This window comes from Phaseolus vulgaris, chromosome 4, assembly GCF_000499845.2.
Source record: "Phaseolus vulgaris cultivar G19833 chromosome 4, P. vulgaris v2.0, whole genome shotgun sequence".
Lineage (NCBI taxonomy): Eukaryota > Viridiplantae > Streptophyta > Magnoliopsida > Fabales > Fabaceae > Phaseolus > Phaseolus vulgaris.
Genome location: NC_023756.2, coordinates 37827739 through 37899827, shown reverse-complemented (window position 1 = coordinate 37899827; position 72089 = coordinate 37827739). Strand labels below are relative to the sequence as shown.

At 33.5% G+C, this 72089-nt stretch overlaps 2 protein-coding genes and 2 long non-coding RNA genes across 6 annotated transcripts; 1 reads left to right on the top strand and 3 right to left on the bottom strand.

Moving 5' to 3' along the window:
• Positions 1-5302: 5302 nt before the first annotated feature.
• Positions 5303-8013, bottom strand: LOC137837587 (uncharacterized). Of its 3 annotated transcripts, none has more exons than XM_068646612.1 (2): positions 7732-8013; positions 5303-6601 (listed from the first exon to the last, which is right to left on the bottom strand). In XM_068646612.1, the coding sequence occupies exon 2, from the start codon at positions 6166-6168 to the stop codon at positions 5551-5553; it is 618 nt and encodes a 205-aa protein (XP_068502713.1). In that variant the 5' UTR covers positions 6169-6601; positions 7732-8013; the 3' UTR covers positions 5303-5550. The 3 variants fall into 3 exon arrangements, with proteins under 3 accessions (XP_068502713.1, XP_068502715.1, XP_068502714.1); XM_068646614.1 differs by having other exon boundaries at positions 5303-6507; positions 7732-7972; XM_068646613.1 differs by having other exon boundaries at positions 5303-6525; positions 7732-7952.
• Positions 8014-39781: 31768 nt separating this feature from the next.
• Positions 39782-41157, top strand: LOC137837586 (septum site-determining protein minD homolog, chloroplastic). Its single transcript, XM_068646611.1, has one exon. The coding sequence runs from the start codon at positions 39967-39969 to the stop codon at positions 40915-40917; it is 951 nt and encodes a 316-aa protein (XP_068502712.1). The 5' UTR covers positions 39782-39966; the 3' UTR covers positions 40918-41157.
• Positions 41158-60779: 19622 nt separating this feature from the next.
• LOC137836501 (uncharacterized) lies at positions 60780-62112 on the bottom strand. Its single transcript, XR_011085312.1, has 3 exons — positions 61952-62112; positions 61726-61800; positions 60780-60948 (listed from the first exon to the last, which is right to left on the bottom strand). It is a non-coding gene; the product is annotated as an uncharacterized lncRNA (long non-coding RNA).
• Positions 62113-67130: 5018 nt separating this feature from the next.
• Positions 67131-68385, bottom strand: LOC137836500 (uncharacterized). The gene is made up of 3 exons (XR_011085311.1): positions 68225-68385; positions 67999-68073; positions 67131-67220 (listed from the first exon to the last, which is right to left on the bottom strand). It is a non-coding gene; the product is annotated as an uncharacterized lncRNA (long non-coding RNA).
• Between the last annotated feature and the right edge of the window lie 3704 nt (positions 68386-72089).

Genomic DNA, 72089 nt, shown 5'->3' with positions numbered 1-72089 from the left:
CTTTTTGCTAGCGGGCCGACCCGAATGGTTTGTCTTGCATTGTCATCCCTACCTATTATTGTTACTCGAGTAGTTACTAAAAAAAACTACCTCGATGATTACTCCAACGAATGGACTTGTTGTGACAAAGGTGCCGACTTCTTTCGAGTCACGCTCTCCAATTCCTTATAGAGTGATTTATCATGGAAAGAGTGGTCAGGCTCTTTGGCTCAAGCATCTCTCCACCGGGCTCCAACCCTCTATGTCGCGTTGGGATGTAGACAAACCAAGTGTAGTTCGATGGAGGGTTCCCGAACTCATATGTGAAGAGCATAATTCTATTAACACTTAATAACTTTAGTCATAGATTCTTGGAGAGTAATCATGAATAAATCCACTATTTTAATTAATATTCTTCTAAGTGGGTTTATTTGAGCCTTAATTATTATTTCTGTTAATTTTGTGTTTTTAACCCAAGTTGTTTCTTTTGAATTAACACAGGAAAAAAAAATCTGAAATAAAGAATTAGATAATTCAAATCTTCAAATTGATAAATGCCAAATTTCAGTAATATTTTATATGAAAATATAGGCACTTATGAGTACTAATTACTAAAATAAGTATAAAATAACCCCTAATTTATGAATTTATACCTTTTTACATATTTTGTGATTTTAATTTGAATAAGAACAATTTATTCCCATTTTTTTTTTTGTTAATTTCAGGATACTATGGGAGAACGGAGATGATTGGGCAAAAGGAGAATAATATAAGCTAAAGCTGGAAGGCCCCGGCACGCACCGAGCTCACACAAGCTCACCTCATCATCATCAGGGTATCTCGCTCAAGCAAGCTCATTCTCGCTTGAATGAGATTGCTCCAGCAGTGTTGGGTGTTTTGACGTTTTACTCGTTCAAGCGAGCTCTATCTCGCTTGAGCGAGAATCCACTTAACCCAAGTCATTTAGGTTAAATAGAGGGCTAGAGGCACAACCCTAGATGTGCAGGATTGAGAGGAAAACAACATTGAGTGAATTGTAACCCAATTGGGAAAATATAAGGTGTGAGAAACATTAGAGGAGGCAGATGTCAAGGAGAAACATCCTGGATCTTTTTTTCATGCTCTCCCTGCTTGTAACAGTCATCATGTGTGGCTAATTCTACTCTTTGGGATTGTGAGTAATTTGTTCAAACTCTTATGATTATTGATGTGATATATAAAAATAATATTATGTTCTTGATTGATGATTGGTATAGTTCTTTTGTTTGTAATGCTTGGTTTACCATGATCTAGAATCTTAAATTTGACTGGAAAGTACTTTTAAGGTTCTGACCTAAATGATAATACTTAACATATTTAAATGGTAGGAATAGATTTGAAATGTTAATATCAACATCTGATCTTAAGGATAAGTTGTTTTTATAAATATGCGAGGAATCGATATTTAGGAAGCATCTTAATAATTTTAAATGTGAGGAATCAATATAAATGATTTTTATACGGGCATCAATATCAATCAAAGGAAACAATATTGTCATGCTAATCAAAATACAAAAGAGTGAGAAAGATAAACTCCAATCCCTATTTTTCCAATTGAAACAACAAACTCTTTGATTTGTTTTCTTATTAATCATTACCATCATAACAACCCTAAACATACTTTTATTATTCTGTTTTTATATTTAGTGAATCTTTTACCTTATTATTCTATTGTTTCTTGTGGGTTCAATATCCGTCCTTAGGGACAAATTTTTAATTCTAACAACATGGTGCATTTGTCGTAAAAAAGTGTTCATGTTGTTTTAATTTATTTTCTTTTATTTTATTTTCATATTTAATTTGAATTTATTTTATTATGTTTATTTTTAATTTAAAATAACTATTTTGCTACTACTAGTGAATTCTTGTGTTAACCCTCGAATTAACTATCTTATATGATATCGAGGGGTCAAATTCCCAAAAACCAATTATTATTTGAAGTAGAGATTGAAAGGGCAACTAAAAGAAATAGAAAAACAAAGACAAAAGAGAGGCGAGGAGACACTAGAGAGGAATCCTCAACCACTTCTTTTCCCAGTAATATTTTTCAGGAGGAAAACAACATGGTAGAAGAGCAAACACCATCTGCTAAGAGGACACTTGGAGATTATGGCATGCACCAAGGGCCAAGGCATTTTTTTAGCATTGCAATACCTACTACCACCAAGGCCTTGAAGATGAAACCTGCTTTCCTTAGTCTCATCAGTACCCATCAATTTACAATAATGAATCATGAGGATCCATATACACATTTAGCTACATTTTATGAATTGGTGGGCACAATAGGTTTTCAATCAGGTGATATTGAAAATGTTTATATGCATTTGTTTCCTTTTTCATTGGAAGAAAAAGCTAAGGAATGTCATCCAAATCAGAGTCTCACATGGTGTATACGCATGGAACAAAGTGGGAATTGGGTGCTGATTAAACAAGTAGACGCATGTTTTACTAGTGAGATTCAAGTTGAATTAGATTGACACATGCTCAATATGGTTTAGCTCTGTGGGATAATTTAAGGATAATAATATTTAGATAATTTTTTAGGAATTCAATGGTGAAAGAACTTTGCGATCAATCGTTTTTTATTTTCTATTTTAATAATTTATTTTATGTTTGTTGTTAAACAAATTTAAAAAAAAAAAACTTTTTATCTTTATTGTCATTGTTAACTTTTCTTGTTTGCATACAGATTTTGAATATTGATTTATTGATTTCACTATTGGATTTGTTGGGAGATAACTTAGGGTCATCTTACCACAATTATACTGTCATCTTTTTGGCGTTTGACAGACTATCACTACATTAGACAGACTACACTGGAATCACTTTAATTTGACTGTCAAATGACAACTATCAATATAATATTCGGTCTTCTTAATTATGTGGGTCCCATGAATAGCTTAGACGAGGTCGAGGTCATAGTAGCGAGGACCATGGTTGTGGTACATCATTATAAGGAGCAAATTAGCAAAGGTTTGGATGGGTTAGTTCGGTTGAAAGCGCTCGAGTGTTGATACAACCCAAATAGTCAAGAAGATGACCAAGGACACAAGAGACACTTCACACTTTGATAAGTCATCTCAGCATCCAAGACAAAGCCCCATCAAATGTCGAAAGGACCTCAGCAGAAGAAGAATTGGGCATAAACCAAAGCATCAGATGTTCTTTCTTTTGGTCTTCTTACAAGAAAAAATGTTTGTAAATAAATTTGGTTCACTTTAGGGGTCCAAATAGAAGAATAAACTAGAGTAGGTTTACATAGCATAAATAAGAGTGTACTTAGCAAAATTGTTCTAGAAGGTATGCCTAAGGTGCGGTTTTGACCATGGTCAACACCCTAGGCAGCCCCTCTCCCCTTCCTTTTCTACCTCTCATTCATTTTACCCTCCATGTCACTCCTTCCTATATAAAGGGTTCCTTCCTCCATGTATTGACACATTGAAGTTGAATAGTAAAGAAACTCTGCAGGAGTGATTTTGTGAGACTTGTGAGCTCTCATTTTTTGGTCTTATCTTGGGTGGGTAATATCTCAAGTGGCTCTTTGCAGCACTCATCTTGGAGTTCGCTCTTCTCCAAGTGGTGTGTCATATTTCTTTCTTCCATAAGCTCTCTTAAACTCTTCCTCTTTTTATCTTTCTTTGTGCCCTCCATTTTATTCCTCTTTATACTTTCATGTTTGTCTCTTAAATTGTTGGTTATCTTTGTCTTATTCTCTTCAATTCCGCACCATTGCATCATTGTCACCATATAATTTTGTTTTTCTCTTTGCCCTTTAGAAGTGAACTTTCACACTTACTTAACCACTTGGTTAAGTTCGTGGGGTGAATCTGAGTTGATCAGGTTCATCAATCTCTGTCTTGAAGGATTGCCAAGCTTTAGTGAATAAAGCCGAGTAAGATTTCATCTGGAGAAGACTTTTTGACACCCAAATTAATAAGAATTTAAGAGAATATAAGTGAATTTTAAATGAAAGTATTGAATGAGTGGAAAGTACTCCCTAAAATGGTATTTATAGGCTTATGGGCGTATAATCAAGTAATACTAACAATGTTTCAGTTACTAACTGAAAGGTTGATTTTTTTGACATGTTAAGATGATTACTATATGTAAAGATAATTAATTTTTAGTATTGATGAAATACTAGGTGGTTACATGTCACGTCTTAGTGAATATTAATTATTATGCCTTTTAAGAATAAAACAGTAGAAAGTATGTAATCAATTATACTTGTACGTAATCAATTATGTCTCAAGTATATAATTATTGTGTAATTCATTTTAAAATATAATCGATAGAAGTAACAAACCGACTATTCCCAGTGTTTTTTTACTTGCATGCATGACTATTGATTACTCATACACAATGTAAAGTGAAGGACAATTTCACAGTCAACTGGTCTTCGCACCATTTTTTCACTTAAGAATAAAGTATTATTTCTTCACTTTTCTCACCTTTCCACACTCGTATTTTATCACTGATGATGAATTCAAAGAAAAAAAAATCTCTCAAAGCCATTAGAATAAATAGTTATCATCCAAATGCAAACACAACATAAAAAATATATATTTTAAACTACCGAAAAGGATAAAATATTTAAATTTCTTATTAAAACATCAAGGAACCTCACTACAAGACTTATTTAGGCTATACTAGGGAGAAGTCCCTTAAACAAGCCAATAAACATAGTATCTTCTTCAAAACAATCTTTCCACATTGGTTAATTGGATCAAATTCCGTCACTACTAGAACCAACGTAAATACGGAAGTAAAGAATGACTTATTTTACGTTAATTAATTATAAAAAAGTCATTTTTACATCGGTCTTAATTAAAATTTGCTTTATCCCTATGAATACGAAACTTAATTAATGTTTAGCGAAAGATTATAAGTTAAATAATGTTTGGTCCTTCAAAATTCCTGATATAATTAATCATTATTTCTGATGATATGCAATTTGCATCGAGGTCACAATCCCTCAACAAGCCCATAAAAAAATAATCTTAGTAATCCGTTCTTAATTTAATGGTCATCTCAAAGTGTAAAAAAGCAATTCGACACTTATAAAATGTACAAAAGCAACATGTTTTTAAAATATAAAAAGATTAAATCCACTTTGTATAGATATTAGATAGATTAGATAGGGGAGAGGTCATTATCAAATTGGCAAAGCTGAAAGTGATAACATAATCGAAGAGGCACATGGTAGTAGTATAAAAATGGTGAGGGTCCACTGCTGTTTTTGTATTTTTTGAAATCAGTTCAAAAGGTCATTCCACACAGGAAATTAGAAGCCTCACATTAACATAAAGTTAAAAGATAATCAATAATAAAACATTGGTCACACTGCTGCAACATTTCAATCACAACTGATGCAGAAAGTGTTTGACATGGACAAGACTCATAATTATAACATATATATACACGCATATCTTCAATCAAAACAGCAAAAGACTTCATCCAGTCACCACCACAAACAGTTATTCTCAGTTTCTGTCATTCTTAATTTCTATCACCTCAGCATGCCCTTAAAACTTAAAACAGAATCCTATCTTCATCTGCCTCCTCAGCAATCTGCAGTGCTGAAACTGCTTGTGCTGCTATGAGATCAGCAGAGAAACCAGCAGGTCCCCATCCTGCACCTTCATATACTGGTTCGTGAACATTTTTCTCAAAAGGGTCTGATGAGAATGACCATTCTCCATTTTCACCACCACCCCACTTGCAACCATATCTGTATGCATCAGAGACCCAACCCACTCTTTCAAAAGACCATCTGCCACCATCTAGATGAGGAAAGCAAGTACTCTCTCCACCAATAGAGATGCCGAGATTTTGGCTGCAGTTCCAGGTCTTGCACTCACCATTATCTATCACAACCTTACAGGAATCGTCTGAGTCTTCATCGAGTAAAACATGCAGAGCAACAGCCTCAGCAATAGCAGCACCCTCTTCGTCGAGTCTCTGCTGCTCTTCTTTCTTTTTCTGTTTCTTTTTCTCCAGTTCAGAAATAATAGCTGCAGAAGTAGCAAGAGCTTTTTCCAAGCGCCTCTTCTTCTTCTCAGCCTGTTTCAGACGATCCAATTCGTCTTTCACCTGCTTCTTCTTCGCCTTTCTCACATGTTGCCCTTTATTACATGCCATGGTATCCATAGAATTTACTGCACCTAAATAGTAAAACTAAAGTGATGTCTTTGAGAGTTCCTTCAAGTGAATTTCTTTAGAGCTGTATACATTTTTCTTTTTGTGTAATTCTTTTCCACTCTTTCCCTAATATGCTAAATATGTTCTAATTAGTTGAAGTATCAGGACTAATACTATTGATACGTTGCCAACCACTACACCCACTCAGGTCTGTAGGAGTACCTCATTTTGCGAACTATGCAATCCCAAACAGAAACAACAGGAGCCAGCATCAGAGAAAATTCATAAGCACTCATATGACTTGGCCTCATTCTTCCTAACTTCCCACAACCCTTGCACTTGCCCATCCTGAAAAAGCCAATAGATCTACAAGACTATTAATAAATCCGTATGCTGCAATTACACTCGTGTTCGGATACACCCTTCCCAACTGCAGAGTAAGCTACAAAGAGCATGCAAATCATCAAAATCTGTAAGTGCTCACAAAAACATAGAGACACGACTCAATTACAGATAGTGAATCATACACAGCCCCAAACAAATAAATAAAGATACTACAATAGCAAAAGGAAACACAAAAACCAACAACAACATGAATATGTCGTAAGAACAAAAACAACACATAATCAAGTGGAACAACTAAATTTGAATTGTCATATTAAGCATGGATGGTTAGACTAAGATCTTCAGAAACTGCATGTATAAACATTTTAAGACTAACAAAATTACTTTTTTTCATGAAAAAATATAAAACGGCAACAAGACTTAGCCAAGTTTAATAGCAAATACTGCATCGAGCACTGAATTGTATACCCTAATGACTTGGTTGAGAAATGAAAGGTGTTTGGCGGGATCGAAATTTCATTTTAAGAGATAATAGTTACATCTATACGTCACACATTTCATTCTATATCAGTCCTAAATAAAAATTAACGAATGATTCAAAAGCAGCTAAACACCTTATCACAATGTGAACATGCATTTGAGATACTATTAGCCAATTCATTATAAATTCACCATCCACCAACACCACACCCACCTAACAACCTAAATCCAAAATGAAATAACAAACACTTAACTAAAACATACATAACCTAGCTCGTCCTTTAATGAATGACAAAAAAGCATGAACAAGATTCAATTGCTGGCCTAAACAAAAACACCCACCATACATGACGCCAATTATTTATCTTCACTGCGATTGATTTGTTGTTTTTCATATACAAGAGCACAAAACGACATTTTTATTTCTCCCACAATTCAATTTGCAACCAACCAAAAACTAACAAATCCAATGCCCTATAAAGACCAGATCCGCCCAATTAAATAGCAACGCATAAATGAACTCAATTCAAGTAAAATCCGACAAACACCCCATCAACAAAAACCACAAGATCTACCCAAAACACCAAAATCAAACACTCCAATAAAGAATTAAGACACAGATCCAAAGTCCCGCAAAATTCTCCACACCCATAATTCACCAAAATTAAAAAAGAAAACCCCACATGAAAAAATCACAAGAGCAGCAATAAAAACGCATGCTTTGAATCAGGAAACGGCGAATCATACCTGTGGGAATGGCATAGAGAGCAGAAGAAGGGTTTCACCTACGACGGACACAGTTGAAGAGTGAGATAAAGCTGAATAGACAAAAGGGTATCCCTGGTGACGATGGAATTGGTTGGATCTGAAGGAAACGTAGGTGGGTAAGGGAAGAAAGTGAAAAAGTTTTGTGCTTTAAGAAAGAGAAAACGGAGGAAAAAGAGAGAAGGGGAGAGCGAGAGCGAGAGAAAATAAAATAACCGATTACACAAGGAAGGAAAGGGGACAGTGGTGTGAAGGACCAATGAGAAAACGACACGTCAAACAAAGTGCCGAAAGGGGACTCTAGATTATATGACTTTTCTTATTGTGACACGTAAGGCTTGTGTAGGACATGAAACTGTGTCGTGTCATTGACAGTTTGGGAGCACGTGGCACTATAACGAAGGCTATGAGATGTCGTAGTTAAGGGTAGGACCCTTTTAGAAGACAAATCGTAAAACTCTTTTTCTTCTATTAATAAATTGCGATAAATGCTAATTATGAATATTTATTTATTATTTTAAAACTAATTTTACAATTAGAGCATAAAACGATACAGCTCATAGATTATACTTATATTGTTTTGATCAGTTCAATAACAATTAATAAAAATAAATATTATTTTATAACTACTTTTCTAGTGTCACATTTTTTTATAACTTTATACTTAACGCTATAATAATAAAAATTATTATGATAACAGTTTTTGTAATTATATTAACGGTTTGATTTATCATCTAATATTTGTTTTCACGAGTAAATATTAAGTATGTTTACTTTCCTCAATGAAACTAAGTTTAATGAAAATATCTATTTGCTTGTGTTTTAACAAATACTTCAAATTAAAGAAACTGAATAAATTTTAAATTTAGAGATTAAAAAAATTATCTTTTTAAAATTTGATGTACTTAATAATTGTTTTAATTGCGAGAACAAAAGAAAAACTTGAGTCAATTTTGTGCAACAAAAATATGTTTAAGGATGTAGAATGCTCGTACTGAAATTCATGTGATAATTGTTTCTATACCTTATATTAACCTCTTTAGTTATGATTGTTAAAAAAAGCATACATAATCAGAGTTATTTAATTATATTATATGAGTTGCTCATCAATTTTTTAATATAATGTGTGATTATTATTGCAAAAAAAAAAACTAGAGTGAGTGACTTGGATAAATAACTATTCTTTGAGTCATTATGCATTTATGTAACATTGTTGCCATTTTGCGTAAATTCATCTAACTAATCAGAAGAATGATAAATCCATATTTAATGGGTTTTTTTATTTACCAAAATCTAATTATAATTCGTTGAATACTTACTTATCGCCGCAATACCTTTTTCATGTCACCCTGACCGAGCATCGATATTTGTTAAAGGAGATTCGAAGGGAAAGACTCAGAGAATCACCAACATGTCAGCAATTGTACAACCAGTTTCAAGTACTATCTAGGTCATTTTTGCCTATACAGGTATAACTGGCGCCAACCGTGGGGTCGAGATAGTAGTCAATTTCAGCATCAATTCTAGACTAGCAATAATGGTGTCAACAAGGAACACTGTCAACCACGATCGGGTCACAAAGGAGCAGATCACACTAATCTAAAGACTTAGGCACAAGTGGAGGAGATGCGACAGAAAAGCATTGAAGATCAATGGTGAAATGAAGAAGAAGTGTGCCTTCTCAAGGAGCAAAATAAAGAGTTGAAGCAAAGACTCGATTGACCTGAACGAAAAGAGTAGTCTTGAACATAGACTCATCAGAGCTTCAAGCAAACCTAGCGATCTCATCCAGTCAATGATGATGAGGATCCAAAAGAACATCCTTTTCAGATGAAATAATGGAAGCACAATTCCCCTCCAAGTGGAAGAGACTAACTATCAGGCTCTATGACGGATCCACAGATCCGGACGAGCACTTGAACGTTTTCAAGACGCAGATGAACCTCTACACGACAAACAAAGTCGTGTGGTGCAAGATTTTCCCCACCTCTCTATAGGAAGGGACGCTCGATTGGTTCACCCGACTCCCACCTAATTCGGTGGATAGTTTCAAAGCATTGGCGGCTAAAATTACCACTCAGTATGCGACGAGCCAACCGCATCATATGTCGTCCATGGCACTCCTTAAGTAAAGCAAGAAAAGGGGGAATTATTGCGGACATTCATGGAGAGATTCAGTAGAGTTTGTATGGGCATCCGAAATCTCATGCCAGAGATAGCCATGCATCACCTGGTCTCGGCAATTTGGCCCAGTTGGTTTACCGAAAGTTTGATTAAGAGACCAACCAAAAATCTTGATGAATTGAAGAACCAAACAACTAAGTTCATCCAAATAGGATTGACCAATTTTCATATAAGCATTTGATCCGAGAATGGAGGAGATAAAGGGAAGGAGAAGGACAGAGGAAATTGACCTACCTCCGGTCAGTCGGACAGGTCCAGCGAAAATCGAAGACCTTAGTTTCTTACTTATACCCCCATTGAATGCTACAAGGGGTAAAATTTTGGATGAGGCGCAACGAGCCGAACTAATCCCCACTCTAAAGCAGTTACAAAATCCAAGAAATGTTGATATGTCTAAGCACTGTCAGTACCACCGCAGCTTCGGCCATACGACCGATGGGTGTCAAGCGCTGAAGGACAAAATAAAAGAACTTATCCAAACTGGTCATTTGTGCAAGTTTATTCAGACAAACGCAAACTCATACTGACCCCCTAGAGGGAAAGATATCCTGTTAGGGATCAAAATGAACAGTACGCACGACGTGGGTGAGAAGGATCATGTCGTTTTGACGATGACCATCGGCCGACCAAGCAGAGAAGGAGTGAGAGCCCTGTACGTAGGACTTGGCAATGAAGTGAAAGTCTTCATAGGAACGATTAATCGAGACGCGACGTCCATGAGGTCATTAACATGATAGCCAATCCACTCTCACTTGAAAACTTTGGTTAGAGGGATGGACAAATTCGTAGAAGCCCTTCCCTTGAGAACCAAGACCCTAAATACACCACGGGGCAAGTAAATACTATCACTAGAGGATTCGTTTGAGGTGGATGTTCCAGTTCTGCCCACAAAAAGTACCTTTGGGCCATTCAATTAGTCCACTCGGTAACCACCAAGAATCGGTCGAGGATGCCACCAATCATCTTCACAAATGAAGACTTCATTGTCATCGACCGAGCCTAAGACGACCCCATGGTCATCACTGTGGAAATAGATAAGTTCGCCATCACCAAGGTTTTGGTGGATCAGGGAACCTCGGTCAATATTCTTGTTAGAATTAGAAGCCAAAACAATAGGGGGTGAATTGTTTTTGAAAGATTTTCGCAAGGATTGAAGGTAGAGCGAAAAGTTATAAAGAATCAATCAATTAAAAATATGTTCAACCAATAGAAAATTGTTTTAAGTTTGATTCCAGAAAATCAACATGTTGTTTTCACGAAACAACCGGTTGTTTATACCAACATATTTGAAAAACAATGTTAAAACAATTAATGAGTGTAAGGATAGAGAAATTCACACAAGATGTTTATACTTGTTCACTCTTAACCAAGAGTTACATCTAGTACTCAGCTAACCACTGAGAATTCATTATATAATCAAACCTAGATTACAAAACACACACCAAAAGTGATGATCTTGAACCCTTCAAGAACACACACCACTTTTGGAAAACCACACAGTTTCCAAAAACACCTTCTGAAACTACACCACACCAGAACACACAAAAATACAATGTTCAAGTAAGAAGAGGAACAAAATACACCTAGGTAAGTCAAAGCTTTAAAGTTCAGAAGTACAAAACTCAATCTTATTCCACACTTGAGATGATGCAATGGCTTCTTGAAAACTTGAAAATTGCTTTTGATTAATCTCTCTGTCTTAGTCATAGAAGCGTAAAATAATCTTTTTATACTCCAATCAAATGGTCAAAGCAGTTAAACCAAATTTGTTGGAATCATTTAAAATATATTAGAACAACTTTACAGAATTCTGTTAAGATTTTAAAAAAACAACCAGTTGAATTCTCGAAACAATTGGTTGAATCAATTTGACAACAAAGTCAAAACAAAGCCAAGCTTTTCAAACTCATTTCAAAAGCCACTAAGTGTCAAACAATCGGTTGAATCGAGAATTCAACAGGTTGAAATTTAACACTCTTTAGAAAACTCATCTTTTCAAAAATATTAAGATTCAATTAACCTTGGATCATCTTAAAGAGTGAATTAACAATTAAAAAACTACTAGACACACACACCCAACTAGCAATAAGGTCTTCAAGCATTCCTCTTAGATTTGAAGATATCAAAGCACCTTGTTCAACAATATCCCCCTATTTGATGAAGATAAATCCCTGGTTTGCTTGTGTTGTAGTATTTGAATTTGATAGATTCTGCAAAATAGAATTTGTGCATATGCAAATCATACATAGTAGCAGGATAACCCATATTTAAAAAGACGCACACTGATCTGCACATAAATAGGCAGAAAACCATGAAAATAGAGAAAAACAATGTTTGAGACAAAGTGACAACAGAATCATGGTGTGAATCAGAGCTATGGCAACAGCAGTTTAAAGCAGATTTAAACACACCATAGAGTAGCAGAATTACAACACATAAACCTCCAAATTCTCCCCCTATTTGTCTTCACAAATAGAATAAGAGAAAGGATAAAAACAGAATAAAGAAAAATAGTTCAGCAAGCACAAGCAAAAATATAAATTGATGCATGAAATCCCTCAATCTTCTTTGCCATACTAGAGCTCGAATAAATGGTTTTGTACAGCTTCAATTTGTTCATCCAGATTCTAGAACCTAGCTGCACAAAACTCATAATGATTCCTTTGATCATAGGTCATGTATCCATGCGATTAATTATCAACCTTTCAAAATGTGACATAGAAGCAATATGATCATCCATATTTCCAGTGCTTGGACCAACACCATAGGCTTCACCAGGAACATCATTGCCTTGATCTCCCTGTCCAGCTTGGTTTTCATCTGCTCCATCATCTCCAGTATTAGGAGCATCTTGATCACCCTCAACGGCTTCAGCTTGGTTTCCACTAGAAGAACCCTTTTGTTCTCCATCTTTACTTACCAATTTGCCACCAACCTTAATGAATCACATCTTGCTAAGAGATCCATTATTAACTTCATCATATGGCTTCACCACCTATGATAGTTCTTCTTCAAGGTCAATTTCAAAGTATTGTAGAAATTTTGAAATAGGAACAACATAGGGAAAGTGGTAGTCATTTAACCTCATTGACTTTTGCATGTGTTCTTTGAATATGCGAATCCAATTAACCTTGATCTTCTTCATAATGCAGTATATGAGAACAATATCTTTTTCCAGTAATGACCGAATGGTTGCTCCCCATTGGAGTCAACATTCAAGATACTATGAAAGCAATGATTCTTTCATTCATCTTCAAACCTCCCACAGAAAAACCTTTTACTTTAGAATGAGGATTCTTGAGGCAGCTCCTATAATACTACATCTTGTTGAATTCCTCCACTACACTAATGTTTCCTTTGTTGATTCTCAGCCCAACATACTTCAACCCTGTGACAGCAATCCACACATCTGGAGTAATCTCCATATCAACACCTTTTACATGTAAGCACAAGTTCTCACGATCAATGTGAAGATTTGTGTAGAAGACCTTCACAAGATCAGGATATGTGTTTCCTAATATTTTAAGAAACCTTTTCAGTTGTTGTTGCTTCAAGACATTTCTCGCATCATTGATGTTCGCCCTTTCAGCCAGTTGAATGTTATCAACTTAGGATTGTTGATGGTTTTCCTACTTGATTCATGCAAGAACTTCTCAATCTTTTCATCATCACCTGAAAACCAATTCTTTAGGTGTCCACCTCTTTTTACAGCACCCGTTTTCATCCTTTTTGATGAGGGAGGTGTTGAGGCCATGATGCATAGATGAATTTTAAGAGAAGCTAATGGAAAGAAAAAGTTTCAAGTGAAGTAGCAGAGAAACAATGGGTTGTTTCTTTCATAAATTTAGTTGAAACAGCACATGTATATAAGCAGAAAAAGCAATCAAGATACATTGGCATTTAATGGATTGTTTCTCTAAAGAAAATGAATATGTTGCAGTGGGAATATGCAATATGTCAGACCCAAACAGATATAGCATTGACAACACCTTTATTTTTATTTGATCATCCATAAAAAGCACTTAAATTTCCAAGGAAACCATATAATATATTCCTTTATGACCATAATATATTCCATTATGATCTAATTCAAAGGCACATTTAATGCATATTTGACCCACAACAAGTTTTGAAAGAAAACAAATAGTTGTAACCATGAGAAGCATTCATAACAGCTTAAATTAGAGGTGCTAGAGGTAAAACAATCAGTTATTTTGTTAAAACAATTGGTTATTTCATTAAAACAATTGGTTGTTTTACTAAGACAACGAGAAAATATTTTTCAAAGAAAAGGTTTTTTCACAGTGATAAGGATTGCATGAAGTAGATTACACATACCTTTGAACATAGATTTTCCTCAACAAATTTAGCTAAGAAAAACATTTGAGTTTTCATTTGATCAATATGAGGCACACACATAAATTGAGAAATGAAAATACACATACTTCTTAACTCTTGAAGTTTCTCTTTTAACCAACCACTATGCATAAGTCAAGGATGTCACTTGGCATACAAGGAATACTGCAGTGTGTAACTGAGAAATGCAAACATATGAGTCTTACTTTAAATCTTTTCCCTTGAGTCTTCATTATTTACGCCAATGCGATTCTTGGCTTACAAGTATACCTACAAGAAGAATTCAAGAAACAAGATTTGGTCCCCTAGTAAATTTGGGTCCATGGGCATTAACTGGAACATTAGGATCCTTATAATTCTTAGGAACTGATGTGAGTTGATTTTAGGATTGCACATTTTATGGTGGCACTTTGTTTATGAGTTTTTGTTTTAAGCAGAATATGGTGAGAAACCCAAAGAAGATTCTCACTGGACATGAACTTAACCAAGTGGTTAAGTAAGTGTGAAGGTTCACTTCTAGGGGGCCAAAGGAAAACACAAGTATATGGTGATTATGATAAATGGAGCGGAAATTAAAGAGCAAAAGAAGCAAAGAATCAATGAAGATGGCCGAAAGGTAAAGACATAAACAAGAACATAAGGAAGGAATGTAAATGGTGTAAATGAAAGGAAGGAAAGGAGAAAAGGTGAAGAAAGCTTATGGAAAATGGAGAGAATGGTCACGTCACTTGGAGGGTGGGAAACCCCATGATAAGTGAGGAAGAGTCGCCACTTGAAGTGCTCACACACTCAAGATAATACCTAAAATGAGAACTCTCAAGTCTCATAAAAACACTCCTGCAAAGTTTCCATACTATATTCAAATTCAATGTGTAGAGATACAAGAGACAAGATGCCCTATTTATACGGCAGGGTGCCTTGGTGGGCAAGATGGGTGAGAGGTAAGAATAGAAGAAGAGAGGGGTGGCCTAAGGTGTTGACCTTGATGCCGCCCCTAGTCCTAGCTTCTATAAGCTAGGGCTACCTTCCTAACATAATGAACTTGACAAAAGCCCAATTTGATTAGTAAACCCCTCGTTTATGCTATATGAACCCTATTCTACTAAAATTAAAACCAGAGAGACTAGCTGGTGTTAAGCTCCCATTGCTTGGGCTCTACTCTTAGTGATCCTCTGAGGGGTGATGGGCTCTGAGGCACTAGCCAGTGGTTGGTCCTGACCTAGCCTTGGGTCTTATGTCATACTCCGGGTCATTTTTTTGGAAAGTTGGGCTTGGTTAGGGATGCTCTATATTTCAGGTTTTCATCAGGAACCCACTTTAAAACACCTTTGGGAATAAAAAACTTCCTCACTCCGCAAAATATAACAGTATGACCCCTTTTCATGCAGTAAAAGCACGTTTCAACCGGTTGTTTCGACAAAACAATCAGTTGTTTTTCAAAGAAACTAGAAAATGGTTTTGAAATTGATATATCTTGCTGTTTGGATTAAAACCCAATCCAACTTTGCCAAAAAAACACATTTTTGAGATGCAAGAACAGTTTCAATGTTTGATTGGTCTTTGGAAAACTTGTCCACAGTTTTTAAAAGATAGTGGACTTTCTTTTGAAGTGATTCACAATTTTCACAAAAGCTAGAATCACACTTGCAAGAAGAGTTGTTGTAAATCCTTTCCAAATTTTCAAAATCAGTTTTTTAATTGTTCAACTCTTTTTCCAAGGTCTTGACTCTGTTTTCCAACCAATTATTTAAGCCTTTCAAGCGGTTGTTCAAAAGGGCCAACCTATTAGCTTCTTCACGAGTCTCTTTGAAAGCATCAAGAAGTTGGCTATAATTTTCAAAGTTTATAGAAGTGTTGGATTACACTACTTGTTTTTTATTCTTCATTTGCCATCAAATACAGATTGGCTTCTTCATCTTCATCTTCCATCATTATCTTGCCAAGCAATGTAAGCTTTTATTGCTTTGCCCTTCCTTTCAATCTTCTTGCTTGCCCCTCTCTCCTTGCTCTCATTATTTGGACAATCGACCTTGATATGACCCTTTTTACCACATCCAAAACAAGTATAGTTTGTAGAATTGAATTCATTCACTTATTTACTATTATACCTGCTTGATGATTGATTGTGGTCCCGGTTGTTCTTCTTCAAGAATTTTCTAAACTTTCTTGTGAGCAAGTTGAGAGCCTCACCATCACTACCCTCACTTGAGTCTTAACCATCTTTATGACCAACATCTCTTAAATCAATGCTCATCACATGCTTTTCTTCATGTTCTTGGTCATTTAGTTGGTTCATCTCAAGTTTATCCTCCCTTAGCTTACCAAACAAGGAGGTTGTGGTCAATGTTGTCAAATCCTTGGATTCAAAAATTGCAGTGACCTTTGGTTGCCATGATTTATCCAAGCATTTGAGGATATTGATGTTCAGCTCCTCCCTTTCAAAGATCTTGCCAAAGTTGATGAGATTATTCACAATGTGGGTGAATCTCTTTTGCACATCCGAGATGGTTTCCCCCTTAAGCATCCTGAACATTTCATATTCTTGGATTAAGGCATGCTTCCTTGCTCTTTTCACATCAGTGGTGGCTTCATAGGTAACCTCAAGGATGTCCCACATCTCCTTTTCAGAAGCACATTCTGAGACCCCGAAAAACTCATCAGAATTCAAAGCATAATTGATGATGTTCTTATAAATGCAATCATATTGAACTCTTTTACTTTCACTCTCAGTCCATTGGGACCAAGGTTTTTCAATGAAAACATCACCTTTTTCACATCTGGGTACAAAAGGGCCATTTACAATAGCATCCCAGATTCATCTATATATATTGATTCAACAAAGATTTTCATTCTAACCTTCCAAAATTGATAGTTCAGTCCACAAAAACAAAGTTGGTCTACTTATAGAAGCACTCACCTCAAATGGTAGTTTTTCAGCCATTTTAAAAAGCTTTTAGGATTGAAAACTGAGTAACTTTCAAGAACTCAGCTCTGATACCAATTGTTAAAATTAGAGGCCAAAACAAGAGGGAGGTGAATTTCTTTTGAAATATTATATGAGGGTTTATGTTTATAATCTTGATTTTTCTTTATTCTTGTTTAGTTTTTATTTCAATTGTCTCAAAATTCTATGTTGAGTAGTTTACCCAAGGTGTTTGTTAAAATGTCTATATGAGTTGCACACCAAGTGTTAGTGAAAATGTATCATATGAAAATTTCATTGTATAAGCTTTTGGTGCATTTTTTTATTTTAGTTTTGAGTTCTAAACTTACTATTAGGTCATTAGTAAGTCTTTCTTTTGAACCTTTAGGTGACTACCACCCTAAATTACTAGTTTTGTTAATTTCTTTATTTTACTGAAAAATTAAAAAAAAATGTGAAATTTTTTTTTACTTTCATTTCAACAATGAGTAATCATATTCATACACAATTTGTGCTTAAAAACCTTTGTGAAAATATTTTTCATTACTCTTGTTAGACTTTAAACTTCTTGTGAAAATCTTTTGATTTCTTAAGTCTTAACAATGAGTAATAGATCATATGATTCTAGTGTTTATTAGGAAAGGGAAATGCAAAGTACTAAGAGGGAAATCTCTGATATCAAAAATATGTTTGCTCAATTTTTGAAAAACCAAGATAAATCTAGGAATAGACACGGGGAAGTGTATTAAAAAAATAAAGAAGAACATTATAGGAAACACTATTCTCCAAGTGAAGAGATCTTCCATAACCATCATAATGTGGATTACTACCCTAGTCCATCTTACCTTAGGAAGGAACAAAAGAGGGAGGGTTACCCCTCTAAACCATCATCAAAGGTTTCAAAAGAAAAAAGAAAATTGTTTTTCAAAGAAAACAAAAATAGAGTGTGTTCAAACTTTCAGGATCATTACAATAAACACTTTATTTCTGAGTATCCAAAAGAAAACTTGTTTTTAAAAAAACATGATAATGAAAGTTTGAGTAATACTAGATTTTGAAAAGAAAAATTTACATTTAAAAGAAAAAGAAAATGTTGACAAAAATATTGAATCCAAAACATTTTTCTTTTGAATGTCTCTAAGAAACAAAATTGATTTTGAAAGAATATAATGTTGAAAGTTCCAATGAAATTGTTCCTTCCCTTAGTGAGGATGACTCTGAAGCAGAAAATACTCCGAGTGAGGGTAACTTGTTCATGGTGAAAGGGTTACTTAATAACTACTCTATTAACCTAGAATCGTCACATAGGGATGAACTATTTCACATCCATTGCAAAGTGCTTTTAAGCATACGTTTCTATCATTGTGAATAATGGTTCCTCTAGTAATTATTGTAATTCTAGAATGGTTGATAAGTTATACTTAACTACAAGTCCTCATTCAAAGCTTTATAAACTCCAATGGAAAAAAGAAAATGATGGACTTGTACTTGGAAACCATATACATATTCATATTTCCACTAGTAATCATCTTGAAAACATTTTTAGTGAAGTAATACCAATGAAAACTTGGCATATTCCACTTGATTGGCCATGTCAATAATAAATATACTTTTCATGATGACCTCACCAATAACTTAAGTTTCACTCACCAAGGGCTAAATATAATTCTTCTTTGTTCTCTAACACCCTAAAAGGTGATAAACAAGAAAATCAATTTGTCTTTAAAACAATTTTGTGAGGAGTTAACTGAAGGAAATTTTCTGTTGAAAGCTAAGTTAGATATTAATATATGTTAGAATGGATGGCTTTAAACTAGAGGGGGGTGAATTGTTTAAAGAGGGTTTTCGCAAACTTTTAAAACAAGAATGAAATTATCTCAAGAAACAATTGATAAGAAATTCAGTTTGCCAAAACAGCAATCAAAAACAGCAGTACCAGAAAAACAATCGGTTGTATCACAGAAACAATCGATTGTTTATACCAGCAAACAACAAACAAAACTTAATTTAAAGAGTTAGGCATAGAGATATTGCACACAGATGTTTATACTGGTTCACTCCAAACCCAGAGCTACATCCAGTCTTCTCAGAAACCCTGAGGAATTCCACTAAGCAATCACACCTCCATCACTTACACCACAACCAAGAAAGTGACCTTGAACACCTCAAGACACACACTCTTCTTGGACAACATACCAACACTAAGATTGCTGATCTTGATCCCCTCAAGAACACACAGCCAATCTCAGCAAGCACAAAAACGAAAACTTGTTTCATAGAGTACAAGGATTACACTTGTTACAAAAGATAATCTGAAATCAATACAAGCAGAATCCTATTCCACAAACTTTGATCAATCACAAAACTTTCAGCAATCTCAGCTCTTTGAAAAACTCAAAAACTCTTAGCAAAAAACTTGTCAAAGATTAATTCTCAAATCTATTTTTCTGAATATATTCAAAGATGTAGTTTGTTATCAAATCTTAACAAACTCTTAAATTGCATTAAAAGATTGGTCAAAGCATTTAATGACTAGAGCGTAAGCAGTTAAATCATTTAAAGCTCAGTCAAAGATAAAATAGTTTTTCTGTTATGGTCCCAAAACAAACAATCGGTTGTTTCCTCGAATCAATCGGTTGTTTTGGTTCTAATAGTTCAACCATTTGAAAAATAGTTTTCAATCTTTTCTTAAAACATCTAAGTATAAACAATCAGTTGTTTCGACAAAACAATCGGTTGTTTTAACTTAGTTTGAAAACATTTTACTTTCACAAAGATTGAGAATGCCTATGCTTTAGATTCGATCAAGGGGTGGATTACAACACTCAAACTACCCCAGAACTAGACTAAACCAGCACAGCAACAACAAGCACAACCAAGGCTTCAACATCCTTCAAAGGATTTGGATTCTTCAAAGCTTGAACATCACTTGGTTCAACAATCTCCCCCTATTTGATGAAGACAAATCCCTGATGCTTGTGTTGTACCTGATTGAATCTGAAGCAGTTCCTACAAGATACAGTTTTGAATAAAGCATAGAACTTCTAATATTTGGTTAGCACAGATAAAAAAAAAATTAAACTTCAGAGCTAAATCAGAAACAAATACTACTCATCCAAACTGTTCTAACAATATATATAAACACAGCAGCATATATATCTCCCCCTATTTGTCTTCACAAATAGACAAAGAGAAGATATAAAACAAAATATAGTTTTGATTACATCAGAATTAAAGCAGCAACAAAAGAAAGAAAGAGAATTTAAAAAAAAAACAGATATAACCACCAAAAACAATCGGTTGTTTCGATACATCAACCAGTTGTTTTTCCTCATTCATCATCATCAGCAAACTGAAGATCAAAGATTTGGTTCTGGACAGCTTCAATCTGTTCATCTAGAGTCATGAAGCATGCATCCATGTTTTCGAACCTGTTGTCAATCCTATGGAAATTACTAACACAGAGATCATGGAGGTTTCTTTGATTCTCCCCAAAGCTATCAAGCTTATTCATCATGAGTCTCTCAAAAGGAGACATAGTTTGCATCCTTTCTTATTGATTTCCAGCACTAGCACTCGGTCCAACATCTTGATAATCTTCAGGTGGATCTTCATGTTGAACATCCATATCAGCAGGTTCATCTTGTTCAAGATCAGCAGCACCACTAGATGAGGCACCAAGGTCACCATCCTTGCTAATCCATTTGCCACCTACTTTGGTAAAACCCATTTTGCTGAGTGATCCATTGTTCAACTCTTGAGTTGACTTGACCAACTCAGATGTTTCATCTTCAAGATTCACTTCAAAATAGAGTAAAAATTTAGATACCAAAACAGCATATGGATAGTGATACTCACATAACCTCATAGCCTTTTGCATGTGCTCTTTGATGATGTGGATCCAATTGATTTTGACTTTCTTCATGATGCAGAAGATATATACCAGATCTTCCTCAGTAAGAACAAAATGATTACTCCCCCTTGGAGTTAAAATCCAAGTCACAATAAGAGCAAGCAATCTTTCATCAAGCTTTAGACCTCCAACCGAGCATGTTATCACTTGAGCATGTTGATTCTTCAAGCAACTCTTGTAGTATTGGATTTTGTTAGAATCCTCCACTACTCCAAGGTTTCCCTTGTTGATTCTAAGGCCAGAGAACTTGAGACCAGCAACAGCAGTCCATACTTCATGAGTTATCTCCATTTCTACACCTTTCACATGAGAAACTAGATTGTTTCCCTCCACCTTTAAATTTGTGTAGAACACCCTTACCAAATCTGGATAAATGTTTCCCTTCATCTCCAGGAACTTTCTGAGAGATTGATCCTTGAGCAGCCTTCTTACATTGTCAAGCTTTTGACTTTTCAGCCAATCAAAGCATACAACCTTGGGGTTGTTTATCTTTATGATACTTGTTTCATACCTATATCTCTCAATAAGATCATTGTCTCCAGAAAACCAGCCTTCTGGTCTTCCTCCAGACCTTACAACCCTGGTTTTGACTCTTTTTGAGGTGGGAGGAGTTGATTCCATGATGGCAGAGAATAAAACAGAGAAGAGCTCACTTCACAGATTTTTGCAAGAGATGTTGCAATTGGTTGTTCTCGTGGAAGAGATCAACTGCACCAGATTTTATAGCAGAAAAAGAATCAATTAGCATTCAATTTTATTTAGTGGGTACCTGATTTTTCAAAGAGAGAGGACTTGACCCTGCCCTGCACAGAAAACATCAAAAAAAGCTGAAAATCACATGGTCTTCACATGTGATCTTTAACTAGTCATTAAGGCTCTTGAATTTCCAAGATTTTGGAATATTTTCCTTTATGACAGTTGTAACTTCTCTCTGAACGTGATCAGCTTTCAATCACAGGTTCTTTGACCAAGATTCTCTCTTTGAATTGATCTGCAACGGATAGAAATTCAAAATAGCAATTAAAAGGATTTCTTCAAAGTGTTGTCAGACCTAAAACAATCGGTTGTTTCGAAGAAACAATCGGTTGTTTTTCTGCAGCTGTTAAAACTGATTTTGAATTTTAACTATGAGCAAAAAACGTTCAAAGCAAATGATATTAAGCATATTAAAAAGATTTTTATCCATGAGAAAGAACTATAAATCACAAATTAAGAACAAATAAAGGAAAGTCTTATCCTTATGTTAATTCTTCAATGAGCCATGTGTTTTATGATCAAGAAGCCTCTTTTCACTGTTGAGGTCCTTTGGACAGATGCATAACATTGATTCAGCTTCAATGACTGTCTTTTTCTTCCAAAGATTTGATCACATGACTTAGTTCTTCACACTTCTTTAGAATTCCTGCACAAACATGAGTTCAAGCAACAAGATTTGGTCCCTTCACAAATGTGGGTCCAATAGATTTCTTTTTCTCATTTTAAAACTCACATCCTTTCGGAATCCATTTCATGTAGCCTCTAGGAACAAAGAATTTTCTTATTTTGCAGAATCTAACCGAATGGCCCCTTTTCATGCAATAAAAGCATGTAACAACCGGTTGTTACGATTTAACAATCGGTTGTTTCACTAGCTTTCTTAAAAAAAATTTGAAAACTTATCTTGTTGGTTTTGTGGATTGAAACCCAAACTAGCCTTTCCAAAAACACAGCTTTGAGATGCCAAGACATTCTCAAAGTTAGATTTCCCCTTTGAAAGCTTGTCCACAGTTTCAACAAGGTAGTGAACCTTTTTCTCAAGATTTTTACAATTTTCACAAATGAGAGTGTCATACTTGCAAGAAGCACTTTTGAAATGGTTTTCCAGTTTTTTGAAATCATTTTTAGATTTTTCAATCTCATCTTCAAGTGTTTTCACTCTCTTTTCTAGCCAGCAGTTAAGTTCTTTCAATCGGTTGTTTGAAAGAACCAATCGATTAGCTTCATCATGAGTTTCTTGAAAAGCTTCAAGCAACTCACTGTAATTTTGTTCATTTAAAGAAGCACATGAACTAACCTCACTTGAGCTGCTTGACTCATCATTATCTTCAGCAACTAAGCATAAGTTTGCCTTTTCTTCCTTACTAGATGATGAGCTTTTATCATTATAAGCTCTTCTTGATTTACCTTTCATTTCATGCTTCTTGAAGTTTCTCTTCCTTCTGTTGGGACATTTAGTTTTAACATGACCCTTCCTTTTGGATTCTGAAGAGAGAGACTCAGCAGAAGATTCTTCTTTTTCTATCCATGCATTCCTTGGATTCTTGTGATGCTCTTCAAGGGTATTCCACATTTCTATAGCAGACCTACATTCTGAAACCTTGAGCAGTTCATTAGAATCAAGTGCAGATACAATGATGTTCATAGCTATACAATCAAGATGTTCAGTTTCAGAAGAATCATTTTTAGATATAGCCATGAGATAGTTCTTTGTAATGACATTCCAGATTTTCTTATCTAAAGATTCAACAAAGAATTTCATTCTTATGCACCACAGATTATATTTCATACCACAAAACAAAGGTGGTTTGTTTAAACATGCACCTTCCCCAAAAGAAAACTTTTCAGCCATTTTAAAAACAGTTTTAGGATCAACTTGAATAACTTTCAAGAACCAAGCTCTTGATGCCAATTGTTAGAATGGATGGCTTTAAACTAGAGGGGGGGCGAATTGTTTAAAGAGGGTTTTCGCAAACTTTTAAAACAAGAATGAAATTATCTCAAGAAATAATTGATAAGAAATTTAGTTTGCCAAAACAGCAATCAAAAACAGCAGTACCAAAAAAACAATTGGTTGTATCACAGAAACAATCGGTTGTTTATACCAGCAAACAACAAACAAAACTGAATTTAAAGAGTTAGGGATAGAGAGATTGCACACAGATGTTTATATTGGTTCACTCCAAACCCAGAGCTACATCCAGTCTTCTCAGAAACCCTGAGGAATTCCACTAAGCAATCACACCTTGATCACTTACACCACAACCAAGAAAGTGACCTTGAACACCTCAAGACACACACTCTTCTTGGCTAACACACCAACACTAAGATTGTTGATCTTGATCCCCTCAAGAACACACAGCCAATCTCAGCAAGCACAAAAACGAAAACTTGTTTCACAGAGTACAAGGATTACACTTGTTACAGAAGATAATCTGAAATCAATACAAGCAGAATCCTATTCCACAAACTTTGATCAATCACAAAACTTTCAGCAAACTCAGCTCTTTGAAAAACTCAAAAACTCTTAGCAAAAAACTTGTCAAAGATTAATTATCAAATCTGTTTTTCTGAATATATTCAAAGATGTAGTTTGTTATCAAATCTTAACAAACTCTTAAATTGCATTAAAAGATTGGTCAAAGCATTTAATGACTGGAGCGTAAGCAGTTAAATCATTTAAAGCTCAGTCAAAGATAAAACAGTTTTTCTGTTATGGTCCCAAAACAAACAATCGGTTGTTTCCTCGAATCAATCGATTGTTTTGGTTCTAACAGTTCAACCATTTGAAAAACAGTTTTCAATCTTTTCTTAGAACATCTAAGTATAAACAGTCGGTTGTTTCGACAAAACAATCGGTTGTTTTAACTTAGTTTGAAAACATTTTACTTTCACAAAGATTGAGAATGCTCATGCTTTAGATTCGATCAAGGGGTGGATTACAATACTCAAACTACCCCAGAACTAGACTAAACCAGCACAGCAACAACAAGCACAGCCAAGACTTCAACATCCTTCAAAGGATTTGGATTCTTCAAAGCTTGAACATCACTTGGTCAACAATATAAACTCCTCTAAAAGAGAACCTAGTGAAGTATTGCCTAAACCACAAGATCACATAGTTAAGCAATTTCACCAGGTAGAAAAACAAACAAAAAAATAATCGTACTTCTTTTATTAAACTTGTCTACCTACTAGGTAAGGGGTACAAAGACCTTGGAAGCAAGGTCCTTTATTCTACTTTTGTTATTATTCTCTTTGAATAAATACCATTTGTTTTACTGTTTGCTTACTTCTACATGATGGTGTTGGATCGTGGAAGAAAATAATAGAAAGAATTTTAAAGACTAAAGTGACTTCTCCGGAATGAAAAGCCATGATCTGAGGACAAATCCTTTTGATGAGAGAGGGATTCATGGAGGACCATCCCAGCCACCTAAATCATCTAGCTCAGAAGAGAAGAAGTGTTGAATACAAGATTTTTTTCTAAAATATTCTTTTTTTTAAACCTTGTAAATTTGTATAGAGTAATTAGGATTTTCTATTTATGTCTTTAAAATTCTGTATTAAACTTTTTGGGCCTTGTATTCTTGGCCATTTTTAGATTAGAGTTGAAGAGCTTGAAGGGAAGTCTACTTGGCATCCACATAGGCACCACATGGATACCTACATGGAGCCCTTCTCTTCCTTTTTCCAAAGTAACCCTTCCTTCTCCTTCATAATGACTTAGGCGCCTCTTGCTTACCGAGAGTTTTTAGGTGCCACATATCACTCCATGAATGGAGAGTTTATGAGTTCCATTAGTCATTTTTGGCTCTATAAATAGAGAGTTCTTCTATTGTAAACATAAGACTTGATTTGATTAATGAATTTTTGTCTATATGTTTTTCAACATTTCTCTCAAGTCTCACTTTTTTCTTTTGCTCTCACTCTTAAATGTAGAAGCCTTAAAAACTTAGTCTATCCTCCTTCCTAACACCATTCTCTAAACCAAAAATCATTCATTGTCTTACCCATTCCTATTCAATTCTCTCGCTACTATGTCTTCTCCAATCATTGAAAAAACTACATTAGGTAGGGATGAAAAATGAACCTATCCCCTTGGGTATTGTTCGAACTCGTTCAGGTTTTGTAAGGGAATCCCCGTTTGACCAGGTACGAGTATGAGTTTAGGTAATACTTGATTTTTTAAATTAGGTATGAGGACGGGGATGAGTATGTACTATGCCCCATCCTCGTCCACATATCCATCATCGTCCTCAAACCCGTCCCTATTTTAAATTACTAGAACACATTTACTTTATTAAGTAACCTAATAAACTTATATTAACTTTTATTTGGTCTATAGTTTCTTAACTTATATCTAGGCCACACATTTGTTCATTTTTATTCTTTTCTATAATTATTTGACCTTTATCCAATTGTTATCTTATACTTTATTTGATATTTATACAATTATAATTTCTTTCTTGATATTTGGCATTGGAGGAAAGAAAATATGTATTTTTTGACATTGAATACTTGATAATATCATGTTACCTTCACTGTGATGTCTGTCTTCATAAAAATTATTTAATTAATATTTAGAACGGTAAGGAAGCGGATACAGGCATGAGTATAAGTATATTTGTTCCCCGATCGAGATGGACATGCTTTTTTATCCCTCAAATAACGCCATCTACTTCAACTCATCATCTTCTGGCACACACATTATGTTTTTAAACCTTAAGATACCATCATCTCTCATAAAGAAATCTTTAGCCTTATTAGTATTTATAAGCTTGAGATATTTTTCAAACTCATGTCCACCAATTGCTTTTCTTTAAATTTTTCTTGAAATTTTCATTAGTTATAACAATCATATTACAACTAATGTAGTATAAAGATATAGAAACCATCAAATTCAAACTATTGAATTTTTCAATCAACTCGAACTCTTTAACCATCAGACAGACATCTGGATTTTTTCCTTCTCAAAGAATCTATAACAATATTTTATTTCCTATGATGATACATCAACTAAAAATCTTACTCTTTAAAAAAGTCCATTGAAATTCTCAGGAAAAAATTATGCATTAGTCGGTCTGTTATCATCCATATTGCATTATGTCCTCTCATTGATTGTGCAAAATAGGTAACCAATTGAATAACAATGTCACCCCATTTCCATCCAAGCACATCCAAGTGTTGTAACATTTTTCCAAGTCTTTAATGCTTCACTTTAAACTTCTAACAAGTTAGATAGACATGTACCTATTGAGCCACCTCCCTTTTTATGTTAAGCCATAAAAAATTTCCTTTAAGTATCAATACATCTTAGTCATTCCTGATGCAAACTAAGTCATTCTTACAACTCTTACACTAAATCATTTTCTCCAACCTCTTATTTGTAACAAACTTTATCCGAAACCTCAAAACTCCATTTACTCTTATTATCAAATCCTTAGCTTGTTCAGTACTAAAAACTCAATTTACTTAAGTTCTTGACTATCACAATTGACACTTGGGCTATCTTCCTATCAAGGCATCTTCAACCATATTCACATTCCCTAAATGACACATAAACTTGAAATCGTAATCCTTTAAAAACATAATCAATAGTTTTTTTCTTGTGTCTAACTCCTTCCAATCAATAGGTACTTGAGGCTCTTGTGATTATTGAACATGTGAAACTAAGCACCACAAATATAATGCATCTAGATCTTCTAGGCAACACTACTACCACCATATTTATGTCACAAGTAAGGTAATTCTTCTCATGGACTTTTAGTTTCCTTCAAACAAATTTATCGACCTCTTTTCTTCCACCCACAAAGAACCCAACCTATGAGGTGATACATTATACTAAAAAAATTTGTGTGTCAATAATTACCAATACTAATAAACTAGTCAAGATCTACTTTAACTAAACAAACATTGTTTTCATCTATCCATCCAAGCAAAAATGGCGATCATTGCAATTCAATTGTGTTAATAACATTACTATCATAGAAAACCCTTACATCAACCTTCTGTAACAGTCAACTAAATTCACATCACTTTTGGTCTCCATGATAATCTTTGGACATTTCACTTCACTAAATCATTGCCTTTACTAGATTAAATCATACCCTAAAATTCGCATATTCACCAACCAAAGCTCCCACTTATACTACTTTTCCTCAAGAAGCCTATCATTGCCCTTAGGTGTTCCTCATGTGCCTCTTGAGTACTATATAGTTAAGCATGTAATCTATATAGCCTATGAAAAACTTGTCCAATATGTGATGAAAGGTCATATAAGTGTAATACATGAATATGTTAGGGGCATTCATCACTCCAAACGGTATCATCACATACTCATAGTGGTCATATACCTCATATCTATCTTGGAAAACATTGATGTTTCATGCAACTTGATCCATCACACTATCATTCCCCAACAATCTTGTTTAATTATATATAATGCACACACAACCTAAATCCCTCATCTTTCTTCTTTACCAAGAACAACGATGCTCCTCATGGAGTTACACTTGACCTGATAAACTATTTTCTCCATCACATCTCTAATTTTTTTAGGTTTACTAACTCTGCTAGAACCATCTTGTAGGGTTTCATTGACACTAGTCCTGTCCTAGCCAAAAGATCAAGGGAAAACTCTATTTCTATTTTGGAAGACAACTTTAACGCTTTCTCTAGAAACACATATGTAAATATCTACATTGTCAATATACAACTTATCTAACTCTCACAATCGACCTTTATCTGAAACTAGATAATGAAACAACTAACTCTAACTTGTAACTCACTCCACACTTGTTGTACAAATATTTATTCCATATTCGTCTTATTTGTAGATACCATCTTTTATTTACCATCAATAAGAATGCAAATGAATGAGAGTTAATTCATCCTTAAGATGATATCTAGGTCCTTTATGTTGAACCAAGTGGTGTTCAAGTTTTGAAGAATCCAAATCTTTTGAAGGATATTAAAGCCTCTGTTGTGCTTGATGTTGTTGTGCTGGTTTAGCTTACTTTTAGGGTAGTTTGTGTTGAACCTTGTGATGTTCAATGTTTTGAAGAATCCAAATCCTTTGAAGGATGTTGAAGCCTCTGCTTTGCTTGTTGTTGCTGTGCTGGTTTAAGCTTTATTCTGGGGTAGTTTATATGTTGTAATCCACCCTTTGATTAAATCTCAAGCAATTAGCATCTCAATCTTTATGAAAGTAAAATGTTTTTCAAACTAAGTTGAAACAACCGATTGTTTTATCGAAACAACCGATTGTTTATACTTAGGTGTTTTGAGAAAGATTGAAAACTGTTTTTGAATGGTTGAAACTGTTAAGTACCAAAACAACCAATTGATTCGAGGAAACAACCGATTGTTTGTTTTGGAACCATAACAGAAAAACTGTTTTGTGTTTGACTGAGCATTAAATGATTTAACTGAATACGCTCCAGTCATTAAATGCTTTGACCAATCTTTTAAAGCAATTTAAGAGTTTGTTAAGATTTGATAACAAACAACATCTTTGAATATATTAAGAAAAACATATTTTGAGAATGAAGAATCTTTTAACAAAGTTTTTCTAAAGAGTTTTTCAAAGTGCTGAGATTGCTTAAGAGTTTGTGATTGATCAAGGTGCTGGAATAGGATTCTACTTGTATTGATTTCAGATATTCATCTGTAACAAGTGTAATCTTTGTAATCTGTTGAACCATTCGTTTCTGTGTTTTGCTGAGATTGGCTGTGTGTTCTTGAGGTGTTCAAGATCAACAATCTTAGTGTTGGCCAAGGAGAGTGTGTTTCTTGAAGTGTTCAAGGTCATTCTCTTGGTTGTTGTGTAAGTGATCAAGTGGTGATTGCTTAGTGGATATCCTCAGGGTTTCTGAGAAGACTGGATGTAGCTCTGGTTTGGAGTGAACCAGTATAAACAATTGTGTACAATCTCTCTATCTCTAACTCTTTAAATTCAGTTTATTTGTTGTTTGCTGGTATAAACAACCGATTGTTTCTACGAAACAACCAATTGTTTTTCTGGTATTACAGCTTTTGCTTGCTGTTTTGGCTAACTGAATTGCTGAATCAATTGGTTTCTAAGATAAATTCATTCTAGCTTTGAAAAGTTTGCGAAAACTCTTTAAACAATTCACCCCCCCCCCTCTAGTTTAAAGCCATCTTTTCTAACAATTGGCATCAAGAGCTTAGTTCTTGAAAGTTATTCAAGTTGATCCTAAAAATATTTTTAAAATGGCTGATAGACTACCGTTTGGGGAAGGTGCCTCAATTAACAGACCACCCCTGTTTTGTGGTTTGAATTACCAGTTTTGGAAAGTTAGAATGAAAATATTTATGGAATATCTTGACAAAGGAATTTGGGATGCAATTGAAAATGGTCAGTTTATCCCAAAGTTTGAAAAGGATGGTTTTGTCATTAAGAAGCCATGGTCTCAATGGACTGATGCAGAAAGCAAAAAGGCCAAATTCGATTGCATTGCCAAAAATATTATAACTTCTGCTTATAATTCTGATGAGTTTTTCAGGGTCTAACAATGCAAATCATCAAAAGAAATGTGGGACACTTTGGAAGTCACTCATGAAGGAACAAATGAGGTGAAAAGAGCTAGAAAGCATGCTCTCATCCAAGAGTATGAGATGTTTAGAATGCTTAAAGGAGAAACAATAGCTGAGGTGCAGAAAAGGTTTACACACATCATCAATCACCTTATGAGCCTAGACAAGACCTTTGACAAAGAAGAGCCGAACATCAAGATCTTGAAATGTCTTGATAGAGCATGGCAACCAAAGGTAACTGCTATTTCCGAATCTAAAGATCTAACATCATTAAGTGTTGCTTCTTTGTTTGGAAAGCTTAGGGAACATGAGCTAGATATGAATAGACTCAATGTTCAAGAGAGTGAAGATAAGCACACAAGGAGCATATCCTTGAAAGCATCCAAGCATAAGGGAAAGCAAGATTCAAGTGATGATAGTGATGAGGAAAATCTTAGTTTGCTGTCAAGAAAGTTCAGCACATTCCTAAAGAGAAACCGCAACAAAGACAACAACAAGGATAGGTATGGAAACAAGAAACCCAATGAATTTAATTCAAATAACTATACTTGTTTTGGCTGTGGTGAGCAAGGTCACATAAAGGCAGATTGTCCTAACAAGAGCAAAGAGAAAAAGACAAGCTACAAGGAGAAGAAAGGCAAGACAAAAAGAGCCAACATAGCTTGGGATGAAAATGAGGTGTCATCATCAAGTTCTTCATCAAGTGAAGATGAAAAAGAAAACATATGTTTGGTAGCTGAGAATGATGATGATTCTTGTAGTTCAAGTGAGGTAAGTTCATGCGCTTCCTTAAATGAACAAAATTATAGTGAATTGCTTGAAGCTTTTCAAGAAACACATGATGAAGCTAATAGATTGGTTCTTTCAAACAACCGATTGAAAAATCTTAACAGTGGGCTTGAAAAGAAAGTTAAATCACTTGAAGAGGATCTGAGAAAAGCAAAAGGTGATTTTGAAAAATTGGAAAATCATTTCAAAAATGCCTCTTGCAAGTGTGATACTCTCATTTGCACAAATTTTGAAAATCTTGAGAAAAAGGTTCACTATCTTGTTGAAACTGTGGACAAGGTTTCAAAGGGGAAATCAAACTTTGAGAATGTCTTGGCATCTCAAAGCTGTGTTTTTGGAAAGGCTGGTTTAGGCTTCAACCCACAGAACAAGCAAGATAGGTTTTCAAAAAGTTTTTTAAGAAAATCTGAAAAACAACCGATTGTTAAGACGAAACAACTGGTTGTTACATGCTTTTACTGCATGAAGAAAGGCCACTCTATTAGATTCTGTAAAATTAGAAAATATTATGTTCCTAAAGGTTTTATGAAATGGATTCCTAAGGGATATGATGTTTCTAACTGCAAAGAAAAGTCAAACGGACCCAAATTTGTAAGGGGACCAAATCTTGCTACTTGAAATTGTTTATGCAGGAAAAATAAAGAGAAAAAGAAGAACTGAGCCATCTGATCAAGCTGTTGAAGAAAAAGGCAGTCATTGAAGCTGAATCAATGTTATGCAAAAGATCTAAACAGTGAAAAGAAGTTTTCTTGATCAACAAGCAATTGGCTCATTGAAGAATCAACATAAGGATAAGACTTTCCTTTATTTGTTCTCAATTTTTGTTTCAAAGTTCTTTCTTGTGATAAATTTTCTTTTAATCAATGTCATCTGTTTTAAACAGCTTCTACTTATGGTTAAAATTTCAAAATCAAGTTTTTTAACTGCTGCAGAAAAACAACCGATTGTTTCTTCGAAACAACCGATTGTTTTGAGACTGACAGCACTATGAAGAAATTGATTTAATTGCTATTTTGAATTTCTATCCGTTGCAGATCAATTTAAAAGAGAGAATCTTGGTCAAAAGATCTGTGTTGAAAGCTTATCATATTCAGAAAGAAGTTACAACAGTCAAAAAGGAATATATTCCAAAATCTTGGAAATTCAAGAGCCTTAATGACTAGTCAAAGATCACATGTGAAGACCATGTGATTTTCAGCTTTTTATGACATTTTCTGTGCAAAACAGAGTCAAGTCCTCTCTCTCTAAAAATCAGGTAACCATTGAATGAAATTAAATTCAAATTGATTCTCTTACTGCTATAAAATCAGGTGCAGATCTTTTCCACAAGAACAACCAATTGCAACATCTCTTGCAAAAATCTGTGAAGTGTTCTCTCCTCTGTTTTCGTCTCTGCTGTCATGGAATCAACCCCTCCCACCTCCAAGAGAGTCAAAACCAGGGCTGTAAGATCTAGAGGAAGGCTGGAAGGCTGGTTTTCTAGAGACAATGATCTCATTGAGAAGTATAGATATGAGACAAGTATCAAGAAGATAAACAACCCCAAGGTTGTATGCTTTGATTGGCTGAAAAGTCAAAAGCTTGATAATGTGAGAAGGTTGCTCAAGGATAGATCTCTCAGAAAGTTCCTAGAGATGAAGGGAAACATTTATCCAGATTTGGTGAGGGTATTCTACTCAAACTTGAAGTTTGAGGGAAACAATCTTGTTTCTCATGTGAAAGGTGTGGAAATGGAGATAACTCATGAAGTATGGGCTGCTGTTGCTGGGCTTAAGTTTTCTGGTCTGAGAATCAACAAGGGAAACCTTGGTGTGGTGAAGGATTTTAACAAAATCCAGTTCTACAAAAGTTGCTTGAAGAATAATCAATCTAAAGTTAGTACATGCGCGGTTGGAGGTTTGAAGCTAGATGAGAGGTTGCTTGCTCTCATTGTAACTTGGATTCTAACTCCAAGGGGGAGTAACCACTCTGTGCTAACTGAAGAAGATCTGGTTTATATCTTATGCATCACCAAGAAAATCAAGATCAAATGGATTCATATAATCAAAGAACACATGCAAAAAGCCATGAGGTTAGGTGATTATCATTATCCCTATGCTGTTTTAATATCTAAGTTTCTACTCTTTTTTGAAGTTAATCTTGAAGATGAAACTTCTGAGCTGGTCAAGTCAACTCAAGAGTTGAACAATGGATCACTCAGCAAGATGGGCTTTACAAAAGTAGGTGGAAAATGGATAAGTAAGGATGGTGATCATGGTGCCTCATCTAGTGGTGCTGCAAATCTTGAACAAGATGAACCTGCTGATATGGATGTTCAACATGAAGATCCAACTGAAAATTTTCAAGATGCAGGACCTAGTGCTGCTGATGGACATCAAGGAGAAAGAATGCCAACCATGTTGTCTTTTGAAAGACTCATGATGAATAGGCTTGATAGCTTTGCTGAAAATAAAAGGAGCCTCCATGATCTCTGTGTTAGTAATTTCCAAAGGATTGACACCAGGTTTGACAACATGGATGCAAGGTTTATGACTCTGGATGAACAAATTGAAGTTGTCCAGAATCAAATCTTTGATCTTCAGTTTGCTGATGAAGAAGAATGAAGGAAAAACAACTGATTGGTCATCGAAACAATCGATTGTTTTTGGCTGTTCTTTTCTGGTTTTAAAATTTCTTTCCTTCTGTTGTTGCTGTTTTATTCTGATGTAATGAAAACAATATCTTGTTTTATCTATTATCTTTGTCTATTTGTGAAGACAAATAGGGGGAGATATATGTTGTGTTTCTAGTTTGTTTTAAGTTTCTGTTTTAAAGTTGATAAAACTGTTTGGCATATGTAATATGTTTCTGATATTAGATATGTTTTCAGATTTAAACTGTTTATCTGTATGCTAACAGAATATCAGAAGTTCAATGTATTGCTCAAAGTTCTATTATAGGAACTGCTTCAGATTTAATCAGGCACAACACAAGCATCAGGGATTTGTCTTCATCAAATAGGGGGAGATTGTTGAACCTTGTGATGTTCAATGTTTTGAAGAATCCAAATCCTTTGAAGGATGTTGAAGCCTCTGCTTTGCTTGTTGTTGCTGTGCTGGTTTAAGCTTTATTCTGGGGTAGTTTATATGTTGTAATCCACCCTTTGATTAAATCTCAAGCAATTAGCATCTCAATCTTTATGAAAGTAAAATGTTTTTCAAACTAAGTTGAAACAACCGATTGTTTTGTCGAAACAACCGATTGTTTATACTTAGGTGTTTTGAGAAAGATTGAAAACTGTTTTTGAATGGTTGAAACTGTTAAGTACCAAAACAACCAATTGATTCGAGGAAACAACCGATTGTTTGTTTTGGAACCATAACAGAAAAACTGTTTTGTGTTTGACTGAGCTTTAAATGATTTAACTGAATACGCTCCATTCATTAAATGTTTTGACCAATCTTTTAAAGCAATTTAAGAGTTTGTTAAGATTTGATAACAAACTACATCTTTGAATATATTAAGAAAAATAGATTTTGAGAATGAAGAATCTTTTGACAAAGTTTTTCTAAAGAGTTTTTCAAAGTGCTGAGATTGCTTAAGAGTTTGTGATTGATCAAGGTGCTGGAATAGGATTCTACTTGTATTGATTTCAGATATTCATCTGTAACAAGTGTAATCTTTGTAATCTGTTGAACAATTCGTTTCTGTGTTCTGCTGAGATTGGCTGTGTGTTCTTGAGGTGTTCAAGATCAGCAATCTTAGTGTTGGCCAAGGAGAGTGTGTTTCTTGAAGTGTTCAAGGTCATTCTCTTGGTTGTTGTGTAAGTGATCAAGTGGTGATTGCTTAGTGGATATCCTCAGGGTTTCTGAGAAGACTGGATGTAGCTCTGGTTTGGAGTGAACCAGTATAAACAACTGTGTACAATCTCTCTATCTCTAACTCTTTAAATTCAGTTTATTTGTTGTTTGCTGGTATAAACAACCGATTGTTTCTACGAAACAACCAATTGTTTTTCTGGTATTACAGCTTTTGCTTGCTGTTTTGGCTAACTGAATTGCTGAATCAATTGGTTTCTAAGATAAATTCATTCTAGCTTTGAAAACTTTGCGAAAACTCTTTTAAACAATTCACCCCCCCCCCCCCTCTAGTTTAAAGACATCTTTTCTAACAGTTTGGATGTTGTAATCCACCCTTTAATTAAATCTAAAAGCATAGGCAATCTCAATCTTTGTGAAAGTAAAATGTTTTCAAAACTAAGTTAAAACAACCGATTGTTTTGTCGAAACAACTGATTGTTTGTACTTAGGTGTTTTGAGAAAAAGATTGAAAACTGTTTTTAAAATGGTTGAACTGTTAAGTACCAAAAAAAACCAATTGATTCGAGGAAACAACCGATTGTTTGTTTTGGAACCATAACAGAAAAACTGTTTTAGCTTTGACTGAGCTTTAAATGATTTAACTGCTTACGCTCCAGTCGTTAAATGCTTTGACCAATCTTTTAATGCAATTTAAGAGTTTGTTAAGATTTGATAACAAACTACATCTTTGAATAAATTCAGAAAAACAGATTTGACAATTAATCTTTTGACAAGTTTTTGCTAAGAGTTTTTGAGTTTTTCAAAGAGCTGAGATTGCTAAGAGTTTGTGATTGATCAAAGTGTATGGAATAGGATTCTGCTTGTATTGATTTCAGATTATCTTCTGTAACAAGTGTAATCCTTGTACTCTGTTGAACAAGTATTCGTTTCTGTATTTGCTGAGATTGGTTGTGTGTTCTTGAGGGGATCAAGATCAGCAATCTTAGTGTTGGTGTGTTGGCCAAGGAGAGTGTGTTTCTTGAGGTGTTCAAGGTCATTCTCTTGGTTGTTGTGTAAGTGATCAAGGTGTGATTGCTTAGAGGATTTCCTCAGGGTTCTGAGAAGACTGGATGTAGCTCTGGGTTTGGAGTGAACCAGTATAAACAACTGTGTACAATCTCTCTATCTCTATCTCTTTAAATTCAGTTTTGTTATTTGATAACTGGTATAAACAACCGATTATTTCGGTAAAACAACCGATTGTTTTTCCAGTATTGTGTTTTTGCTTAATTTTTTGGAAAAATTGATTTCTTAATCAAGGTTTTCTTGAAGTATTTTCATTCTAAGCTTAAGAGTTTCTGAAAATCTTTCTTAAACAATTCAACCCCCCCCCCCCCCGGTCTCGTTTAAGGCCATATATTCTAACACTTTAAGGTAAGCTTCTCAAACTCACTTGGAATTTGTGTCTAATAGCAATAACAAAACACCCATAGCATATAAAAATATTACACCAAAACAAATCTTAGTGTTAAATTGTTAACTTTAAAGATAACTTCAAAATCTATATACAAACACTTAATACAAAGAAATGTATTCCACTATAATCAAACATATGTTCATCTCAAATTACACACAATATACAAATAGTCATTAAAAAATACATATGTTCAACATCAAATTACACACAATATACAAATAATCATTAAAAAATACTTTAACATGTATTCCAAACTTTCATAAATAAGATATCTTAATTTAGTTATGAGTATGCACCCTCGTTACTTTATCAAAAAAATTCTTTTCTAACACTTTTATTTTCAATCATAATAATCATTTAACTCAAATACAAATGTAATATCAAAATTGTCAAAACATTAAACTATAAAATTCTAATTATATATTTAAACTAGACTTAAACAAATATCTAGACACAAAATAAATACAACAAACTCACTACCCTCATGTCATCTTAAGGGCAAACAGATGAACTATCTTTAGTTCTTTCTCAAATAAAATTTAAAACATATACCTACTTTTGCTCATGTACATAGTACAACCATCATAGATCATTACACAAACAATAAGTACTAGGGTAAACTATTGGAATAAATTTTCAACATAAGTCAAATGTATATAAAAGAAAACATTTTAATTGGAAATTCACAAACTGATTCAGTACATAATCATCCCATAAATGCAAACATATCAATCCATACATATTACAAATGAGTTTATGTAGCAAAGGATATTCAACACAAAAAAATCAAATAACACCTTCTAGAATATTCGTATTAAGTATGTTCACTAGAGACTAACATCTTATACAAACCAAGACTTAGATTAACAAGCAAATCTAAAAGTAGTGGATCAGGGAAAATTTATTACAACCAGAGACACATCTGCACATGTCACGGTGTGCAAAACCTCCCCATTCTCACCATTTGATATCTTAGTCCATGTGACTTAGATTATTAGTGAAGCAAGGGAATATTTGTTATAACATTAATGTTTTCACTTAATACACAACTCAAACAATGGTTCACATATCATCCCAGATTTGTGACCCCAAATTCATACAATTCTTATCATTTATTAACAACTATTTTAATGCAACATAACTCATTGAACAAAACTACAAATCAATTAAATATACAAATTATTATATTTACATTTATATTTATTAGCTTGAGCAAATACTGTTTGACTTTAGTGGAATTTTTTCGGTTTAAATGAAAATAAAGCCAAGAGTAATGTTTGGGTTTCAACTCTATTTTCATTTGAGTCGCTTGAGCAAAAATATCAAAAATCAATTTCATGCAGCAAAACCAAATTTATTTTTCAAAGTTTTATCCAAAACTTATTTAACAAATACAAATTTAAAAAAGAAATCAAAATAATGAGTATAACCATAATTTGCTTAAATGTCATCCTTTACTCATTTCAATTCAACCTTGATCATTTAAACTCTATATATATTTTCATTCACATAAAACTCAGACTAGTATATGAAAAGTTATAGGAAACTAACTTTACTTATCCAAACCATATTTAAAAATTTAGTTTAGGAAACTTATACTTTAACATGCATAATCTAACCACTATATCCACATCTCAATAATAGTATCAAATTCAAAGCATTCTAAAAGGTCCTTTATTGACCAAAAAATTAGATAATATTCTCACTCAATTTGAAACATTCAATTTGTTTTCAAGCAAAACATAATCTTTGCATAGAAATCTAGATATTATGACCAAGTCACTTTCATATCCAAATAATCTAAACTAAGGTACTACTAAAAACATAAATATCCACACACAAAAAAACTTTTTTACCTGTAAATTCTTGCTCTAAAAAAAGTTTCAACCCTTCAAAATTTATAGACTTAACAAAATATATAAATACAAAAAAAATTGAGTATAACCTTAACCAAGTTTAGAGGATCATTTTTCTCAACTAACCCTACTAGGATTGATGGAAAAAAATAATAAAAAACTTCAAATTATGAAAAGGATTAAGTTTGGAGGGGTGAAATTGAAAAAAGTGAGTGGGAAAGTGTTCTGGTTCAAGAGTGTTTATGGGTACTCGCTTGAGTACAACGAACTTTCTAGCTTTATAAGTGAACCAAGCACAAAAATATGAAAAATGTCATCCCTATTTTGTTCTAGTTTTTTCCTACTTATAGGCCTATTTTTTCTTGATAAACAGGGCAACAGAAAAACGATTTCGAAAATTTAGGAATTTTCTAATTAGTTTGCGAGAATTTAGCCAAGAATATAGGTTAGTTGAAAAGGATTGTTGCCATGTGGGTCTAGGGGATTGATTGTCTTATATCCGACCTGAAGATTAGTCTCCTATGTCCAACCTTAAGGCATCAAAGAACTAATTCACCTCAACAATATTTCGAGACTACTTACCAAGCATTATGCCCTGTCATGAACCTCTAAGTTATATTAATTGGGGTTAGGACGACACAAAAAGAATGAGAAAATTTATAAAGGGTAAAAAAAAGAAGAGTGAAGTGAAAGTTTGATTTTGGGTTTTATACAACTCACTAATTTCAAGTAACTAAATTCAAACCAAACCTTTTGACAAAGTTAGTGTTTCAACATATTAAAATTAGTTAGATGTTATATCTCTTAAAATTAATATAAACTATTTTATCTTAATTATCTGTTTAGTCCCTACATTAAGGGTCAACTTAGTCCCAAATTTTTTAAAATGTTCAAATAATTTCAAATTTATTTAAAATATTCAATGTGATTCTTTTATTAGATTGTCATAATTAGAACAAATTTACCTGAACAATTCTACCACTTTTAAGTATGTATTTTTATCATATGGAATTGTTTTTAAAAAGTTAGGATCACATTGAATGGTTTAAAAAAAATTAGAATTATATTAAGCTTTTTAAAAAATTTGAGATCAAATTAAAATTATTTAAAAAGTTGGAACAGGATTGAATCTTGTGAAATCTGAAAGATAAAATAAACTAAAAGTGTAATTAAGTCAATATTTTTATAAAATTGTTTTAAAATAGTATTTGAAAGTTGATAAATTATTTAGTAATATAAAAATTAATTCTTGAATTAGTAGTTAAATCCTATGTCTATAAAGTAGACTAAAAAGCTATATTCTAAAAATATATAATTCTAGAAATTATAGAAAAGTTAAATTTGGTATTTTATTTTTTATAATTAAAATACCCAATTAAAAAAGTTGTAATAGTTCCGAAATAATTTAAGAAGATATAATACACATGCATGTCTTAGGACTTTTACATTTTAAAAAACTTTCCAAACTAAAAAAAGCAAAAATAGAAAGAAAACTAACCCCAAAGGCTCAACCTCTTCCTCGTCTTCCATTTCTCACTTCTCAGTGTTCCTTTCCCTCACTCACATGCTGTGATTCTCTTCATCGTAATATCCTCTTCTTCTTCTTCTTCTTCTCCTTCTTCCCAATGCCACCGCTCCACATTATCCCCGCCGCCACCTCCTTCCCCAACCCCCTCCTCCGCCACCCCTCCAAAACCCTAACCCCCAAACCCCGCCCCCTCTCCGCTCTCCTCCAGTGGAACCGGAAGCCCGAGCTTTCGGGATCCACCCCACGCGTCACCGTCATCACCTCCGGCAAGGGCGGTGTGGGAAAGACCACCACCACGGCCAACATCGGCCTCTCCCTTGCTCGCTTAGGCTTCTCCGTGGTGGCCATTGACGCTGACGTGGGTCTCCGCAACCTCGACCTCCTCCTCGGCCTCGAGAATCGCGTCAACTACACCGTGATCGAGGTTCTCAACGGCGACTGTCGCTTAGACCAAGCCCTCGTTCGCGACAAGCGCTGGTCCAACTTCGAGCTCCTCTGCATCTCGAAGCCCCGCTCCAAGCTCCCCCTCGGCTTCGGCGGCAAGGCCCTCACTTGGCTCGTCGACGCGCTCAAGGCGCGTCCCGGCGGCTCCCCCGACTTCATCCTCATCGATTGCCCTGCCGGCATAGACGCCGGCTTCATCACCGCCATCACGCCCGCCAACGAGGCCGTCCTCATCACCACGCCCGACATCACCAGCCTCCGCGACGCCGACCGCGTCACCGGCCTCCTCGAGTGCGACGGCATCAGGGACATCAAGATGGTTGTGAACCGGGTTCGCACCGACATGATTAAGGGCGAGGACATGATGTCGGTGTTGGATGTGCAAGAGATGCTGGGGTTGCCTCTTCTTGGGGTTATACCCGAGGACAGTGAGGTTATCAGGAGCACCAATAGAGGGTACCCTCTTGTGCTCAACAAGCCTCCAACTCTGGCTGGCTTGGCCTTTGAGCAAGCAGCGTGGAGGCTCGTGGAGCAGGATAGCATGCAGGCCGTGGTGGTGGAGGAGCAACCTAAACGTGGGTTCTTCTCCTTTTTTGGTGGGTAGGATTCTTTTTTTATTTTGTGGTGTCTAGGGTGTATAGTTAGCTAGTCGAGATTATTTGTTTTTGCTTAATTGATCAGTTGAGTAATGAGTAAATTTGTTTTGTTGGTGTCTATAGAGAACGGAATTTGAGTTTTTTCCCCTATATTTCCTTATGATGTTGATGGATTAATGAGAGTTCTTCTGAACAAATGGACTGTTGGGATGTTGGAGCTCTAATGCAATGAACGTTTTTTTTTGCTTTGTTGACGAGTGATATGATATGATGATAGCCAATGAATGGAAATGAAGTTTGTTAAGTTGTTTATAGGGGTTATTATGCCGTGTCTCTGATGGATTTCCATATGATTGGTGTCACTGTGTTCGCTGAGTGATTGATCTACCACTTTTTGGGTTGGTTTGATTGCAACCGAATTCGTATAAGTTCCATCCTTTGGTGTTTGCTAATTCCCAGGTGGTTACTGTATTATTTTATGATTAGAAATGAAATCTCTTTTCAATAATTTAGATTGAATTAATGTAGGATGACTGCTGAGTTGAAATGCTGGGTTAGTAGGAACAAAGCTTAGATGCAGTTCGTTAGGTGTTTTTAGTCCTATTCTCTATCTAGAATATGAGTTTCAATTGGTAATCTATATTGATTTTCAATGAAACCTTTATTAGGATGATTGCTGAAGTGAAACTTGAATTCTCACTGTGAACACACCACCCAAAACATCTAAAGAAATCAATTTGCCTTTTCTCCTAATTATAAATGGCAGGATAAACTTGATATAGTGTCTGTAGTTATGAAAGTGTTTCTGCTCCAGTGCTTGTTCTTGATGGAGGAGGCAACTGTATAAAGTGAGATTTTTAATTTTAAGTTTATTTTGTTAATTCAATTTGGCATTGCAAGTGCATTTCTGTGATTGGATTAATGTCTCTATTGTTTGGCTCTAAACGTGGGGTTTTCTCCTTTTTTAGAAGGTAGGATTTTTCTTTTTGTGGTGTTTAAGGTTATCCATAGTCTGTATGTACAGCTAGTTGGTTGGGTTAATTAGTAAAGGTTGTCTGTTTATTGTTTAATTGATTGGTTGAGTAGTGAGTAAATCTGTTTCGTTAGAGTCTTTAATGGGCAGTATTTGAGTTTTGTTTATGCCCTAGATGGTTTAATGAGAGTTATGACCTAATTGTAGAACGTGCTGTAGTTTTTGGAGAAGTGTTGGGACGTTGGAGCCCTGCTGTGGTTCATGAGTGAAGTTACACTATAGTAATATACAAATGAAAATGAACTTTCTTAAGTTGTTTATAAAGGATAAGCTGTTACACCACAGTACATGAACGAAAATGAACTTTGTTAAGTTGTTTATAATAGAGGATATGTTGTGTTCCCTATGTTTTCTGTTTGGTTGGTGTTACTGTGTTTGTTCATTGAATGACGATCTTCTTTTTGGTTGAGTTATAGGAACAAAATTTAGATGCGGATTATTAAGTGTTTTTGTCCTATTCTCTAATTAGAATGTGTTTCACCTTGCTAATCTATGATAATCTTCAATGCAAACCTTTATTAGGATGGTTATTGTAACAACGTGACTTCTGATTAAAAAATAACACCAAAACCATCAGAAGAACCGAGTTTAAGTTTTAATTGGCACGATAAACATCTGCTGCAATGAATTTTATTGTTTTGCCTATCTTATTAGTGAAGTTATGCTATAGTAAAATACGATCTTTGTTTTGTTGTTAATGGAGGGATATGCTGGGTCCCTGATATTTTCCCTTTGGCTGTTTTCTGAATGAAGATTTTCTTTTTGGGTTGGGTTGATTGGTTTAAAAATTTGATGTAAGTTCTTAGATATTCTTGGTGCTATTTTTTTCATCGGAATTGATGTTTAATTTTGATAACCTATATTCACCTTTGATGTAAATATTTTTAAGGATGGTTAGTGTGTCAAAACTCTAATTTTGATTGGGAAATAATGCTAAGTGTCTAAAGAATTGCATTTTAAGTTATATCCTTATGAATATATTTGTAAATGGTAGGCTAAACTTGCAATAGATTTTGAGGTTGTCGAAATATGTCAGTTGCAAGTGCTTTCTCTGGATGAAGGAGGCAATTGCATACAGTGAGTTTTTAGTGTATTCTGTTTATTCCATTCAGCATTGCTGGTAGGTTTACGAGATTGGATTAATGTCTGTATCATTTGGTTGATATCAGCCTATTTGAACTATAGCTGTCTAGGTTCATTTTGTTGCGAAGACAGCATATGGTGAATTGCTCTGATAAATTTCTGCCTAATCTGATACATTGGTATTCTCCCCTGCACTCATTTTATATCATAGTGAACTATTGATAGTATCATTCAAAGATTTCCTCAATACTCATGGATGGCCCTTCATTTATTTCTTTTCTTTCTTTATTTATTTCATGTTTTAAGCTAAACGAGCAAAAAGTGTTCAAGAAATGAGAGCACGGATTTATGGAAAGTTTGGTCTTTTGTGAAACTGAAATTGCGTTGTCTACACTCCAAATATAAAAGCATGTAACCAAAACCAAGTTTTACAGGATCACTCAAGCTACGTCTGCTTTGAAAAGTGTTTCAGTGAATTTCAGTCCATCCAATGAAGAAAGGAAATATTAATTATTGGTTTCAGAGTAAAAGTATTTTTGGACTCTTCTTATTGCTTGTTGGGATTAAAGATGGAAAAGTTCAAAAGTACTTTTATTTGAGAAGTAATAAGTCCTTTCTCTTCTCAGTTTATTCCAATTTCAAGCATGTACTTATTTTGTCACTGCCTTTTCAGTAGGGTCTAGGTTAAATCTGAATGTGGGGCACTAAAGATATTTTTATTATTTCAATGATTTTTATTTGCTTTTTTATATTTTTCATGTAGGTTTTATTTAAAATTTTCAATATTTGAGAGATAGAATTTAAGTAAATTATAATATTTGTTTTTTTTAACTAAAAGAAGTTACTCAAATTCTTTGTTCAGAGGTATATCTAGCTGGTGTAAGAACAACTTGGAGCTATGGCTCAGTCAAACAGCCTAAAAGCAGAAAGATAGACATGGCATTACAATTACTATTATAATAATAATAATAATAATAAAATAGGGGCTTTTGGTAATTATTTAACATAATATAAACAGGTTTTCGTCATAGATATTTTTCTTAATTTTTTCTTATGATGTTAGGGGTGGACCTAAGAAACAGAGGAGTGAGAATAGCAAGGCCTTGTACTTTTGCTACGAGGCCGAATGCTAGGTCCAGAAAGCCCATTCATACACTGTTTCACATATTTCACAAAAGCCAACAGAAATTAAATGGCAAATTCTTCCTACATCCAATTCTTTTAACCTACAGCCTATACAATTTTGAAATCCAGAATTAAAAAATAAATTTTGAAAAATCAAAATTGAAATAGATTACTGTATTCCAAACATAAAATTCTGAAATGGAATTTGAAAATCAAAATTTCTGAAAAAGCAATTATGAAATGCAGAAAAGTACTTTTGAATAAAATTCTGGAAAATAAAATCTGGGAAACGTATTCTAGAAAAGAATTTTTGAAATCCAAAACAATATTCTAAAAATCCAAATTCATAAACGTAAAAGAAATTTCGAAATTTTGATTTGCACTCCTTTTATTTAAGGGTCTTTTTATCATTAAACATAAAAATTGGATGTAGTTCAAATTTTATCGGGGTGCATAAGTAATTGCCAAATTAAATTTGCACGGTACTTCATAGATTAACATATTTACCCATATAAACATAATTAACAACAATTATTTCAAAACTAACAAAAAACCAAAATAAAAATTATATTTGAAATTTAAATAGTTTACAGTCCAATCCTCTCTCTCTCTATCTCTCTCGATAAAAAAAAAATTATTTGAGAGAAATATGATTGAAAATTGTGAAAAAATATAGAAATTTATTTTCACTTTGTTTGGTTTAATAAGAAAAGAAAAGTGAGAAATAAGATTATAAATAATAAGAATTGATGGTCTAACCATGAAAATTGATTCTCAATAATGGAATAACGTTTGTGTTAACTAAAAATAATCAATTATAGTTGAAACAAAAATTGATTATGTTCACAATTACTAAGTGATGGTTTTTTAGTAAAACTCTGAAACTTAAAATAATATGTTTTTATGCAAGGGAATTCATGGTCAATGTATATCATGATTATATAGCAAACAGTGGTCAATTTGGAAATATTTCCTTTAAGTCTCACAATTTTCATCCTATTTTCTTCCTTCTTATGGCAAATATTTCTTATTTAATTTTTTTTCTGTGTTCCTTATCAAACAAATTCGAATTAAAATTTTCCTCTCCCCTCTAAATATTTTCACTAAAAAAAATTAACAAAAATTTTACTTTATTCAAATATCTTGTTTTAAGTTTTGATTTTAAAATAATTTAAATAAAATATAATCAAAACACAGTCAATATGTTAATTACTAGATTTCTCTTTATTATTAGTGTATATATGGTAGTCTTGTTTTCTGTTTTTATAAATTTATTGATGAAAGCCTAATCACATATTAAATGGATTTTTTTAAACATTTATTTTTCAATATTATGTAACATAGACATCGACACGGAAATTGATACGACATTGATACCGACATAAGATGTGTATAATCTCTAAAATGTAGGACACAGAGACACGGATCTATATATTATATAATTATAAATTATATAAATTGACAATAAAAATTTATATGTGCAAGTATGTTTCAATTTTTGTTTTTAGCAGAAAGATGTTTCTCATAGATAGTTCAAAATAGTTCAAAATGATTTGTTCTTTATTTTTATAATCATAATAAAATTTGAGTTTTTAGAAAACTAATGTATTTCTCCCTTTTAAAATTATGTTAGAACTATGATAAAATTGTCATAAATCCAACAAATACTTTTTGAATTGAACATTTTATCGATATGTGTTCCACGAGTGTCGTACGAGTGTTGGTGTCCGATGTATCTGACACGGACACGTACAAACATTTAAGAGGCGTGTCCAAACCTCATAGATATCAATTACTAATAATAAAAGGTTCTTCACAATAATTTAAGAAAGTTTCTCTCACTCATAAAAAATATGTACAAAATTATTAAAAAAGTGAAAAGATAATTCTTTATATATATGAACTAATTAACTCTATTAAGCTCATATAACTAATTAGATTCATTATCTGATTACTCAAATAATAAATAATGTTGTAAGACAATTTCTAATTACAGAAATATAAAAAAAGAATACCATTTCTAATTTACGTAAAATCCTAAATCTTGTTATTGATAATTTATTTTAGTCTATCCACTCATCATCAATGAATTAATAATTAATCAAAGTGTTTCCTTTTTCTTATTATATCACAACATAATCCTTATTATCGATCACCCATTCATGATTCTTCTACACATACAAAGCAATAATTTGTTTAGCTTTTCAACTTTTTGACTTTTTTCATTTATATATATGAACACGTGTTACGTAAACATAGGTATGAAATCCAGTGCCAAATCATATAAAAAAAAGTGATTAAAACAATATTAATATGAAGAGGCAATGCTTTATGACAATGCATGTGCAAAGCCATGGAAGAAGAATAAACACAATTTTTTTATTTGGTAGTGACCAAGAATGCTTCCTACCACCAACCATGGAAGAATGCTACAATTTATCATTAAAAATTGGTACCTGAAATTAACTACCAAAATCTGGCAATTGCAACACCTATGTATAACTGTTGTGGCTGGTATCAGTCGTTATCATTGTTTCAAAATTGACCAACATTCACATTTAATCATCTATAGTTTTTTTATAAGCCACTCTCAACATTTTATGCTACTTTCCTTTTTATAATTTTTTAATTTAACCTTAATAAATAAGTATTGTTAGATTCTAGACTTGGTATTAGGGTCTAACTCAGTTGTTTAAACATGATACGTGAATTTTTATAAACTTTGTAATGTGTTAAATTTTGCTACTGGCCATTTTCTGTTTTTTTTCTTAATGTTGAGTTGTTTATCTTAAACTTATGAGTTTATCATCTTGTATATAATTTGACAAAATAATTCATTAAATATAGTTAAAGTATATATTTAACTATTATTTTTAAATTTCTATTATTCTTGGTATGAAAGACATGCTTTTTATTAATAAAAAAATAGTTAAAACACTGCTTATTATGAGAAAAAACTTCTTGAACAATAATTTTTGTCATCAAAACTTTTAAACAATAGATTTTAAACCTAATTAAATCTTACCAAATGAATTTTAACGAATTTTAACATGAGATTTGTTCTCATTTATATAATATGAGTTTTATATCTAATTAATGTAAAATCTCCAACACAAGACATTTTCAACTCATGTTCATAAAAAAAATATTTAATTAGGATGAGAGTTCAGAAAACTTCTTAGACTAGCCATATATATTTTTAATGTTTAATTTAGATAAAATATAAAAAAAAATACTGTTAATATACCATAACTATTTAATTAATAAAATAGTATTTTGCGTAAAGTTATTAATAATGTAATAATCTTATATCTTATAAATATATAATAGAGAGAGAAAGGGAAGAGGGAAGTGATTGATGGTTTACCACTGTAATAATCTTAAACATAACTTTTAAGTAACTATTATAAACTTATATGATAAAGTGTAAGCAAAAGTATGCTTATAAATTGGAATTCACTATAATATGAAATTCACATCTTATATTGTAACATATTATTATGAGATGTATGTGTATAAAATGATATCCTTCTTAGAAACATATTTCTTATAGTATTTTTCATATATACCTAGGTTACTGTTTGGAGGGTGTTGATTAATTCAAATGCAACGAAGGTTAACCTGAAAAAGCGTGGGGTTTTGATTGATACTAATCTATGTAGTTTTTGCAAGATGACAGTGGAGCCGACAAAAACACATGATTTTTAAATGTAGGATTGCTTGACGAATCTAGAATGAGTGTTGTGCATGGATGGGGATAGCGTCGGTTGATCATGTTGATCCTGGTTCTCAGTTCTTACATTTTAATCTGATTAATGCTCCTGTCAAGGTTAATGTTATTTGGAGTAGTGTTTGGATTGCTATAGTTAATGAAATCTGGAAGCACATGAATAAACATATTTTCCAAGGTGGAGTGATCAACCTTTCGGAAGTGTTCACTTTGGCACAATTAAGGGCTTGGTCTTGGATAACTTCAAAATCTGTTTCTGCTAGTTTTTCTTACCAATTGATCATGTGGCTTGTATATTTTCGATTAAGTGAGCTTTTGTAAGGTTTATTCTTTTAGTTGGGTTGTTTGTTATTCTAAGATTGTGAGGGTTAGGTTATTTGGAAGGGGTATGAGGATTTATTGTGTTATGATTTATATAAGGGTTTGACTACCCCTAAAGTGATTCATATTTATTTATTTTTTCTTATCGATAAAAAAAATTCCTTTCCCTTTATACTTTTAAATTTTTAAATGAAATATTGGTTTATTAGCTTGCATGATGTATGTCTCTATCATATATATGTTTGTATTGTTAGTTTATGTTTCCTTGTCGTGTATGTTTTGTATGTTGAACATAACTGATATGGTAATTTACAATGTTATAAAATAAAATATTATTGGATTAATTATTTAATTAATCCATTTTATTAATTTAGAATTAATCCATATTTAAAAATATTCTATTGATAACATATTATGTTTAATAATTATTATTATAACTTGCTGATAAAAAAATATTATTATAACAAATAATTATACGATGAAAGATGTATTAGGATTTTGTGTTAAGCTGTTTATGATAGATTGAATCATTCAATTAATGTTGCATAAAAACAAATGAAATATTTTTTTTATAAATTCAATTAGTTTATAAACTAATTAATCTAAGTTTACTCATATAATTTTTCTAAGAAAATTAACTAAGGTATAAGTTAATTTAACCTACCAAAAAAATATTTTATTTCATTAAAAAAAATACGTATACAAAGTTTATCCAAACAGTTTTAAATTATATAATTATCATTAGAAGCTGATTAATTGTAGTCTTGAGCTTGGTTTAATAATCACGTTATACAAAGTTGAAGATATCGTGTAAGCAATTTCCTGAATGTTTATAAATTTGACAGGTTTGGATTAGCAGGAAAACAGCACCAAACATTTTAGGAAAAGTTGGTCTATTTTTCTATGCTTTTTTCGTTGCATTGTAACCATTTTTTCTTTTGCTTTGTCGACCATTATGTAACAGTGGACCATTGAGAAAGGTGATACGCATAATGTTGCTGTTTTTCTTATTGAACAAAGACAAACAGAGAAACCAGATAGGTGCAAGCTATATATAGCTTGCACGTTTCTTAGTTCTTAAAGAACCAAACAAACAAAAAGGTTAGGTTTGAGTGAAAGAGCCAAAAAAATAAAATAAAATGGTGTCACTTTAATAACACCCTAGGTGAAAGTAACTTACAGTGACCTTGCATGTGATTCAGTTGACTGGTTTACAATATTTTGTTTTTTTTTTTCTAACTTTCATGGTGAATGAGATCAATCCTAATCAGTGAATAGAATTTTTTTTTTAAAAAAACATTACGTTACTAAAGAAAAGAATGCATAATAAGCGGATGTAATTCTTATTTTACATATCAATTTTATTAGTTGAAATATATTTAAATTTAATTTTTAATATGATATTATTTATTTTAGCAGTTTTATTAGGTTTATTATATCATCAATTATTAGTTAATATTGAACTATGTTGGAAAAATCGGGTAATTTTTCACTAAAACAACACAACTAGTGAAATTAACCAATTTAGAACAAATGAATCGAACAGAACACTAACAGAACTACCCGACAAATAATATTGAATATTATACTACAACAAAAAATAAAGCAGCATAATACCAATAAATAGAGCAGAATAATAAAAGAGATAAAGAGGAAAAGTACACCTGAAACTTGTTAACGGAGTTCGGCCAATTTAGCCTAATCTCCGAGCACAATTGAAACAACACGCTTTTATTAATGTGGGAGAAGATATTACAAATTAGGATATCAACAATGAAGGAATAGAGGTTAATTTATAACCCTCAAACCCCCTCCCCAAATAATTCCCACCGATGTGGGATTTGGGATTAAGCAAAAAAAATCAACAAATCTCCACCTTGGCTTAATTTCAAGTCCCACCTAATACAAATCTTCTCAAACAAACATAACAAAACCAATCTTTTCGGTGCTTCAAATTTGCGCCTCCGGGCGCCAACTTCAAATGCGCAAGATATTAACCAAGTCTAAACAGTGTTCAAACTTGGCTCTTGTAACCACCTTGGTGAGGCTATCTGCAGGATTCTCCGTAGCGTGAATTTTCTGGAGAACAATCTCCTCTTCTTTGAGAATCTCACGCACAAAGTGATAGCAAACATCAATGTGTTTCGTTCGTACATGAAAGAATTGATTCTTTGCTAAACGAATAACACTCTGACTGTCAGAATATACCTCAAGTTGTTTCTGACCAACTCCTCTTTAAGCAACCCATGAAGCCAAGTTGCTTCCTTCACATCCTCTATAATCGCCATATACTCTACCTTTGCCGTAGACAACCATCGTAGACTGCAAGGTAGACTTGCAACTAACTGGCGCTTTTGCTAAAGTGAACAAATAGTCAGTTGTAGATCGTCATTTATCCAAATCACCTGCACAATCACAATCACAATATCCAACTATGCATTGGCCAAGTGATTCATCTTGCTCAAATGCCAATCCATCATCTACGATATTTTGGAGGTACTGTAGAATCCATTTCACAGCTTGCAAATAACCCTTGCCCGGATCATGCATGTACCTACTAACAACACTAACAGCCTGTGAAATATTTGGTTTCGTACACACCATTACATACATCAAGCTTCCAATTGCATTTGCATATGGGACTTTCGCCATGTATTCTTGTTCTTCATCGGTCGTCAGAGATAAACGACTACTCAATTTCAAATGTGGAGCAAGTGGGGTACTTAGAGGTTTTGTATCTTCGTGCATACCAAAATGTTGTAGTACCTTCTGCAAATATTGCTTGTGTGACAGCCAAAGTTTCCCCCTCTCTTTGTACCTGTTTATCTCCATGTCGAGAATCTTTTTGGCTTCCTCCAAGTCCTTCATCTCGAACTCTTTACTTAATTGAGCCTTTAACCTATCAATATCAATTTGGCTCTTTGCTGCAATTAGCATATCATCAACATATAAGAGTAAGTAAATGTAAGAACCATCTTGAAATATGCACAAATAGACACAGTGATCGTATTTGCTTCTCTTGTACTTCTGACCCTTCATGAACTTATTAAATCGTTTCAATCCACTGTCTCGGAGATTGTTTCAGTCCGTACAACGATTTGCTAAGTTTACAAACTCAATCTTCTTTACCAGCAACCTTGTATTCTTATGGCTGAGTCATATAGATTTCCTCCTTCAAATCACCATGTAGGAACACGATCTTCACATCAAGTTGAACTAGCTCCAAATTCAATTGTGCTACCAAGGCCAACAAAATTCAAATGGATGAATGTTTAACAAGTGGAGAAAATATCTCATTATAATCAATTCACTCCCTCTGAGCAAAGCCTTTAGCAACCAACCTTACCCTGTAGCGAACATCTTCTTTATTAGGAAATCCTTCTTTCTTTGCAAATACCCATTTGCACCCAATTGCCTTCTTTCCTTTTGGTAACTGTACCAGCTTTCACGTCTTGTTCTTCTTCAAAGACTGCATCTCCTCTTCCATCGCACCTGCTCAATTACCACTCTCTGAAATCAGAATGGCTTTTGGGTAAGTGGATGGAATGTCATCAACAACTGGAAGTGCATAGGCAACCATATCCATGAAACGAGCAGGCTTCTGAATATCTCGTATCTGTCTTATAACTGCAATTGGCGTCGATTGTTGTTGAGGTTCTTGGGTAGAAACGTCTTCCTTATCTGACTCTTTGTCTGGCATAGGAGAATCACTAGTAGTGTTTCGTGTTGGGATCACCATTGTCTGCTCAAACTCCACCTACTTCGGAGCACACTCCACCTACTGCAGAGTACTATAAGTTCCTTTTTGATTTACCTTCTTTAACATGGCAGATTCATCAAAGGTAACATCTCTGCTGATAATCGTCTTCTTTGCCTCTAGACATCACAAATGGTATCCCTTCACTCCAGGACTAAAACCCATGAAAAGAACCTTCTTTTCCCGTGGATCCAACTTTGATTCAATCACATGATAATATGCAATAGAACCAAATACATGCAAAGAATCATAATCAGTTGCAGGTTTTCCAGACCATACCTCTAACGGGGTTTTGCCATCTATAGTAGATGATGGAAAACGATTGTCGAGATGTTGAGCGTATGTCACAGCCTCAACCCAAAACTTTATGCCTAACTCAGCATTAGACAACATACAACGAACTTTCTAAGTGTCTTGTTCTTACACTCCGACACCCCATTTTGCTATCACTACAAAAAAACGTGTATATAGTGGCGGTTATAATATGGCGGTTATTAAAAACCGCCACAATTAGCTGTATAATACGGCAGCTTCATAGACGCCATAATCTTCCTTCGAAATGTGACATGTAGAGCCTTCTAAATAAAAACTCTCCCGCATTTTTTTCCCTCCACAATGTGTTTTAGTCCCAATAAAAGCCCAATAGCCCAAACATTAAAGTATTTCTCTCTCTTCAAAAACCTATTTCGTTTGTCTCAAAACCCTAAACCCTCCCAACTTTGTCTTGGCATCCCTCTGTGGCTGCATTCTCTTATCACTAAACAATGAGAGCCCCAGAGGCGTGGGTGCGGTGGAGGTTTCAGGAGTGGCTGTGACGATGGCGGTTTCAGGGGTGGCCGCGACGGTGGCGGTTTCAAGAGTGGTCGTGACGGTGGCGGTTTCTAGAGTGGCTGCGACGGTGGCGGTTCGGTTGCGGTAGAGGTGGATTTGGTCGTGGCGGTGGAGGACGCGGCGGTTTTTGTGACAAAGGGCCACCCTCCGAACACATAGGTTTTTTTTCTTCCATTATGGAACTTAAGAAACGATTCAATTTCTTTGTTATCTGTTGGGTATTTAACAAACAGTATTTGAAACCTGAAAAGTATCCTGCTTTGTTGATTTTGTTTCTGGCAACATGATTTTGTCTATCGGAGTTTCCATCCACTTCTTGTCTCCTTCTTTGCCATTCCGGTTTGCTGCTATATTGTCTTTACTTTTCTCTTTGGAAAATTCGGAAGGGTTATATCGATTCATTGTTTTAGGAGTTGCTTATGATATATTAGCAATTACATTAGATTTCATTGCAAGTCTTATTCAGTTAGAATTTCTAAAGCCAAAGAAGAGAAGAAGACAGAGATTTCGGTAACTTTTACAGTTTCATAAGATAAAGTTGCAGAAAACAGATGGAAAATGGTTTATTCTTCTTTTTTATATTATGATTATTTGTGATTGGACAAATTCATGTGAAACTGTTTCAAATAAAGCTTCAAAACATAGTTTATATATATATATATATATTTATTTTTTTTAAAACAAATTATTTAATAGAAAGAACACTAGTGTTCATCAATTTTTTACTGCCAATTTTGTGTAGAATTAGAAAAACAACATGATAGAAAAAGTGATTCCAATGGGATTCATTTGAAAATTAATTGATTTTGTGAATGTGAGGTTTTAGATTATCGTAACATCGTTCAGTTTCTTTAGATTTTGTGCTCCTACTATGTATGGAATCCATTTCACTACTAATTGATTCTGCTATGGATTTGTCTTTGTAACAGTGCGCATGTGTTCACAGTTGTCACGTACTTATGGGCTTGTTTATGTTATCGCAATCTCATACACTGCAACCACGGGCTTTCTTTTATTTTCTCTTTTGGATTTTTTAGTTTTCTTCCTCTTCTACGAGGAAACTACGAGTTTTGTATATGAGTGAGTTTTGCATGACACAGATCAGGTCACACGCCAAAGTTGAACACATAAGAGAAAATTAAATCTGGTGCCTACACGTGTGCTTCAAAGTTGGATTATACAAGTAAAACGTGGACGAGTACGATTTCTTCCACAACCCAAGTATGGCCTCTTTGCATCTCTTTGCCAAAAAATTAACCTTTATAAGTATTATGCAATTAGTTTTCCCATTGATGAATAAGGGTGAACCAACGTCCAATTAATTTTCCTTACTTTTATGTATGTTTATGATTGTCCTAGTATTTTTTTTTTCATCTTTGTTTGAGGTGAATCTAATTTTTTATTTTATTTATGACTACATGTTTTTTTACTATCCATGCCACATCATTGTTTTAAGTGAATTTTGAAGTACGAAGTGTTTTTTAGGTTGTTTTTGGTGTATGTTGTCCATACCTTAAACAATGTTTTTTTTTCATGATTATTTAAATTTGCAATTTGCAAAAACTGTTTTATTTTGTTGTAAGCAGGTGATGCTTCTATTATTTCATAGACGCCATATTTCATTGAAAGTGAATATGGAAGTCTTGGTTGGTGTAGCCTCTTCAGATTATATATGATTTAAAGGATTATAAGTACTGTGTTTACAATCCTAAAAATGTTATAATGTTGTTTTCAATCCTTAAAACTTTATTATAATATTGTTTTCATTTATTTTTTAAAAATAAAAAATTAACTATAAACATATTTTAATTTATTCAGGCACTGGAGAGATTGGAAGAAGGTTGGAAGTGATGCTCCATCACCAAACCAGAATATTATTGGATCAAGTGGAGACAAGAAGATAAATTAGAATTAAGACTATGACTTTAGTTGTAATATGTTCAAATATGAAACAAATTTAATTTACTTGTTGTTTGTATTAGTTTGACATTATCAACTCTGTTCTCTCAATAAATGAATGAAGTCATCTTTTGATTATTATATTTATAAATTTTAATTATATTATGAAGTATAATTATATTATGAAATTAGTTTATTTTATAATTTAATTATATTATGAAAATATGAAATTAAATAATATTATAAAATCAAATTATAAAATATAATTAAATAAATTATTATAAATATTAAAAATTAAATTAAATATTTAATATTCGAATTACGATATTAAGTGGCGGTTAAAACTGTCACTATTTACGTTAGAATTGATTTACCCAGTTTTAAAATTACGACATTTATAACTGACGCTAATTACACACTTAAAACTGCCACTTTATACAATGCATAATATGGCGTCTGCTACAACGGTTCTCAATTGACCGCCACATTAAACTTTGTGGCGGCAAGAATTCTGGCGGTACGCGGTACCGCCACAGACGTATAATGCGGCGGTTAAAAACGCTAGTTTTTGCGAAAATAACCGCCGCATTATACACGTATTTTTGTAGTGTATGGTATTTTTCTGACAATGAAGTGTCGAACTATGCCACAATCTTGGCATACCTTTAGGAACGAATCACTCTTGTATTCTCCTTAATTGTCTGTTCGGAGAACCTTGATCTTCCTTTCTAGTTTTCAACTTTAGCTTTCCACTTAAGGAAAATTCCAAGCACATCATCTTTGTTCTTCATGGTAAACACCCAAACTCTCCTGAAAAAATCATCAACAAAGTGACAAAATAATGTCTACCTCCGATTGACGGAGTCTTGGCAGGTCCCCACACATTTGAATACACATAATCCAGAATAACCTTGGTATTGTGAATTGCAATGTCAAACTTCACTCTTCGTTGTTTTCCCATAACACAATGCTCACAAAATTCAAGTTTGCAAGCCTTCGTACCTTTCAACAATCCCTGTTTGGCAAGAATTTGTAAGGATTTCTCTCCAGCATGTCCCAACCTCATATGTCACAGCTTCGTTGCCTCAGCATCCTTCTTAGTGCTAGAAGTTGTTGTCGCTACTGTCCCCACCACTATACTACCTTGGTAGTTTATGGAAAACGTCCAGTCTCACACAACCATATAATAAGGAGGATGAAGACATAGAGGTTGTTTATTTACTTAATTGCAAATATGGGTCTAATTAGGCTTTTTTTTATTTTTGTAGGCCCAATCAAGAGGACAACTCTAGGTTGAAGGAATGTGCAAACATATTCAAGAAGACCTCCAATTCATCAAAACATAAACAACTACTAGAAGAGGCCCAAGCACAAGCCCAAGTGCAAGCCCGACAACTAGAACATCAGGGCTACAACTAGGTCTATGGTAAAAGAGATACAAGAGGACTGGGATGTTGCTACTGATGGCAAAGAAACATTTATCTACATGTTTGAAGAAGCCTAGATCCTAGTTTAAATAGTGTAGAGAATATTTTATTTTCTTGTCAAAATTAGAATAGGAAATTTTATTTGTAATTTTCCTTAAATGAAATTTGGCACCTAAAAATCAACCTTGGTTAAATTAGGATTTCTAAAAACACCTAATTTTAACCAAGGCCGGTTATGACTAATCCATGGAGAGAGTACACTCTTTCCACATGTTCCATATGATACATGTGTTAAATGTTTCCCATCACATGTTAAATATGTTTCATGTGCTCCATGTGCTCACTTCCATTTAGGCGCCAATTTCAAACTCTTTCATTTGAATTTAGCTTTCATTTTATTTTGTATTTGGCTCTTCAAATTCCAGCCCTCCATTGCTATAAAAGGAGGTGCTTGGTTCAAGAAATTCTCAAGATTAATCTAGAGCAAATTGTTGCCAAAATTGTGCCAATTTTGCTCTTTGTCTCCTACCTCTCTAGGATAGACATTTTAGTCTTTATTCTTCACCTTTGCCAAGTGAGATGGCCTCACCACTCACTCTCCACACCTAGCATGCACCTTCAAGGAGTCCAGCTCTCTACGAGAGATCCTTGCTCATTCTCCTCCATGAAAGCTTCCGCCACACATCCAAGAAATTGCAAACGGAATGAAGGTACTCTTCCATCAGTAGTAATACAGATTGTTCTTCCTCACGCCTTTCAACATCACCAGTGCTTTTGAAGTTGCTATAAGAATTCCATCTCGCATCGTCACAACTAGGCCTTTAGATTCTAAAGCCCCTAATGAGATAAGATTCTTCTTCAACTTTGGCACGTACCGCACATCCCTCAAAATTCTGGTGAATCCATCATGATTCCGCAACTTGATTGAACCTATCTCGGCTGTCTTACATGGATTATCATTACCCGTGTAAACAACCCCACCATCAAGTTCTTGAAATTCAAATAATCATTCCCGAATGGGACACATATGATAGGTACAACCTGAACCCAATATCCACTCATCTGGATGAGATGATACTGAAGGCGAGACAATCAAAGAGATATTTGATTCCTCATCACTTTTACATTCTGTAACATTTGCATCTTGCAGAGCCTTCCCTTTCTTCTCCAGCTTTGTACAGTCTTTCTTCCAGTGTCCTTTCTCATGATAGAAAGCACACTCATCTTTGGCAACGGCTCGAACTTTAGACTTAGACCTTCCTCTTCTCCCCTTTGTTTGGCTTTGCCGACGACCTCTCGCCACCAATGCTTCTTCTGATGTCATTGATTTGGTTTTCATCTTATCCTGCTTTCTCAATTCATGACTATACAAAGCAGAACAAACAGCATCTAACGAAACATTCTCCTTCCCGTGAAGTAGCGTAGTCTCCAAATGTTCAAATTCATCAGGAAGAGATGATAACAACATCAAACCCAAATTATCATCCTCAAACTTCACATTTAAATTCTACAGGTCCGCTACTAATTGATTAAACATAGTGATGTGTTCATTCATAGTAGTACGTTGTTGGTAGTCAAATCGGAACAACCATTTCTTCATCAGGGCTTGTTCTGACCACTCTTTTTCATAAACTTGTCCTCCAATGTCTTCCACAGTTTGTATGTAGAAGTCTCGTTTTTTAAAGCATACTTCTACTATCTGGACAGGCAGGATCGAATAGTTTTGCATGCCAATCGGTTGATGATGCTCCAGTCTTTATCCTCTAACTTTTCTAGTTTCTCTTCCTCAATAGCAATATCAAGACCCTGCTGAAAAAGAGAGTCCAAGACCTCTCCTTGCCACATATTGAAATGGTCAGTGCCATCAAATATTTTCACCGCTAATTTCAAACTGGACATCAGGAACCTCGACCATGATGACGAAGAGCCCGACACTTTGGATGGAATATTTAAGACAACATCCTTCACTTCTTGATCTTTATTTGCCATTACAGACTCAGAATATAGTATTAAATATTACAAAAAAATTAGAGAACCCAAGGACGAACCTCTGGCTTCTGATACCACTTGTTGGGAAAATCAGGTAATTTCCCTACTAAAGCAACACAACTAGTGAAATGAACCAGTTCAGAACAAATGAACCAAACAGAACACTAACAGAGCTACCCAACAAATAATATTGAATACTATACTGCAACAGAAACGAAATCAACATAATACCAATAAATAGAGCAGAATAATAAAATAGATAAAGAGGAAAAACACACCCGAAACTTGTTAGCGGAGTTCGGTCAGTTTAGCCTAATCTCCAAGCATAGATGAAACAACCCGCTTTTATTAATGTGAGAGAAGATATTACAAATTGAGGTATCAACAATGAACGAGAAGAGGTTAATTTATAACCATCAAACCCCCTCCCCAAATAATTCCCACCAATGTGCGATTTAGGATTAAGCCAAAAAAATCAACAAATTATACATAAATATCTATAGCTTAACTAACTATATGTTTATATTTCAATGCAAGAGAGTATATTAAAGATTTCATGTTGATTAAAAATAAAATTATAAATTGAATTTGTAAGGATAAATTAAATTTAAAACTCTTTAATATTTTTTTTGTCTCAATTTTTTTTATATATATCTTTTCTTCTCATCCTCTAAAATGTATTTATGTCCATAGGTTTTAAATTTTGTTTCCACAACAAATTAGAACTTAAAATGTTACAAGTAAATACAAGCACGAGGTTTGAATGGCATAAAATATTTTGTTTTAAACTATTTAATGATTATTTTATTTCATTGCGAATTCTTATGAATGTAAGTAATAGTTATGAAAACAAAAAATCTTTATAAATGGTGTTGTGTTCAGAAAACTTACCTAAGGTATATGTACATGACAACACACAAAATGAGCAAGAAAAGAATAAGTAGTAAAGAAAATAAATACGAAAAACTATGAAAATGGGTAGGAAAAATTTATTACAAATAGTATTGAAAGTCATAACTTGAAATAAAAATGAGTGAAAAAACTAACGGGGGAAAAAGTCATTGAAATGTGCCGGGAAGTAGGAGAGAAAATATAAAAAAATGTAAATAATACGAAAATATGTATAAAAAAGAAAGAAGAAGAAAAAAGATGCAACAGAATGAGAAAATGATTGAAAAATAATTTGAATTATTGGAAAATTCGTGCAAATAAAAAAACGATGAAAATGAGGATGAAACGTCTAAATAGTACCTTTTAAAAAATAGTGACAATTACCACTGTTTATGATGGGAATTTAACAAATCAAGAAACAAGTTCATGTCAGTTTGGAATGCAGTCTGTTTATTAAATTCTGTCAAATTTAAAAATAAACAGCACTTGTATTAAATGTTGCTATATTTAACATTACTTTCCAAAATTTATAAAATGCATTTCAATAGAAGAGCTTGTTATATTCACAAGTGTTGGACTAATGATTTGAATATTTTTTTATTCATAAACGTTGTAAATATAATGTAGATAGTGAAAATTCATTTTTTATTCATTGTTTACAAAAATTACATTAATATATTTTTACAAAAAAAAAATTACACCATTTAATATATTTCGATGGAATAATATTTTTTAAAAACTGATTATCAGATTAAAGATTTCATTTACGTAAATTATATATATATATATACTAATCTAGAAAATTATTTGATAAGAACATCTAAATTTTCTTTTGTCGGATTGTCGTTTGGGATTCAATGAATCAGTCCAAACAAATTGAATGAAGTTTGGTAAAAAAACAAAGTGAGTTTTGGAGTTGACTTTTTGACCATGAAAAACAAAATGATTAGGATACTGAAACTAACATGCAAAATGAATAAACACTTAAATTAATTGTCAAAGATACTTTTTGGTTAGATCAGAGGCACTTTTGTTGGTATAAAACAGACATTTTGGTATAAATCCGCGTTTAATCCTTCAATACTATAAATATTAAATATTTTAATCTTTCTTTTCTCTAAACAAAAAGACTAAATTATCTCATGTTTATAATTTTATAACATGATTTCGTAATCTTTTCTTCAGAAACCATGTTCAATACTGTGATTTTTAAAACACTATTTTACTTTAAAAAATTAAAATAATTGATAATATATTTTTTTTTATCTGTGTTGTCAAAATAGAAGTATGTTATTCGAGTTGTAAGGTCTTGCTTTTAGGATATTAAGAGATAAAGTTTGAAGTTGACGAATGATATATTAGGATGTTAGTTAATACTTGTAAATCGTAGATATGATGCCCTCAAAAAACTAACATTTTATTTTGTAGTTTGAATTGAATATTATTGGTGATGATAAGTGTTTAGAAAGTGATTTTGTTGAGCTTTTGATTTTTTAGTATGCACTCTAGTTTTGAATGATTTTGATGGTTTAGATAAATTAAAATATTGATACCAATTATACCAAATAAATTCTTTTTGGAATAGAATCGGTATGGAAATGTTTGATATTGCAAAAAAATTTATTTTTATTATTTAGTATGTTAATTCTTGATAATTAAATTGATGTATGTTTTTGATAATTTTTCTCTCAAACAAAAAAGTTACATCATTGTTTAAACAACAATTCACCACTCCATCAACAAAAATATACTAAATCAATTATCTCTCCTGTAACACCCCATAATTTACATATAACTATTACAATAAAAGTTCTACAAGTTTCTATACAAACTTGGAGTTTTTCAAAAACATTCCTAATACATAATTAGGATTTATAGAAATACAATTTACATATCCACAACTCAAAATAAGACTCTGAACCCTCTAAGGCTCTCCTGCACCTGTATGGTCATCTGCTCGTGTACATAGTACAGTCATTGCAGTTCAAACACAACAAGAAAAGCAAGGGTAAGCTAGTAAAAATAGAATTTTATAATATACACAATTAAATCAAAAGAAAAAACCAAATTACATGATCAATTTCTCAAATTATTCAACTTTCTTCAAATCTCAAGAATAAACAATCACATAGATCTCACATGGATCTACACATCCAGAATATTCAACAAACAACATCTTCCGGAAGACCCGTATTAAGTAAGTCCTACCAGAGACTAACACCTGATCCGAAGATTACCAGCGAATCCAACAGAAAGGATCAGGGTAAGTTCAATACAACCCAAGCCGTGCATCTCATATGTCACGGTGTGCATGAACTCCCCCATCAGCTTCTCACCACCTGATATCTTAGTCTATGTGACTTAGATCATCAGTGAAGCTCGGAGATCTCTGTTACCACATAGGCATCAATACTTAATACACAACAAACATCAGTCCATACATTGTCCCAAATGTATGAATTCAATTCCATACCATCCCGTCATACAATATCATTCCAAACACGATCCACAACATTCAAAAACGTAATTAAAATAAAAAAAACAACACTTAAATATTAAACCATCAAAATATAATATTTTTACAAATTTAAATAATATATAAACAAACAACCCAATATATATAACACACAACATCCCTGCAAGAAAAATTGAATATTGGGACCACGTCCCTTCCGCATTCAGATCTTCTATCCTAGGGTGCTATAAAAAATTAAATTTAGCTTCCCTTACCTCAATTGCTTGCTTTCCAAGCAACTTTTAGAATTTTATTCCCCGCCGTTTGGATAAGCTTCAAGATTTACGGGCCTAATGCAAATTATCCAAACAGAACAAAATTTCAGTATATAATATAATAAGTTGAGAGGATTAAACTTCTCAACTGACCCCACCAAGATTGATGACTAAATCCTAAGGAAAAACATAGAACAAAGGATATTTAGAGTAAAAATGAACTTACTCTGTTTGAAAATCTGATCGGGTAGAAATGTTCCTTAACTCCTCTGCTACAGCGTGGTATGATCAGATTCTAAAAAAGATGAAGTTTGGGAGAGAAAATTAGGAGAGAGGGAGAGAAAAGCATATGGAGGGAGAGAGAGAAAGAAAGAATGTGTGTGACGGGGCTGCTGCTTTTTTTTTAAAAAAGCGTTGTTACATTATCTCCAACTACAAAAATTTTCGTCCTCGAAAATGAACTTACCAAGAAAGAGGTTAAGGTATGATGCTCGTATCTCCTCTTCAATTTCCCAAGTGGAATCTCCAGATATGAGATCCCACAATACTTTCACCATGGGAATACTTCTTCCACGAAGTTGTTTCACTTGTGAATCTAAAATTCTGATTGATCTCACTTCAAATGACAGATTTTCTTTCACCTGGATAAAATCAGACTCTAGAATGTGGCTAGGATTGGGTACATACTTTCTTAGCTGAGATACATGGAAAATATTGTGAATGTTAGCTAAAGGAGGAGGCAAAGCAATTTCGTAAGCCACAGGGCCTATTCTCCTGAGAATTTGATAAGATCCTATGAACTTAGAAGTCAATTTCTAGGATTTTAGTGCTCTTCCTACACCAGTGAATGGTGTAACTCTTAAAAAGACATGTTCACCCGCAGAGAATTCTAAAGGTCTTCTTCTTTGATCTGCATAAGATTTTTGCCTGCTGAGAGATGTTTTCAATCTTTCCTGAATCATTTTGATTTTCTCATTGGTTTGTTGTATTAATTCTGGTCCAATTAACACACTCTCACCATCCTGAAACCAACACAGAGGTGTCCTGCACTTTCTTCCATATAATGCCTCGAAAGGAGCCATTCCTATGCTAGCTTGGTAACTATTATTGTAAGTGAACTCTACCAAAGGTAGAATTTCATCCCAACTGCCCAAATGATCTAACACACAAGTCCTAAGCAAATCCTCTAAGGACTGGATAGTTCTCTCTGATTGTCCATCAGTTTGAGGATGGTACGCTGAACTAAGTCTGAGTTTAGTCCCCAAAGCTTCTTGAAGTGTTTGCCAGAATCTAGAGGTGAATCTGGGATCTCTATCTGAAACTATGCTGGAGGGTACACCATGCAATCTGACTATTTCATCTATGTAAATCTGGGCCAACTTCCGCATAGAGATTCTCAAGTCTATAGGTAGGAAGTGTGTCGTCTTTGTTATCCTGTCCACTATGACCCAAACAGAGTCATGCTTCTGCAAAGTACGTGGTAAGTGGGTAACAAAATCCATTGAGATACTGTCCCACTTCCACACTGGAATGTCTAACTGAGTTAACATGCCTCCAGGCCGTTGATGTTCAATCTTTGATTTCTGACAAGTCAAGCAAGCAACTACAAACTTAGCTACATCATTCTTCATGCCATGCCACCAATAAGACTTCTTGAGATCTTGATACATCTTGGTCATCCCTGGGTGTAAACTGAGTTTGCTTTTATGATCTTCAGATAACACTGTTTGCTTTAGTTCATTATCCTCTGGTATGCATATTCTATTTTTGAATCTCAAAATACCATCCAGTCCTAAAGAGAAGTCTTTAGCTTTGTCAGTATTTAATAAGCCCATGATGTTCTTCAATTTTGAATCTTCCAACTGCTTCTCCTTCACCTTCTCCAGAAATTCATTAGTTATAACAAGGGTATTACAACTAATGCAATTTTGAAGACATGGAAACCTCCAAATTCATACTCCTGAAATCTTCAATCAATGCTAACTCTCTAATCATAAGCGAAGACATTTGTATCTTTTTACGACTCAACGCATCTGCAACAACATTTGCCTTCCCAGGATGGTATATCAGCTGGAAATCATAGTCTTTTAAAAATTCAATCCATCTCCTCTGCCTCATATTTAACTCCTTTTGATCAAACAAATACTTCAAACTTTTATGATCACTAAACACATTAAAACTAACTCCGTAAAGAAAATGTCTCCATATTTTTAAAGCAAAGACAACTGCTGCCAATTCTAGATCATGAGTTGGATAATTTCTTTCATGCACCTTTAACTGACGAGAAGCGTAGGCAACAATTTTCTTATTCTGCATCAGAACACAACCCAATCCCTGATAGGAAGCATCACAGAAAACTTCAAAAGACTGATTGGTATCAGGGATTGTCAATACAGGAGCATTAGTCAACCTTCTTTTCAACTCTTCAAAGCTTTTCTCACATTGTTCAGTCCATGCAAAAAGGATGATCCTTTCTAGTCAATTGGGTCAAAGGAGCCACTATTTTAGAAAAGCCTTCTATAAATCTCCTGTAATATCCTGCTAACCCGACAAAGCTTCTAATTTCTGTAACTGTTTTAGGACGTTCCCACTGAAGTACAACCTCCACTTTAGAAGGATCTACTGATATTCCCTGTGCAGAGATGACATGTCCTAAAAATTGTATTTCTGACATCCAAAAGTCACATTTTGAAAGTTTAGCATATAACTGTTTTTCTCTCAAAATGTTCAGAACGGTTCTAAGATGTTATGCATGTTCTTCCCTTGTACGAGAATAGATCAAGATATCATCTATGAACACTATCACAAACTTATCAAGAAAAGGTCTGAATATCCGATTCATATAATCCATGAAAATAGCTGGAGCATTAGTCACCCCAAATGGCATAACCAGAAATTCATAGTGACCATACCTTTATCTAAAAGCAGTCTTCTGAACATCTTCCGCTTTCACTAAAATTTGGTGATAACCTGAGCGCAGATCTATCTTAGAAAAGACAATTGCCCCATGCAACTGATCCATCAAGTCATCAATTCTAGGAAGAGGATATTTATTCTTTATTGTTAACTTGTTTAATTGTCTGTAATCTATGCATAGACGTGACGAACCATCTTTCTTCTTCACTAATAGCACTGGAGCTCCCCATGGAGAAACACTAGGTCGAATGAATTGTTTCTCCAATAAGTCTTCTAGTTGTTTCTTCAATTCAGCTAACTCTGTTGGTGCCATTCGGTATGGAGAAATTGACACTGGGCCTGCTCCAGGAATCAAGTCTATTGCAAACTCTATCTCTCTTTTAGGTGGAAGTCCAGGAATCTCATCAGGAAATACATCCATAAACTCCTGAACTACAGACATATCTTTTTGTACTTTATCAGTAACTATAGAACAAGCCAAGAGCATAAAACATTCTGCACCTTCTCGTATCTCTCTCTCAAACTGATGAGCTGAGATAACCTGCATTCCTTCTAATTTAGGAAAAATTAACTTCTTCCGACCACAATCTATAAGGATATGATTAGTAGACAACCAATCCATTCCCAATATAACCTCCAAATATTTTAGAGGTATACAAATCATGTTGATTTTTTTTATCTCCGCCCATCTATAATTACTGGACACTCGGCACACATGGAAGAGGTTACTATAATACCTTCTGTTGGTGTAGATACCACCAACTCAAATTCTAATTCTCGGACTGGCAACTTAAGTTTCTTAGCACAATCAAAAGATATAAAAGAATGGGTTGCCCAGAATCAAACAATACAGATAATTGTGTTCCAAGGATAGAACAAATACCTCTAACAAGGCTATCAGACTGTGAAGCTTCAACTCCACTAATAGCAAAAACTCTGCCAGCAGCTTTGGGTTTTTGATTACTATTTTGTTGTACTTGTTGCACTCCACCAGAATTTGGAGCTCCCAATTGGACACGACAGTCTTTTGTTGCATGACCATACCTGTGACATCTATCACATGTCACATTTGACACTGGATGAGGGCAAAATCTAACAACATGTGGCCCACCGCATCTAAAACATTTGAAACTAGGTGGTGATTGAGAACTGGGTCTTCCACTGCTATAAGATTGAGGTTTGAAATAAGGTTTCTTACTATCTTCATATTTAGGCATGCTTTTAGAAGGTCCTCCCACTTGAGGCTTAGCAAGTCTGCTACTATTTTTCAAACTCTCCACTACTTTTGCTTTCTCCACTAGAGCAGGGAAATCTCTAATGGACATAGGAATCACCACTTCTTTAAGTTCTTGCTTCAACCCAAACTCAAATTTTCTACATCTCCAAGCCTCAGTCATGGTCTGAGTGTAGAATCTAGCTAGGTGTTTGAACCTAGTAGCATATTCAGTGACTGAAAGATTTCCTTGTTCTAGCTGCATGAATTAAATTTCTTTTGCATACTTGACACTATCAGGAAAATACTCCTCCAGGAATCTTACTTTGAAGTTCTCCTAAGTGGCACCTTCTCATTTGTGTTCCATCATTTGCTTCATGCCTATCCACTAAAACTCAGCTTCTTCAATAAGCATGTAGATGGCATAAGATAACTTTCTCTCTTCAGGGCATTGAGTAGCTTCAAAGATTCTTTCGATGTCTCTCACCCACTGGTCTGCTCCATCTGGATTTTCCTTGCCATTAAATTTGGGTGGATTGTGTCTTGGAAAATCCTCCAAACTAAAAGTATGGGGTAGTTGATGAAGCTGAGATGCTTCAACCGCTAATCTAGTAGTTTCTAATTGATGAAGGGCAGCCTAATGTTGTTGTGCCATAGTAGCACTCTGTTGTTGCAAGGCTGTTGCCATCATCTCTACTGCCCGAGCTAAGTTGGGCATATCTACTGGTGGAGGAGGAGTAGGTGGTCTACGTGCCATCTTCTAAGCACATAAAGAATTGGATTAGAAATTACTAAAAATTTCCAACTACATCTTTAAGACAAATTAACTTCAAAAAAATAATCATACGAAACAAGTAAAAACCAATCAAAACTTATCCCTAAAATGTACTCTAGCTACTTAGAATTAAGATAGAAAATAATCTTGATCTAGTCATGAGTGTGCACCCTCACCACTCTATCAAGATTCTTTTCATTCTTAATACTTTCATCTTTATTCATAACAATTAACTTGAGTCGAACACAAACAAGATTTCAGGAAAAACAACTTTGTCAAACATCTTATTAGAAACTTTTAACTTAGTCTTGAGGCTAGACGTAAACAAAAATCTATACGCAGGAGAAACAGAATAAACCCACTACCCTCAGGTTATCCTAAGGATGAACCGCTCTGATACCATTAAATGTAACACCCCATAATTTACATATAACTATTACAACAAAAGTTCTACAAGTTTCTATACAAACTTGGAGTTTTTCAAAAACATTCCTAATACATAATTAGGATTTATAGAAATACAATTTACATATCCACAACTCAAAATAAGACTCTGAACCCTCTAAGGCTCTCCTGCACCTGTATGGTCATCTGCTCGTGTACATAGTACAGTCATTGCAGTTCAAACACAACAAGAAAAGCAAGGGTAAGCTAGTAAAAATAGAATTTTATAATATACACAATTAAATCAAAAGAAAAAACCAAATTACATGATCAATTTCTCAAATTATTCAACTTTCTTCAAATCTCAAGAATAAACAATCACATAGATCTCACATGGATCTACACATCCAGAATATTCAACAAACAATATCTTCCGGAAGACCCGTATTAAGTAAGTCCTACCAGAGACTAACACCTGATCCGAAGATTACCAGCGAATCCAACAGAAAGGATCAGGGTAAGTTCAATACAACCCAAGCCGTGCATCTCATATGTCACGGTGTGCATGAACTCCCCCATCAGCTTCTCACCACCTGATATCTTAGTCTATGTGACTTAGATCATCAGTGAAACTCGGAGATCTCTGTTACCACATAGGCATCAATACTTAATACACAACAAACATCAGTCCATACATTGTCCCAAATGTATGAATTCAATTCCATACCATCCCGTCATACAATATCATTCCAAACACGATCCACAACATTCAAAAACGTAATTAAAATAAAAAAAAACAACACTTAAATATTAAACCATCAAAATATAATATTTTTACAAATTTAAATAATATATAAACAAACAACCCAATATATATAACACACAACATCCCTGCAAGAAAAATTGAATATTGGGACCACGTCCCTTCCGCATTCAGATCTTCTATCCTAGGGTGCTATAAAAAATTAAATTTAGCTTCCCTTACCTCAATTGCTTGCTTTCCAAGCAACTTTTAGAATTTTATTCCCCGCCGTTTGGATAAGCTTCAAGATTTACGGGCCTAATGCAAATTATCCAAACAGAACAAAATTTCAGTATATAATATAATAAGTTGAGAGGATTAAACTTCTCAACTGACCCCACCAAGATTGATGACTAAATCCTAAGGAAAAACATAGAACAAAGGATATTTAGAGTAAAAATGAACTTACTCTGTTTGAAAATCTGATCGGGTAGAAATGTTCCTTAACTCCTCTGCTACAGCGTGGTATGATCAGATTCTAAAAAAGATGAAGTTTGGGAGAGAAAATTAGGAGAGAGGGAGAGAAAAGCATATGGAGGGAGAGAGAGAAAGAAAGAATGTGTGTGACGGGGCTGCTGCTTTTTTTTTAAAAAAGCGTTGTTACATCTCCTACGAATATAACATTGTTAAATATTTATATATACTCAACTAAATATTCATTATTGAAATAAAAAGAAGGTTATATAATTTTTTTTCTCAAGACATAACCTTTAACTTTATATGTAAATGAATTTATGTCAAATATTTTTAAATGGTTGTAGTTATGTCTTCATAGGTGAAGAGATAGAGATGTAAGTAAAAGACAATTTTTTTGACAATAATAAAAATACTATCTAAATACCTATATATAAATACCCACTATACAGGGATTGTTTTTAAACATTGAAACTCAAACATAAATTTTACTTACATTGTTTAAAATTTTCTTTTTACAATAATGATATTTGTGTTAAAACGTACCAACAACTATTTTTAATCACTAAAAAAAATCATGAAATAGAAATCAATTTTTAGATACCAAAATAATTAGTTGCAATAGTAACTAAATTAGAGATTATTTTATAAACTAAAAAAAAAAATTGATTTCTAAATTAGTTTCTATTACTGTTAAATAGTTTCTAAATTAGTTTCTATTACTGTTAAATAGTTTCTAAATTGGTATCTAATTAGCAACCAAAGTTTTAACTACCAATTATTTAGTTTTTAAATTTGGTAGCAAAAATCTTGGTTGTTAATTAGATACTAATTTAAAACTATTTAACAATAATAAAAATTAATTTAAAAATAATATTTTTTAAATTTCTAAAATGATATCTAATTTAATTATTGTTGCAATTAATTATTTTTTATCTAAAAATTAATTTCTATTTCATAATTTTTTTATTCTACACTCAAAATTGGCACTACATAAAAACTAAACTCACATGTGTTAGCAATATTCTTTTAAATATATATCTTGCCAATATACATTTTCTTGGTAGTCAAAATTGAAGTAAATATTATTATTATAAGAGAAAAGGGCAAACTCAATTAGATTGAAGAAAGAAAAGATTAGAGATAGCAATGGGATAAACCAAGTTATGAATTTATTGGAACACCTATGTTAGCAATGATGGTAAACGACAAGTGAGTGGTTTGTGCAAACCCTTTTTGGTGAATAAGACGTTTTAAAGTGTAAAATAAAGGGCCCATTTTTTCCTATTTCTTTGTGCATTTGTGCCACGTGGCGATGATTTATTTATAAGTGAAAGTGTGACCTAATTAGTGAGTGCTTCCCCAAACATTAAAATAAGATGAAAAATGGGAAAATGGTGGGAGACATTGGGATTGAAACTAGAAGCACTAGGAAATGGTGTAGGGTCAAAGTCCTAGGAATGGGACAAGTGGCACATGCATCCGTACGAATGTGGGGCACGTGTCAGTTCGTAGGATACCCCAAGTGAAGGACCTATTATCAAAGGGATTTGTGTCCGATAGAAAAGTGAAGTTCTTCTATCCAAACCGCCTTCAATCACGCCCATCTCAACTACAAAGGCCCCAATCAAAAAGGTCAACTATGCAATTTTATTTTATTTATTTATTATTATTATTGTTGTTAATTATAATTAAATTATGAAATTTGGGATTTCATTATTCCTAATCTAAACCCTAATATATGTGTGGGTCGGTTGTGTGTTTACTATAAAATATATTAGAAAGAAAATTTTAATACTTATAAACAAATTATAGAGAGATAAATAATCACTTTAATGCAATAAATCTTGATATGTTTCGATTTTAATATACAAATAAATAAATTTATTATAAAAAAATAATTTTGTTTAAACTTTATTATTGTTAAGGTAATTAACACATAATAATTGTTATATATTTATTAAATAAAAATTAACATTTATATGTAATTAATAATTTTAAATTTATAAATAGAACAATTTTTTAAGATATGTTAATTGTATATTATATTAATTTTTTTGTTATATATATATATGTGAAAATTACTATAGACTAAATAATATTCATTATTTTAATCATATTTTTATATTAAAATTAAAACAAAATATGGCAATATTTATTATACTGAACTAACCAAATATTTATCTTTATATAAGAATTAGATACTATTTTTAATTTAAAATTTTAAGAGGATAAATTTATAATTTTTTCTATATTTTTTAAAATTGTATAAGCTCTCTTATTTAATTTTGGTTAGTGATTTATGGGATTGTGTTATTGCATCATTTAACATGTTATACCACAACCGATATATTGAATTTTAGAGCATTTCAATGGGTGGTTTGTGAGAGAGGGAACTTTGGGATACACTTTTAATTTACGTGAGCTTTGACTTTATTGGGTCCATCAAATTGAAAATTGATTGAGAGCTCTATCTTCTCCTTATCATGTAGCTCCAACTGAAAATCGTGCCAAAACATTGCATGGATTGAGATATTATTCTCTACTATTTGTAAAATGCGATTTAGAGCACACGAGTTTTCTTTTCATAAATCAACCCCATACATTTATTTTTTTAATAATACATAAATATTAAATACTAAGAAGTGAATTTTAATTTAACTCAAAGATACCATACAAGACTGATTTATAAAGACAATTTTTTTCTTTACTTTCAGACTATTCCCTCCACTACACATCAATTGTGTGAAAATGTCCATTTTTTTCAGCCTAACATTCAAGAGAGTAGTTCCATCATTTGAGAGAGTTGACGAAAAAATTTGTTGTATTCGACATTCCCTAATGTGAAGATATTTTTTTTTAGTTTTGTACTTCATTCTTGTACCTCGCTGATTTTGTTTTCGAGTTTTGTGATTTTCAAAAGAATGAAAAAAATAAGCGAACAAAAACACAATTACTAAAAGTAAAAACACCACAAAACTTATCTTAACCACCAACATTCACCACCAGCCATTACAAGCAACCACCATCACTTGAAAATAATAATAAAAAAAAATCACATTCTCCATCATACTCAAAAGGATATTGTGTGAAATAAAAAAAGTATTCAGGTACAAGGGGAATGTATGAAGGCACAATGATAATTTGACTTTATAAGGTGAGGTTTGCATTTACTTATATACTATAAAATATTCTACTAATTTGTGTATAATTATATATTTATGGATGATCCAATAGCCATCCGATAGCGGATAATTTAATAAGTCAAATAAACTTTCACTAGGATAAACTCTGATACCATAGTAAAAAGTTAACTTTAAGTTTAACTTAATCTTATAAAATTAACTTATAAAATAAGGTTTACCCATTTATATAATATGAAATGTGTTTATCTCTAGTCTAGTCGATGTTAAAATCATATATAGATTATTTCATTTTCTTTTTTACATTTTTTTTTCAATTTGTATAATAATCTAAAAAGTTACATGACAATTAATCTGAAAATGAATTACATTTTTAATAATATACTTTTGGACTTTCGGTGTGAAGCTTCTTAAGGTTTGCCACGTTGAACATATTCATTTGTGGAGTAGAATGAACTTTTAGATAGTGGAACTTAAAGTTAATGTGTCATTAATCATTGACACCTTTTCTTAATAACCAAAAACAATTTGATTAACAAAAGTGAGTTACGCAAAAACTACTATTTTAAGAAAAAAAAGTTAAATTCAAAATCAAATTTGAATTTAGATACGAATGGAATATGGACTGATGTTTTATTCGAAAATTAGGATAAATCTATTTGATATTTTTGTAAGAAGAAAAAAGTAATGAATACGCTATAAAAACATTAAATGGAT

What these genes read in the sequence shown, in the direction of transcription:
- LOC137837587 (XM_068646612.1), bottom strand. Translation starts at nt 6,168, where the DNA reads ATGGATACCATGGCATGTAATAAAGGGCAACATGTGAGAAAGGCGAAG.
- LOC137837586 (XM_068646611.1), top strand. Translation starts at nt 39,967, where the DNA reads ATGCCACCGCTCCACATTATCCCCGCCGCCACCTCCTTCCCCAACCCC.